This window comes from Acinonyx jubatus, chromosome B1, assembly GCF_027475565.1.
Source record: "Acinonyx jubatus isolate Ajub_Pintada_27869175 chromosome B1, VMU_Ajub_asm_v1.0, whole genome shotgun sequence".
NCBI lineage: Eukaryota > Metazoa > Chordata > Mammalia > Carnivora > Felidae > Acinonyx > Acinonyx jubatus.
The window spans coordinates 70,772,083-70,844,171 of record NC_069382.1 but is presented as its reverse complement, the minus strand read 5'-3'; the positions used below and the strand labels follow the sequence as shown (position 1 = coordinate 70,844,171).

At 36.6% G+C, this 72,089-nt stretch overlaps 1 long non-coding RNA gene across 5 annotated transcripts; it reads left to right on the top strand.

Moving 5' to 3' along the window:
• The first annotated feature begins 14,000 nt into the window (after positions 1 to 14,000).
• Positions 14,001 to 38,504, top strand: LOC106982477 (uncharacterized). Of its 5 annotated transcripts, XR_008296066.1 has the most exons (7): positions 14,003 to 14,560; positions 27,276 to 27,594; positions 28,001 to 28,211; positions 33,887 to 33,984; positions 34,784 to 34,883; positions 36,893 to 37,036; positions 37,199 to 38,504. It is a non-coding gene; the product is annotated as an uncharacterized LOC106982477 (long non-coding RNA). The 5 variants fall into 5 exon arrangements; XR_008296068.1 differs by lacking the exon at positions 34,784 to 34,883 and having other exon boundaries at positions 14,001 to 14,560; XR_008296065.1 differs by lacking the exon at positions 28,001 to 28,211 and having other exon boundaries at positions 14,015 to 14,560; positions 34,784 to 34,887; positions 37,199 to 37,347.
• The last annotated feature ends 33,585 nt before the right edge of the window (positions 38,505 to 72,089 follow it).

Here is a 72,089-nt window from a genome sequence, read left to right as displayed (position 1 = left end):
AGATTGCATTTCAATTATTTTGGGAGGAATTTCTAGCTGGTAGCAGAATTAAAATGAAAGGCAAAATATTGTATTTCACCAATGCCAATGCCCTTACATGTTTCCATGAGCATAGATCTTCTAACCCAAAAAATTTGTCAAGAAGACAAATGTGATAAGCAGTGCAAAGATTACGTTGTGAGCTTGATCCCGGTTCGATAGGAAGATGAATAATGGAGAAAAGACAAATATTCATGAAGTTTACACAATCCTCTGAAAGAGTCATCTTTATGTAAGCAATGATTGCACTACATTTGTGTTTCATTAAAATTTTAATGGACAGTTTAGGCTTTTAAAGCTTTGTCTTATTATTTTTATTACAAAACCTGTACATCTTACTTATAAGCCAGTTTCCTGACAGCAATAAACTTTAAAACCTTGCAAACGTTACATTCCATTTGCTATACATGCCACATTGCATTCTTAGGAGACAATTTTGTAATGAACCTCATAGATTTAATATGTTTATTAAGAGGGAAAAGTTTTCAAAGTCACCACCTTTTCGAGTATCCAAAACTTTCTCTAGATTCAGAGAAATAAAGGAAAGCAATGTTATAAATATCTTCATAAAACAAAATATATACAGGATAATGTGTTCTCTCACTGTAATTGATAGTATTAAGAACAGCAATTAATGAGGAAAATTGGGGTTTTGGTTTTTAAGAAACTTTACTCAAGGTTTAGATTGATTTTTTCTTTTTTTTTCTTTCCAAGTTTTTACTTAAATTCCAATTAGTTAATATATAGTGTAATATTAGTTTCAGATGTATATTTTTGTGATTCATCACATACATACAACACACGGTGCTCATCACAAGTGCCCTCTTTAATACCCATCACTATTTAACCCATCCCCTTGCCCACCTCCCCTCCCATAACTATCAGTTTGTTTCATATAGTTAAGACTCTGTTTCTTGGTTTTCCTCTCTTTCCCTCACCCCTAGCTTGTGCAATTGTTTTGTTTCTTAAATTCCACATATGAGTGAAATCATATGATACTTGTCTTTCTCCTACTGACTTATTTTGCTTAGTAAATACTCTCTAGGTCCATCCACATCATTGCAAATGGCAAGATTTCATTCTTTTTATGGCTGAGTAATATTCCATTGTGTATATATACCACATCTTTATCCATTCATCAATCGATGGACATTTGGGCTCTTTCCATAATTTGACTGTTGTAGATAATGCTGCTATAAACCTTGGGGTGCATGTATCCCTTTGAATTAGTATTTTAATATTCTTTGGGCAAATACCTAGTAGTGCAATTGCTGGATTATAGGGTAGTTCTATTTTTAACTTTCCAAGGAGACTCCATACTGTTTTCCAGAGTGGCTGCACCAGTTTGCATTCCCACCAACATTGTAAGAGAGTTCCCCTTTCTCTGCCATCCTCGCCAATGCCTGTTGTTTCAGATTGATTTTAATAACTACTGGTTTAGTTGCTTTCAACAGTTTATGGTTCAATTATGGAAATTACTTTTAAAAAATAATGATGCTTACAGGATTTTTGCTTGACATTTTCCTTCCTTGGTTCTTCCTTCTAGATTCTTCTCTTCCTTCCCAATTTCTACTAATTCCTTTCAAAGTTCTTCCAAATTTCCTTTTCCTGACCTCTTAACTAAAAGGTGCTGAATCTTTCTCTAGGAAACATCTTCATATTCTAGGCTCAAGCATAAAGTTAAAAAACAAAAAAAGCAGAGTATATGTGATTCCTTATGGTATGTTGACTAAATTAAAATTTGCTCATTCCATTTTTTTCTTAGTTTGTTCATACATTGGCCATACAAAGACCAAAACACTTTATTCCCAGGCATCTTGGCTTTTGCAATCATTATGACTATGTTTTGTCTATTTGGATGGATAGTCTTAGAAATGTTATAGCCATTTAAGGCCAAGTTGTAAAGTTGGCCCTTTTTATGCTCCCCCTGGCCACTCTGTGGTTTATGCAGAATACAGACTGGTATTACCAATATGCCATTAGTTGACCAGTGCTATTCACTAAGAAACTTACCTAGAGGCTGACATTTTACTATTACTTATTATTATTATTAACCAGGATTAATCTCTCTGTATGGTCCATGTTGGGAAAAAAATCAAATTCCCTTGGGAAGTTAAACTCTTCCAAGAAATGGATAAGGAAGCAGCTTAGATTTATTTTAATCTTCACTTCAACCTCAAAAAGAATGTTTGTTCTATGTGCTTCATTTTAATGTCTCTGCTTCTTCTTGCTAGGTAGAGTGTTCAAGACAAGTCTAAAATTTGGTATTTTTTAATAATCAATTCTGAATGCAGGTATAATGCTAATGATCATTTATACAGTGATAATTCTCTAAACAGAATTAATTAGGAATTCAATTTTCAGATGATACTTGACCTATCAGAATGTAAGCATGCTATTCTTAATTACCTTATCTCTTAAAATCCAAAAGGAAATGGAATTTACCTATGCAGGAACACCTCTTCACAGATAATTGGTTCAAAATTGAGAAGGGACTAGTGGTTATAGGTGGGAGATTTTAGGCAATGTGAATGTTCTAAAAAAATGTTCTAAAAAATGTTCTAAAGATAGTGTCAAAACATAGCAGAAAAATGATTGAAGGCATTTTGACTGTAAATTATTTTAGAAAATGTGGAATTCTCTTTGTTATGAGTAAAATATTAAATATGCATAGCACAATGCTCATTTATCAACTGTAATCAGCACTCTATAAAAGTGTTGTGAAATGATCAGAACATGTTAATTACCTAATTAAATACAGATTTGACTAAAATGAAGTATAGCATGTTTAATTTAGACCAATTTACATGTAATTAAGTTTAAGGGCGCTTTCACCAAATACAGATTTCACAACTCATTTATTCGCTCATCCATTTATTACACAAGACATTTTGTTTTGCATGAGATCAATATGTTAAGTTTTCTTTGATCAATCTGTGAGCACCCATCTATGGCACCAGGCACTGTGCCAGGGGCAGTTGTTATAGAGCAGTTCAGACAAAGGAAAGAAGGAACTAGCCCTTTTTGGACTTTCAGATTTCTGTCCAAATGTTCCCTCTGCGGGCTTCGCCTGACTGCCCATATAAATTAGGTTTTGCAGTAATTGCTACGTTAGTGCTTGTATGATTTTTATGTAGGACTTATCGCTACTTGTTAATTTGTCTACTTACATATTAGATCTCTGTTCTCTGCAATGTAAGCTTTATGAAGGCAGGCTCTTTACATGTCTTATTTATATCTTCGGTGCCTAAAACATATTAGATGCCCAACAAACAAAATGAATGAAAGAGATGTATTAGTTAAGGTAGCATGAGGTGGTTTAAGGTAGGAGTTTTTTTCTCAGTGGCATAGAGTACAGTTAAAGTAAAAAATCTGCCAGTCTATAAGAACTGAATAATGTAAACCCATCCAAATGCAAGAGTACATATTCATAAATGTTATAGACATATATTTTAATGCATGTTATTCATGTCCCCCCCCCCATTCATATGTTGAAACCTAATCTTTTGGGAAGTGCTTAGTTTGTGAGAGTGGAGCCCTCATTAATGGGATTAATGCCCTTATGAAAGAAAACTCATTGAGCTACCCTACTTTTTTTGCCATGTGAAGACACAGCATAAAGATAAGCATCTCTGACCCAGGAAGTGAGCCCTTGCCAGACACCAAATCTGCCAGCACCATCATTGTGGACTACCCAGTACCTTGACCGTGAGAAATAAATTCATGGTGTTTAGAAACCATCTAGCCTATGTTATTTTTGTTATAGTAGCACAATGGACTAAAACACTGAGGTACATATTAACACGTTATGGAGGTACACATTAACTCATGCTGTAGAGATACATACTAACCTACATCATGGACAGACATATTCACAATGTCATAGAGGTGCATGTTAACACATGTTATGGAGGTACATGTGAAGAGCTAAGGAAGCACAGGTATGGATCAATTAACTTTACTTAGGAAAAAATAGATGACATTTTATTTGGGTCTTAAATGACAAATTCGAGTTTTTCAGGTGAAAAGCATTAATATAGAGCACAAAGTTGAAAATAATCTAACGGGCTAAAAGTGTGATAAGAACTAAAAACAAAGGGCTTGTAGACCTTGCATTTCAAGTTTGAAAGAGACACCATCAAAGCCCTGCTGGTGGGTAAGATCATTTCCAAATTGCTGTTATTGAATCAACCAGAAACTATTCTACATTTTGTTTTCCTTAAGAAAATTTTTTTAAGATTCTCTGTATAACCATTACAATTTCTTCTTTTTGTCTATATGTGGCACAAACCTGCAAATCCTGGCTATGGTGAGATTTATCGGAGAGTGGCAGAGGAAGTACTGGTCAGGTTTTGGTCCCCGAAATTTGAACGGGAAGCACACTGATGACCAGGGGGAAGAGCAGGGGAGAGAAAGAACATGATGGTCACACTATAAAGAAGGTAGTAGTAGTAATTATGAAGGCAAGAAACAAGGGTACTCTCCTGGAGCCCTGTTTCTTTAAGGGTAACTGCTGATATCACACAGCGGGTAGACAGCAGCTCCGTGGAGGGTATAACCAAGTCTCTGGGAGGACAACCTGCCCTTTTCCATTTGGGCCATTGGCTATGAGTGAATAAAATGAAGTGAGTAAATGAGTGTTTGGACTTTGAATGATAACTGGGATTTTCTAGAATTTAGATCTCATAGAATCTTCAGATTAAGTATATACAGTTTTTCATAGTGAGTACACTTCAGCCTTTACCAGTATCCTGAGGATGCATTCAAGTGAGGAATATTTGGCTTTCTATGGTAGTTTGTATTGCCTTGATTGAGTTGAGACACATTTAAACAGTGACCTCAGGCCTTGTATTAGAAAAGATTTAGGGGCGCCTGCGTGGCTCAGTCTGTTAAGCGTCTGACTCTTGATTCAGGCTCAAGTTATCATCTTGTTGCTTGTGAGACTGAGCCCTGCATTGGGCTCTGTGCTGACAGTGTGGAGCCTGCTTAAGATTCTCTCTCTCTCTCTCTCTCTCTCTCTGCTCCTCCCCCAACAAAAAACCTTAAAAAAAAGAAAAGATTTATTATGAGGTTTACATATATGTTAAACACAATCCCAAAGACTGAAGTACTGTTAAACAATCAGTCAGTCCATAAGTATTTTTTGAAGGTATGCTCTTCATTCATTTGTTTATTCATTTAATTAATTTTTCAAATTCTAGACACGCCTCTATATTTTTTTATGTTCAACACTTTACGGGTTTTTTTCTTAAAGCATAGGAAGTGGCCATTAATAATAGAGGATTTAGTCTCATAATTTTGAGGCAGTTATTGACACATAAAGTTGGTAATTATATATATGTTTTAGCCAGAATGTATTTGTGAGCATGTGTGGAACCAGTGTAGAAGGCATTTCAGCATCTCTCTCAGAGCAAATAATGCACAGAGTTCCTCTAGGACAAGAAGCTTCAAAGAGGGAGAATGTACCAGGAGTGGTTTGGAAGTTAATGACCTGTTTGATCTAATAAGTTTTAGATTTTGGTAGAGACATTTTTTTGAAAAAAAGAAACATGCTATTGTGTCTATATATATATATATATATATATATATAGTAATGCTTCATATTGATGTAATGTAAAACTAAGCTCAGAGCAAATTGTTTTGCCATTACAAAGTGTTTCTTAAATTTATTATTAATACACAATGAGTTTATTGAGGCAGATCCTGGTGATACTCCAAACATCACATAAAAAGAACTGTACTTGGCACTGCAAAATATACCAAAATACTGCAAAACTTGTTTTCTACTCTGAATTAGGTTCATTATAGAATCCTGAAATGTTAATTGACTTCGGTATTTGATGTTCCTTTGACCACATCAGAACACAATTGCATAGTGTATAGTGACATTTCTTTCATAGCCAGAAAATTGTAATAAAAAGGATTTAAAAAAAGAACTCTTCCGCGACTTAATCTAAATGTTAGAGCAGCTCACTCTTCATTCTTGTCTGATTGTGCAGAGCAGTAACCAGACGCCCTCCTGCCTCATATGACACATCCAGTAACACGTAGACACATTCATCAATAGTTGTTGACCGCACATCATTTCAGTCAAGTACGGTATGCTTCAGGCATTCTTGCTCTCAGCTAATCTCTCTCCTTTTAGTTTTGCCTTTGTTATGGGTCCAAAAACCGTAAACAGTTTACTTGGCCGTGCTCTTTGGTTTCTCTTCAAGGTTGTGACTTTTTTTTTTTGAGAGAGAGAGCAAGAATGGGTGGTAGCAGGAGAGAGAATCTTAAGCAGGCTCTGTGCCCAGAGCAGAACCCAGTGCAGGGCTCAGTCCCACTACCCTGAGATCATGATCTGCACTGAAATCAAGAATTGGACACCTAACTGAGCCACCCAGGTGCCTCTTCAAGGTTGTGATTTTAGATTTGCCTGTGAATGTTCAACTTTTTGCTACCTCAGATAAATATTCCACCTGAACCTCTCTACACCTGACAGAACTCTTTACCTCTTTCTCAAATTTGTCACCTGGTGAGGCTACCTGGGCAAATGTTTCCTCTTTGCAGTTCAACACATTACCAGTGTGTTGAATATTGGGTGTTTTCAATTTCTTTGGGAATTTTAGGTTTTGTAATCATGGAAATAATAAAAGATGAGTAAACTAAGTGATATCTAAAATGTAATTATTTTTAAAAAGGAGCAATACTAGCGTACTTAAAACCTTGAGCTTCGTTAAAAAAATATTTGATGAAAATGGAAGATCACCATGATTTTTCAGGATACAGTGTCACTGAGGTTTATGCCTCTTGAAGTTCTCAGGTAACTCCAATAGAACTCAACGTATTGCTTCCACATTCTTTCCCAACTAAATTATCACTACAAATAAATGATATTCCACATATGAAGTAAAATAGTAAAACTGGGCCCCCTGCTTTCTCATTCTGGGAGACTTCATGTTGCCACTAAGAAAGTTACTCAAGGTATATATCAGATTTATTGGACTGAGATAAACTAGCATGAAATCTGATCTGAGGACCATGAAGGATTTACTAATGTCTTTGGGTGACCACAGTCTCTGGGAGAAGCTTTTGCAAGTTCTTGCAAGTCAAGAGCTGGAGGCAGGAGAAATCATAGCTGCATGGTCACAGATAACCACAAAGCCTTCCTTCCCCTGCATGTCAGCAGTCTCCTTGGCAACACATTTTCTCTCGTGCCTTTGAAAATTGTTTTCAAGTAGAAACAATTTGGGTTGTTTCAGCAATGAAGATGACTAAAACTAAGGACAAGAAATAAACGTTTTTCTCCCTAGTAGGAAAAGAGCTCTCCAACGAATGTAAGTTAGTCATTAATTAAGCATTTCACTCATATTTAATACATTCTATAGCTTTGTAGGGGCTCTCTTGCTGAAGTCTTATAAGCTAAGCTTGAAAATATTGTGGGGGCACCTGGGTGGCTGAATCAGTTAAGCTTCTGACTCTTGAATGCAGCTCAGGTCATGATCTAATGGTTTGTGAGATAAAGCCCTGTGTCAGGCTCTACACTGACAGGGAGGATCCTGCTTAGGATTCTCTCTCTCCTTCCCTCTCTGTCCCTCTCCTGCATTCTCTCTCTCTCTCTCTCTCAAAATAAATAAATAAACATTTTTTAAAAAAGAAAGAAAATACTTTGGAAAACCACGTGACTTCTTCCAGGAAAAGGGCAATTCAAGGTTCATTATAAGAACTGATTCTAGCGGTGCCTGGGTAGCTCAGTCGGTTAAGCGTCTGACTTTGGCTCAGGTCATGATCTGGTGGTTCATGAGTTTAAGGCCCACGTCGGGCTCTGTGCTGACAGCTCAGAGCCTGAAGCTTGCTTTGGATTCTGTGACTCCCTCTCTTTCTACTCCCTGCCCACTCACAGTCTGTCTTTCTCTCTCTCTCTGAAAAATAAATAAACATTAAAAATTTTTTTCAAAAAAGAACTGATTCTAGGGAAAATAAATCAAGAAGTAAGTATGGCCCATTTTCTGCTTCGTTTTCTGTTTAGTGGAAGAAACCATAATCTTGTTAGTTACCCCCTAGAAAATGGAACATTGTAGCATCACAATTGTTTCATATTTTTAAGAGAACACAAATTTGCTGAGTCTACATTAAATTTGAAATTACTGATATAAAAATACCGTGCCAATCAAACACTTCTCTTGGAGTCTTGAAAGTAAAAGAAGTAAAGTATTCAAGTAGATGATGATTATTTACAAAATACTTGCCAGCCAAGAGTACAAATCAAGTGTCACCAATATTTCCCTGGCTCTTGGACTCACCTGGTAATGCATCAACTTTAACATTACCTAAAATCTCTCACAGAATTACTGCTGAGCATCTCTGGGCACATACATGAATGTACATTTACCCTGAATGTATTGTATACCATGTTCTGCTTTGACTCTTCTCAGATACTTATTTGTCTTTATGGTCCATGAGAGCACCTCACAACTACTACATCTGGTAGCATCTTCCCTGGGTGTTGAGAATGTTGTCTGTATCAAGGTTTCTAGTTCTTTGTGTTCCTGCTAAACCTCTTCATGTTCCTGATAAACCTGTGTATATTGGGCTCCTCCATGCACAGAAGCATGATGCTTTGTCTTGGAACAGCAAGGCTCCCACATCAAACAGAATCCATATATAAACAGCTATTTCAGATTCTATCTACAGGCTGTCTTGCATAGATTCAGGCATTGTTCCATGAGGACCAATACAACTTTAATTTAATGATGCCATGTTTCAACTCCTGAATCTCATCCCTCTAATCGTGCTTATGCAATAGACTTCCCTCCATTTCCTGTTTCAGCTGTTTGGTTCCATAAGAAATTTCTTTATTCTTTTTTATTAATTTTTTTAACGTTTATTTATTTTTGAGACAAAGACAAACAGAGCATGAGTGGGGGAGGGTCAGAGAGAGAGAGGGAGACACAGAATCTGAAATAGGCTCCAGGCTCTGCACTGTCAGCACAGAGCCCGACGCGGGGCTCGAACTCAGGGACTGTGAGATCACGACCTGAGCCGAAGTTGGACGCTTAACCCACTGAGCCACCCAGGTGCCCCGAAATTTCTTTATTCTTAATATAAATCCTTTGGAAAATTGAATAATGTAAATCAGTGGTTCTGAACATGTAGTCTGTGTACCTCTTGGGGTCCCTGGGGCCCTTTTAAGTGGGTGCATCAGGTCAAATTAGTTTTACATAGAAAAGGCCTCCTTTCATTTACAGTGTTCTGGATCTTTAGGAATTTTAGATTCCCAGAATGAATTGAGCCCTATTTATGTCCTCACCCATACTAATCCCTCTAAAAACTGAAAAATATGTCAGCGTTTACTTGAGCTAAAAAAGATCCCGGTGACCAGATGAGAAACCCAATGTTAATGCTCAAAAGGTTTTCATTTTGTATAGGATGAGGTGACTGCCTGTTTTACAGGGCATGGAAACAGGCCTGTGATAAGAGATGGAGCAGTTAGGACTCATTTGTGAGCTACAGTACTCCCTCCTTGTGTGAGGTTTTCCTTTCTGTGGTTCCAGTTACCCAAGGTCAACTGCAGTCTGGAAGCAGATGATCGTCCTTTTGACATGCCTCAGGAGGTCAGTCGTAGCTTAACGCGACATCACAATGCCTACCCCATTCACTTCACTTTATCTCATCACAGGGGCATTTTATCATTGCGTAGCATCACAAGAAGAAGGTGAGTATAGGGACAGGAAGATATTTTGAGAGAGAGATCACATTCACTTAACTTTGATTACGGCATATTGTTGTAATTTTTCTATGTTATTATTAGTTATTATTGTTAATCTCTTACTGTGCCTAATTTATAAACATTATCATATGTAAGTATGCATAGGAAAAAACATAGTAAATATAGGGTTTAGTACTATCTGTAGTTTTAGACATCCACTGGGGGTCTTGCAATGTATGCCACATGTATAAAGGGGGAACATTGTATTTGTCTGTGTTGCCCATGGAATGAGACTTCATGGTCCTGGCTGAGTGAGTCCTCCCCACATTGCCCAGGCAGAGCTGGCTGACTTAAGCTGGGCAAGCCAGAACCTTGGAACTGGGACAAAGAAGATATAACAAGTGTCCACTCGTGACTAAGTTGGCCATAATTGTGTACATACAAGAACAGTAGAGAACGCTTGTCTGCAAAGAGAAAGAGGGTTGAAAGGTATTCAGTGGAACAGAGATAATTGACTATGTGACCTTAGAAAGAGAGAGTCCCTGGGCATCTTGATATTTGATTGCCTTTCAGGTCCTAGTTCCAGGCTTTCACGAAGATGGGCTTGATTTCAGTTCTTTCATTCTTAAAAAAAAATCCCCTTGTCCTTTAAAAATTTTCCATTTTAACTTAAACTAGTTGAGTAAGTTTTGTTCCTTAAGAAGCAAATAATTCCTGATGAAGACAAAATTTGATGAGTAAAGCTGCTCATCAGCCCACATGACATTTTTGAGTGATTTTTTAAAAAGTACCTGTTCCTCAAATAAAATATATCTTAAGTCAGTATATTACTTACATAATAATTACATAAATTGTGTATGATTGCAGCAATTGTGTAATTATTATACAGCAGTTACAAATGGAAAAGAATTCTGGAAATACAAATACATTTTTTAATGTAAAATTTAATCACAGTAATCAGAAAGTCAAAGTTGTCTAGATATAATAATCATCACCATAAAAGAGTTATACATCTGCTTTTGTAGATAGAAAATTCTTTATGATAGTTTCAATGCTTAATTGCTCCATTATTGGATTTTTGATATAAATGAACCTTAATAGTCTTTCTTGTGATATTGCAGACCTTATGTACCTTTTCAATAATATTTTTGAGAGCTGTGTTCTCTACTGTGGACCAATTTTGAAAAGTTAGGTACAAATGAAACCTACATAAATATTTAATAGTTCTAGTGAACTATTGCAGTAAATATGTAAAATACTTCATTGGGGATCCTTACTAAAATTTAAAACAATATTCTTTTAAGTTCATTATACATTGATGTACATCAATAACATATTCTTTACCATGTTCACTAATTTTAACTGTTAATTTTTATATTATTGCACTAGCTTACATTCATTATAATTCTATTATATACTTATATCATGTATAACATGAAAAGACCATGATACCTTTCCAGATCATAAACATAACATTAAAAATGGTATAATTTTAGAAGCATCTGGGTGGCTCAGTTGGTTGCGTGTCTGACTTCAGCTCAGGTCACAGTCTCATGGCTCATGGGTTTGAGCCCAGCATCGGGGCCTGTGCTGACAGCTCAGAGCTGGAGCCTGCTTCAGATTCTGTGTCTTCCTCTCTCTCTGCCCTTCCTCTGTTTGCACTCTGTATCTCTCTCTATCTCAAAAATAAAAATAAACATTAAAAAATCATATAATATTATACAACATAGAAAAAAATGATTTTAAAATTTAGTTTTAGATTAATGATAAACTGATCTTGGGATATGTAGTTGAAGTGAATTTCAGCATTTTTTTTTCCAGCATTTTCTGTTTGAAAGCTAACTAAACATTTGGCATCAATTTGTTTTAGCCTCAATAATATACTTTCACAATATCACTTAAAATGGTTTCTTATTCCTCTCAATGTTTTGAAGGATAGTATATATATTGGATTTTTTCATCATAAATTTGCTTAAAATATTGATTTTACTTAAAATATCATGTCAAATTGGTACTAAGTTAAGAAAGTCACAAGTGGACATTTTCTAAAGTATATCTTATTTGCAGTCTAGAATTGATATCTTACTATCAGCTTCTCTAAAAGTAGGACCAAGTATTCAACTAAATTAACTTTTAAGAACTTGATGGTATCATCTTGGTTTTTCTATCGTACATTCTATGGTGGGTTCACATTGCCAAGTAAATGCCTTTCAACAAATACCAACGTTTCACTGGATAGCAATAAAGAATATCAATGATGGGGCGCCTGGGTGGCTCAGTCGGTTGAATGTCCAACTTCAGCTCAGGTTACCATCTCACGGTTCTTGACTTCGAGCCCCGCATCGGGCTCTGTGCTGACAGCTCAGAGCCTGGAGCCTGCTTCGGAAGCATTTTATAGGAGTCCTCTTATATCTCAGGCTGGCATAGCCTCAATGTTAAAAGGGACCCCTGAACTGGGATTCTCCCACATCCACTGATGGATAAGGAGAACAGGAGGATCCCAACAACCTTCATCACTGAGGGCCCCTGTAGGGATGACTATACTTAGATAAGACACAAAAGAATTTAAGACAAAAGCTGTCTCTAGAGACAACGAAGGTAACTATATAATGATAAAAGGTCAATTCAATAGAAGGGTACAATATAAATATGTGTACACTCAACATCAAAGCACCTAAATATATAAAGCAGATATTGACATATCTGAAGGGAGAAATTGACAGCAATACAATAACAGTAGGAGACTTCAATGACCCACTTTCAAAAATGTATAGAACATACAGACACAAAGTCAGTAAAGAAACAACTGACTTGACATCATAGACCAAATGCACCTAACAGACACGTACAGAACTTTCCCCTCACAGCAGAAGAATACACATTCTTCTCAATTGCACATGGAACATCCTCAAAGGTAGATCACATGTTAGGTCACAGAACATGTATTAAGACATTTAAGAAGATCAAAATTAATCCAACCAGAATGGAATACACCCAAAATCAATAACAATAAGAAATAGAAAAATTCAGGTAAGTGGAAATTAAATAACTATGTTATACTGGAAATTATAAAACACTAATAAGGAAGATTAAAAAAAACACAAGTCAAAATGGAAAGACATCCTGTATTCACAGAATGAAATAATTAATGTTGCTACAATGTCTGTACTACTCAAAGTGATCTGAAGATTCAATGCAATCCCTATCAAAACCCAATGGCATTCTTTATAGAAATAGAAAAAACAATCATGAAATTCATTTGGAGGTACAAAAGACCATGAAGAGCCAAAACAGTCTTGAGTAAGAAGAAGAAAGCTGAAAGAATCAAACTTATTGATTTGAAAATACATTACAAAGCTACAGCAATCAGAACAGTAATATACCAGCATGAAAATAGGCATATATACCAATGGAAAAGAATATAGAACCCAGAAATAAATCCACACATGTATGGTCCACTGATCTTTACCAAGGTAACAAAAACACACAGCAGAGAAAGGATAGTTTCTTCAATAACTGAGTCTGGGGAAAACTGTTTTTCCATATATATAAGAAGGACATTAGACCCTTGTCCTATACCATATATAAAAGTCAATTCAAAATGGATTAAAAACTTAAACATAAGGTCTACAATTGGAAAACTACTCTAAGAAAACCTAGAAAACTTCTTACCATTGGTCTGGGTGATTTTTATAGATATGACACCAAAAAAAAAAAAATCAACAAAAGCAAAAATAGACAAATGGGACTATATAAAAATAAAAAGCTTTTGCACTGCAAAGGAAACAACCAACAGAGTGAAAAGGCAACATATAAAATGGGAGAAAACATTTACAAACCACATATCTGGGACAAGAGGTTAATATCCAAAATATGTAAGGAACTCCTACAACTCAATAGCAAAAAACCCCATACAAATAACCCCCTTAAAAATGGATTAGGATCTAAATAGATATTTCTTTAAAGAAGAGATATAAATGGCCAACAGGTACACAAAAATGTGCTCAACATCACTAATCATTAGGAAAATGAAATCAAAACCACAATGAGATATCACTTCACACCTGTTAGAATGGCTATTATCAAAAAGACAACAGATAACATGTACTGATGAAGATATGGAGAAAAGGGAACCACTGTATACTGTTGATGGGAATGTAAATCAGTCATTATGGAAAAAAGTATGGAGTTTTCTCAAAAAATTAAGAATAGAACTACCTAATGATCTGGCAATCTTCCTTCTGGCTATGCATCCAAAAAAATGCAATCAGTACCTTGAAGAGATATCTGCACTCCCATGTTCATTGCATTATTCACAATAGCCAAGATATGGAAACTGCCTACATATCTATTAACAGATGAAATGAATAAAGAAAATGTGCTATGTATATATATACATAATGGAATATTATTCAGCCTTTAAAAAATGAAATTCTACCTTTTGGAAAAACACGGATGGACTTGGAGAACATGATGCTAAGTGAAACAAGCCAGGAACAGAAAGGTAAATACTGTATGATCTTATATGAGGAATCTAAAATATCAGACTCATAAAAGTGGAGAGTGTGATGCTGGTTACCAGGATTGGGAGAGGACAAAGCATGAAGATATTGATGAAAGGGCACAAAGTTTTAGTTATGCAAGATGAATAAAGTCTGGAGATCTAATGTACAGCAATCTGACTATAGTTAAGAATACTGCAATGTATACTTGAAATTTACTAAGAGTGTAGATCTTAAGTTCTAAGTTTTTGTGTTCTCACCACAGAAAGAATGAATGAAAGAAAGAAAGAAAGAAAGAAAGAAAAAAGGAAAATGATAACCATGTGAGGTGATGGATATGCTACTTAGCTTGGTGGTGGTGATTATTTAACAGTGTATACTTACATAAAAATACCAAGTTGTGCACCCTACATACATACAATTTTTGTCAATTTTACCTCAATGGGGAAAAATAGCCAAAGTTGTTGTTGTTGTTATTTAAGGTGTCTTAAAACAACACAAATTTCTTATCTCACAAATTTCATGTTTGGTCATCTAGACACAGGTTAGTTGTGTCCTCCACTCAGGGTCCCTCGAGGAAAAAATCAAGATATTAGCTGTGGCTGTGTTCTCATGCAGAGCTCAGGACACTTCCGACCTCACTGGTTGTTGGTTGTTGTCAGTTTCCTACAGTCAAGAGACTGAGGCCCTCAGCTTCTAAAGTCAGCCCCATTCCCTGCCACATGGCTCTTACTTGTCATGATGGTTTGTTTCTTTAGAATCTGTAAGAGTAAGGGCGCCTGGGTGGCTCAGTCAGTTAAGCATCGGACTCTTCATTTCAGCTCAGGTTATGATCTCTCGGTTCATGAGAGCCCTTACTCCCCCCCCCTCATTGATGTGCGTGCTCTCTCTCAAAAATAAACAACAGCAAAAAGAATCTGTAGGAGTATATCTGCTGTCTCTTCTTGTTCCCTGACTTCTACCATCTCTGATTTCTAAATCCTTTTTTTAAAGAGCTTACTTCATTAAGTCAGCCCTCCTAGGATAATCTTTTTGGATTTTACTTTTTTTAATCTTAAGACTTTATATATATAATATGTAATATATATTATATATATTATTAGAGAAGTTTTAGGTTCACAGCAAAATTGATAGGAAGGTACAGAGATTTCCTATATACTCTCTGTCCTCCCACATGCACAGCTTTCCCCATTAACATCCCCCTCCAGAGTAGCACATTTGTTTTAGTTGATGAGCCCGGTTGACAAATACGTATATCAAAACATCAAGTTGTACAATATACAATTTTGTCAACTGGATCTCAATAAAGCTAGAAACAAAAAAGATATTCTTTCTCCTGGATTTATAAAAAACATTTAAAGGGCGCACTCACCAACAAATACAAAATGCCATAACGGTTTTTATGATAACTTTTCATTCTGTCAATTTTTTACAGTATGTTAACAGCATTGGCATATTCCTGGTTCCTCAATTTTTTCTTATATTTTTATCTAGATAAGGTTTTTGTAACTTTTTACATAAATGTGTGCAATCCTGCTTCTGCTGTGTTATTAGGCAAAATTCTTCACATTATTCTCAGATGGAGCCACTTGTATTTTGGAAGTTATAAGTCTAACTCTAATTATGATCTCTTTCACATTACTTTGCTCAGGGATTGTATCTACAAAATTGAGAAATATTTAGAATCTTTCACATTTTCAAAATAAATTTAATATATCATATCTTCTATTTAAATTATTCATTTTTATAATTTATTGCCTGCAAATATGTATATTGTTTGTTGTTGATTTTTGTATTCTGCACAACTGTTTTTCTATACCATCATCAAATTTTGATATAGTTTTTGCCTGGTATTGGCTAAGCATTTCTTGAAATAAGCACCCACATAATCTCAGTGTTACACAAAGATAAGCATTTATTTTTCTCTAGTGACTCTGGATTCACAGGGGTGACCCGAGTCGAAGTTGGACATTAAACCAACAGAGCCACTGAGGTGCCCCAAGATGTTATTACTTCTAACTTGTGATGGAGAACTTTCAACAAGACTGTCTTTTAATTGAAAATCCCAGTTATATGGTTATGTATCTGGGACAGGAGAAAGTACTTTGGTGTAAATAGGTCATCCATTTTTTTTTCCTTTCAGTTTTTCTCAAAACTCATTAGATATAGTTGGTATGGAGGTAGAGGGTAAATTTACATTTTACTCTATCAGTGACATAACTGTGCTATAGTTTGCTGAAGGTAATAGCTCTGAATTCTATTATATTTTCCCCTGGCATTTCATCAAATTTCTCCAGAATTTCTTTTAATGACACAGAATAATATTCTTATAATTCTATTCTAACACCTCTGCTTTTCTTTAATCTTGACATCTGCAGTGAAGTGATATTTAACAATGTAGTGGTTTATCTTAAATTTTATAGCGTTTTAAAATAATATGCATCTAAAGTTATTTAATTTGAAAGCAGTTTTATTTTAAATAGTGAAGTAATCATAATAACAAGCAAATATTGCTATGCTATACTAATCAAACCGTTACAGAGTAATTCCTAATGTATTTACATATAACACTTTAAAAATGAAAAAAAATATACCTTAGCCACTAAATAATGCTTTGTATTATTAAAGTACTTATATAGTTAATTTTAAAATTCAGCAATGTAATTATAACACAACTAAAGTAGAAGAGTGTATGAGCTACAATATTAAATATCAAATTTCGACACTGTGCTAAGAACAATGGAGGCTTCTAAAATTTTTTTAAGATATGGTAATTAGTATATTAATTTAAAATGCAATTTCTTTGTTTAGAAGCACAGATTGAGATGTTAGATCAACAATGTCTTTTGTTTATCAAATGTGTATATTATAATATTGGAATGTGTGCATATATAATATTAGAACAAAGCAGTTTACTTCCTTCTATCTAAAAATTATCATAATATACTAATTTATTAGAAAAAATTTTGTTGATATAATTTTTAGAGTTAAAAAACTTAATAATAAATCTCTTAACTTGAAAACATTAACAATGTGCACACCGTGAATTGCAACCTCTAACATGGCACTTTGATTTGGGGAATAACTAAAGCTTTCTCAGTAGTTTAATGTTTCACTCACTTCATAAAATATTTCCTGTGTGATTAAAATGAATCAATGATTTAAAATGATTAAATTGAATGAGAATTTTTTTGTTAGGTGTATATATCTAACAAGGCCAACAATGACAAGTAGTTCAAGTTTACTGATTATAGGTCTGCTATTTTTTGCCTCAGTTTTAGAGTGGAATGGACTAAAATCTCCAGGTACCATTGTTTTATCTATTCTTTTTCTTCAGTTCTGCAGTTGTTGTTTTATATATTTAGGAAGTATATCATTAGGTGCACATATGTTTATGATTGCTATAGCTCCCTTTTCTGTTATTCCTTTACCACAATATAAAATTTTCTGTATTAAGGTAACATAAACTGAAGTTATAGATAATCCACAAACAGCGCTAATTTAACACACACAAAAAATATTTTCTTCCTCACACAAAGCACATTCAACTCCAGGGGGTATGGTCATTCAGGGACCCAGGGTGACAGAGTTAACATTGCCTCCAATACGTAGAAGCAAATAACAAAATTATAGATCTAAAACTCCAACATTTTCCTTATTTTCAATTAGTGCTTTTATCTACTTTAGGAATTCAGGTTATAGAAGCCTTATAAAATGAGCCGAGAAGTTTTTCTCTTCTACTGTTTACTGGAAACACTTGTATTAGAGAGAAATTAACTGTTTCTTGAAAGTTGGTAAACTTATCTCTAAAACTGCCTTAACCTAGAGTTTAGGGAGAAGATAGCATTTGGTGAGTATTTGTAATTTCTTTCAATTATATTGACTATTCCAATTTTATACTTATTCCTGAGTTTTAACATTAAAAGTATTTTTCTGGAAAGCTATTTATTTAAACTAGATTTTTAAATGAATTAGCATATAATTGTCCACAATATGTGTGCATTTATGGTTGTGTGTTTGCTTTTGTTTTGGAACATAATTGTGTGGGATTGAGTTAATCATACTTCCTCGGTTCCAGGTGCCGTGTCAGTTTATGGCCACACCAGACCACTCTGTTTTACTTCTTTATGTAATCTATTTTACCTTTTTTCCTTAACTATATACCCTGATCACTTTGACAACAATTCAAATGTGTTTATTAAGTATATATTTCTTTGTATGTTTTTTGCAAAATATATATTGTGTGCATACATATTTTAGTTAAAATAAACAGTATCATGTCATATAGTTAAAAGTTCTCCCTGAGCTCAGTGTTTTCAAGATACGTCCATATTGCTATGTGCACACCTACTCTGATCTGTTTAACTAGTGCACAATAATCCATGATGTATTTCCACTGCATTTTACCTATCTACTGTCTTTTTATGGACACTCTAGCGTCTCCTACTCCCTGTCATCTCAAATGGCACTGTGATAACTATACTTAATGTGTCCTCTGAAGGGTCTATGTGAACATTTCTCAGAGTAAATGTCCAGGAGAGGGTGGGATATGGAGAATGTGTGTGCTTAATTTGACTAAGCATTTCCACATTGCTCCTACTGTACATGCACGATAGTTGTATCCGCACATCCCACCAACACTTAACATTATCAAGCTTTCTAATTTTTGACAATTCTATAGGTTTAAAGTAATCTCTTATTGTAATTTCAGATATCTAATTATTAATGATTTTGAATATGCCAGTCATGTAAGTTTGGCCCTATTTAGGTCTTCATGTGTCATGTGTCAAGATTCAGGATAGATAGCGAAACATCAAATAGAACAGATTGACGAACCATCTTTCTTTAAGGAAAAAAGGAAACTCACAAAACCAAGCCCAGCAGAAGATAAGGGACAGTGTGGATTCCCCACCTGTTTTGCTTGCACAGAAAAAGAATATGCCGAGCCTGGGTGTTGCTAGACCCTCTGTAGTTCTGCCTTTCAGGGGAAGACACTTCCCCTTGTTATAATGCCAGCCTGAAAGCAACCTTGTCAGCAAGGGACAGTGATCTAGACAGTGGTCTGGATTGAGATGGTAACTTTTTACAGTTGTTTGGGAACAACAGCTGTGTAATAGAGCCCTCGTACAAATCCATGGACTTGTACAGTGATACAACTTGGTCAGAGACTTAAGATAGAAAATTCATGAACATCATTCTGCTGATTCATTTCCTAAGCAGTGAATTGTGTTCTCTCCATTCTGCCCAATGAGTGATCTTTTCTTGACCAGCGTTATTAACATCAACTCTTGAGAAGCTATGTAGCAATCTACTGGTATCCTTTGTACTTGGCCCTGGAATGCTGAAGGGGCCCCTGTTTGCCAGGTCTATTCGTCAGGGTCCAGTCAGGAAAAGAGAAACCAATTAGGTATTTTTTTAAGGTATTTTAAATGAAGGGAATGTGATACAGAAATTTGGCACTTTGAATTCACATTCTAATGTGCCAATACATAGCTCCCAAATTGCTTTGGCCATCAATATTACCAACATATAGGGGATAGAAGGATCACATATTTTATAAGTTAGGCCTGGAAGTGGCATACTTCTTCCCATTTTCCCTTGGCCAAAATATAACCACATACTTACACCCTACCTCAAAGAAAGCTGGGGAAGGTAGTCTTGCTATGTGTTTGCCTCACATTTAAAAGGCAATCTGGTTGATTTAAAAATTATAGGTTCAGGGGCGTGTGGGTGGCTCAGTCGGTTAAGCGTCTGACTTCAGCTCAGGTCATGATCTCATGCTTGTGAGTTCAAGCCCCACGTCGGGCTCGTGCTGACAGCTCAGAGCCTGGAGCCTGCTTCTGATTCTGTCTCCCTATCTCTCTGCTCCTCCTCTGTTCAGTTTCTCTCTCTCTCTCGTAATAAACATTAAGAAAAATTATAAAAATTATAGGTTCAAAGTTTATTTATTTAAGCACTTAAAAAATATTACCCCATTATCTTCTTGTCATCAAAGTTAGTGTTAAGAAGTCTCACATAAGTCTGATTCTTATTTCTTTGTGGAAAGCCTTTAGAACTTTCTGATGTCCTTATATATCATTAAAATTCCTATTTTTATTTTATATTTTTATAATGTTTCTATTTTCTGTATGTTGGTAGTTTTGTTTCTCTCCTCCATATCTCTTCATTTTTCTTTTCTTTTTTTTTTTTAATTTTTTTTAACGTTTTTATTTATTTTTGGGACAGAGAGAGACAGAGCATGAACGGGGGAGGGGCAGAGAGAGAGGGAGACACAGAATCGGAAACAGGCTCCAGGCTCTGAGCCGTCAGCCCGGAGCCTGACGCGGGGCTCGAAATCACGGACCGCGAGATCGTGACCTGGCTGAAGTCGGACGCTTAACCAACTGCGCCACCCAGGCGCCCCTTCATTTTTCTTTTATATTTTATTTCCTTTTGCCTTTCATGCTATCCTCAGGAAGTTTTCTTCTAAGGCATGCTAAGTTTTTCTACAGGCATGCTAATTGATTTCTCAGCTATTTCTACGCTACTATTTATTTATCTTAAACCATTGAAACTGTTTTATTTTCCAGAACTAACATTTCTGCTTTCTGTTTATGACTTCATCCCACTAAATATTACTAAACATTCATTTTAATATTTTTAAGAGCATTTACCATGATTGCTTAAAATTATTTTTCTATTCATTGTTGGTTTTGCTTTATTTGTTGAAAGGATTGCTTTAAGAGTCTAGCCATGTTGGCTTGTATGTTCATGTTCTCTTAAAATGGATTCCTGCTCTGACTTGTAATGTGTAATGGGGAAATACTGAAGCCCTGGAAGAACCTGTTTTCTCTGAGTTTTAGGAAACGGCAGGAGGGGAAACCAGCACGTCCAGGCACTACAGAGCCACTAGGTGGGCCATTATATCTAAAAGATTCACCTTTAAAACCCCCTTAGATGGAGGCAGCTTTAGAAGGGTCATTTCTTTGGAGTGACGTGAACCTTACTGTTTGGAGGGAAAGGAGGCAAATAATGAATGCCTGAGGGTAGCCAGTGTGCCTACACCTGTTTCTGCCAGCTCCTGGCCCCAGCGGGATTTTTGTGCTACCTTTGAATTCTCTTCCACATTCATCCCTTTCCTCAAAATCGGTTGCCTAGAATTGAGGGAATTCCTGTGACTATGGGGCAGGCAATAATTGTCCAAAGCAATGTAAAGAGAAGAAAAAAACTTAATGTATTTCCTCCAGTGTATTCCCTCAAAGCTGGATGTTCGTAGCCAGATGCTAAAGCTTCCTTCTTTCCTTCCAAGATGCTATCAGTCTTCCCAGAGCTCTCAAAGGTTTTGAATAATTTTTTCAGCTTGATTCTTGTTTTCTGTGGTTTCTCTAGGGCTGATTCAAGGGAGGGAGTAAGAAGGGAGGGAGTAAGTAAGTAAGTAAGTAAGTAGGGAGGGAGTAATCTAAATCTGATTGTTATTTGATTTAAATTATAATTTTGATATTTTTGCTGAATAAATTTTTTGAATGTTAATGTAATCAAATATTTTGTTCTTTTAATTTAAATTCTCTCATATTTTTTCTTCATTTCACCCCATTCAAGAGATACGCCAAGAGCACATTAGTAACCCTTTCAGGTATTGGTTCTCTGTATGTGAATAGGACAAAAGATCTGCCTAGGGGCACACACACATCACTCTGTGTGTGTGTGTGTGTGTGTGTGTGTGTGTGTAAAAGGTCTTGCCTAATTTTAGTAAAAGGTGAAAGATTTATACGATCTGAAGAGAAACCAGAGTATTGCCTAATTTTAAAATATTCTGTTCTGATTCAGGATGCTGTATACTATCTACCCTACTAGGGAATTGGATAATTACTAGTGTTGAAAGTCCTTTCCCATACCAAGGCTTGAGTTAAATTTAATATGGCCAAGTGAGTTATCCACAATGTATACACAGTTCCTGAGAAAATCACACAGGTAATGAAAAACAAAAAAGTTCATTAAGAGGTAAAAATAAAAGAATTAAGTATTCAATAAGAAGACTGAAAAATGATAATAGTCAAGTGATTTTGAGAGATTACTCCTCAAACCAACCTATTTTAGTCATTCTGAGTGTGTGCGAGGTGGAGAATGAGGTGAGATGAAGAAAATAGAGGTCCTTTTTTTCAAAAGACATGCCATCTAGTTTGAAGGAGATGTGCATATATAAAATAATGAGAACGAGTCAACAGTATATAATTATCTGCCCCTCACATAGTATTGACCTCAAGGGCAAGAGAAATCAGAGATGAGAGAAAATAAAGTTATTATGAGTAGTTAGGGAAGTCATAAACGACGTTCTCAGAATAGATTTTGATATGGGTGTGATAGATGTGGAGTGAGGTGGAGAAATGTTTCAGTTAGGGTTTGTGTGTATGCATGTGTGTGTTTATTTGTGTGTCTACTGTTGGGGTTGTGAAGAGTAAAAGATTTAAATAATGAGTAACTGAATAATGAGTAACTGAGCAGAAGTATTTGGCATTTATTTTCTGGACAGCAGAGGGCTATTGATATTTTTTGAGTAAGGGGCTGATGTGAGAATTGTAGTATTTTCGTCAGGTGTCAGAGTGCCGGATAAATTGGACAAAAAGATGATAGCGGATAGGAAGGCCATGTAAGGGACTATTTTGACAATCCAGATGTGAGTTAATACAGGTGTAGACAAGGGCAATAGCAATTCAGTAGAAAAGAAAGAACCGAATGAAATTCAAATACCCCTGACATTAGCACTAGGATGATTTGTGATTATATGTGAAGAAAAAATAAGAAGCAGTCATCATTTTACCAAAATAATATAAATATTAGGATGAGAGAACAGTTCTTGATGAGAAATGGTGAATATAGTATAAAATAGAAGAACAAGTTTTAAACGGTGCTCTATGGATTATCATAGTTCCTTAGAAGCATGTCAGGATTTCTGAAAGCCACAGAACATAATTTAAAAATTAGCTATTGACACATTTTAATATAAAACAACACACTCACTTAAATGTGCAATAGATAAATTTTATCTCATTTGTGGACACCGATGGCATAAATAGGAGCCTCTGTGCTGACTCACTCATTGTACAGAACTTGTTTGTCTGTGTACTCAAATTCAAAATTCTTACAAAAGAATTGCTGAGAATTTGCTGCTTTTCAATGTCTTTTTCTGAATTTAGACCATGGAACAGAAATGCAACCCAACTGTTACCCATAGCTTTTTATGTATATATGTATGTATGTAACAAAATGACCCAATTGTCACATTTAAGGATAAGTGTTTGCTGTTCTGTTAACTTTAAAGTGATAAAATATTGGGTTTCCATTTAAGACATGTTGTAAAAAGGAGTCTGTTTTTAAAAAGTTTGAAAGCTACTGGTTCAGAACATATTAAGTTTGAAATTTTAGTGGAACACAGATGAAAATAACGTTTAGAAAACCGGGAACGTGGAATTAAAAAATTCTGTTGACAACCTTGAGTCTGGTGGGCAGATCTGAAAATAACTCACATGGTTGAAACTGAGAGTGATTGAATTCTCTCAGTACCAAGAGTGTTTTCAGGAGTTTCCCGGGACGTGGAGTGTGAGAAGGAGCAGTATCCAAGGCTAGAAAAGAAGGGAAATCAGGGGGTTGGAGGTGTACTGGTTCTTAAGCATATTAGATTATTGGATCTTATTCTGAGAAACCAACCAAAAAAGTCTCAATCTCAAGTGAAGATTCTAAAAACTATATATGTAGACAATAAAAATTAAATTCCATAAGGAGCTGGTGAAGAAGAAATCTAAAATGTCTGGTAGAAGTCGAGGCCTGCCCAAAGGAAAGTAAATGCATTGCATTGCTTCTATGAAGAAACCATGGTCCAAAACAGTGTGGCTAGCTAATATAACATCTTTTCTAATTGATGAGAGGGAAGGAGAAAGACACGCGCGCACACACACACACACACACACACACACACACAAACACAGCAAAAGAGAGAGAGAGAGAGTAAAGGAGAAGAGGGAGACACAGAAAGAGAGGGGTAGAGAAGGAGAGACAAGGAGTGGGAAAGAGAGAGGGTGAGAAAGAGCGGGGGGAGAGAGGGAAAGGGCGAGTGGGAGAGAGAGAGGAGATAGAGGGGAAAAAATAATGAGTGGTATTCTACTTTACAACAAGTTAAAAGCAATAGAAATGAGGGAAAGAAAACTGGCAGATCTGACTGGATACAACTAAAAAAAGAATAAATGGAAGATAAGTCAAAGGGTAATTGAGCACATAAGAAATTTATAATAACTATAGTTCTTTTTGTAAAGCATGATGGAAATGGAAAGATGAACCAGGGGAGAAACAAAAGTGGATGTTCGGGTCTCCCACAAGGCATGTAGAAAAGGAAGGGGAATTTCAATGAAATGAGCCTGTTTCCATTTTTCATGCTGTAGAAATGACTTTTATTTCTGCCCCAGATGTTGGGAACACTTACGCTCCATTAAGGATCCCAGGCAGCTCTTGTGAGAGTTTATATTTTTTCGCTCTCAATTTTTCTTCCTGACTGGAGGAAGTGTTTTATCTTCTACTTTAATAAACTGTGTAGAAGACTTGCTATTGAATTCTGGCCTCTTTCCTGTAAAAGGCTAAGAAGGGATTGCTTTGAGCTTTGGACAGAAGTAAACGCTTCTCTTTCTGTTTATTTAATTTTAGGAACTTGTTGCATTTGTCCATATTGCGTGAGAGTTGGCTTTCACGATGTACGTATGCATACAGACTCAATTCAAACAAACATATATTTTTCTGTACAGAGAAAGGAGAGTGCGCTTGCGTAGAGCGTGTCTCTGTGTGTTCGTGTGTGTATAAAGATAAGGTCTGAGGGGCTCCGGTGAAGACAAGAATAGGTTCTTAAGTTCAGTAAAGTTCCCCCTAAGAAATGTGCACAAAAATAATCTCATCTTGAACTGGAAAAATCAAGTCAGAGGTGATGAATAGTTTTTTTTTTCAAGGACCTAATATAAATCTGAAAGTACACACTAAAAATCTCCACTAAGTTCCTGCTTTTTTGAATCCACTTACAGTTTTAGCGTACCCCCAACTGCTAGAATCATTTCTGATTTCAGGCCAGAAGGATTTACTTAATGCTATGATCTGGCACTAAACACACTGGGAGCCAATCAGGTGCTCACTCTGTGTGCTAGTTCTGATAACATTTCCGAACTGAACTGAACTTCCCAGAACCTTCAGACCCCTGCTGTGCCATTCTCCGTTTCCCTCAAAGACTGAGTGGTGGTCTTGCCTTGAATCCCAGCTCTGTGTGTGGGTACCCAGCTTCCTGCTGCCAGACCTGTAGCCAGCAGGCTCCACGTTAGCCCCTGTGTTTTGTTCTCTCTCCGAGGGAGGCATGCTTCTGCGTCCATGCATGCTATGTGTGCTATGTGCCCCCAGTGATTGCTTGTGTGATCCAAAGCCCTCTGTCCATTACCCTAGTCCAGCAGAGCAGTGGTTTCAGAGCTTTGGCCGCACTATCCAGGCCCACACTTCCACTCAGTTGTGCTGTGGGTTTCTGCATTCTCCTGGGTGCTTCCCCATCCTGCATGGCCTTTCAGTTCACCCAGTATGTCCTGATGTTGATGGAAATTATAAATGAACCAAAACAGTATTCATTTTCTGACTTTCCATTCAATTCTACAGATTTAGAATTCAGGATAATTGGAAGAGAGGTGAGCCTAAACTTTTATATTGTGTTAATTAAGGACAAAAACCTGCTAAACAAAATACTAAAGCATCAGGTAGAATACTTCAATTTCATGAGAGAATGAATTTTCCAAACACATTTAAACTCTTTTCGCCTATTTATATAAAATACTAACACATTATTTGGGAATCTCATGTATTCAACAAGGCATTCCCCCTAATGAAGGCTTTGCAAATAAATTTCACTTACTTTATTGATTAATAAGATTGTATGTCACTTAAAATTGTGAGCAAATAACATTTTTATTGATGCTTTTCAAACAACCTATTTCTCTTCACTTAGATAAAATTAGCAAGACTTGTGGAAATAGTTCAAAAATGTTAATCATGCTAACATTTATACATTTGTGAGTTTATGGAAGCACATGTAATAGAAAATCCAGAGGAATTGGAGCCTAAAAATGATGCAACTGCCAAAACAATATTTTTCCCAGGTCCATTGAAAACTTGTAGTATCTATGCAGTGTTAAAAACATATGTAACTGAACTGTGTGAGGGTTAGAATATGGCCAACTTAGGGGTGCTTGGGTGGCTCAGCTGGTTAAACATCTGACTCTTGATTTCAGTTCAGGTCATGATCTCATGGTTCATGAGTTCGAGCCCCACATCAGGCTCTGCACTAACAGTGCAGAGCCTGCTTGGGATTCCTGCTCTCCCTCTTTATCTGCCCCTCTTCTCTCTCTCCCTCTCTCTCTCAAAAAAAATAAATTAATTAAAAAAAAAAGAATGTGGCCAGCTTAAAATTCAGCTCTCTTCTCTGCATGTTCTTCCTGGCCTCTATTTCCTTGCTTTTGAAACTGTGCATTAAGACGGGACATAAGGAAGTAAAGAGCCCAAGGAACTGCATGTGTGTGAATGAAGCAACACATGAATGCCTGGTCTCATGGAGCTCTCCCAGGGACCCCCTGCATTTTATAAATGAGAACCTTTCAATGAAGGGCCCAGAACTAGACAGAGGAAACCAGACATGGAAGGACCTAGCCTACCTTGAACTCAGGCCATGTGCCAGGTGCTTTACAGACAGGGCTATTTACTCAGCTCGCTAGACTCCGTGTTGGACAATGAGGAAGAAGCTTTAGTATCGTTTTCACCACTGTCCTGAAAACTAGCTCTGTTGGTTTTTTTCATCTCTGAAAGTTAATCTTGCATAAATACCAGAGATTTGGGTTACTCAGATCTCCTTTTCCATTATTACAAGTCTGATGGATATTGAAGTTTCAATCTGTCTTCAAATTAAAATCTTCTCCTCTCCTTGCTCTTAGAATTTCTAGGTGAGGTGTAGGGTGGGGTGGGGGGGGGGAAGTTCTGATTTTAACCTATTCTCCCAGGTCTTCACCCCCAGTTCTCACCATCCGGAGTCATTGCAAATTCACCACGTGCAGACCGCCCTCTTGGAAAGGATATTTTGTGCCTGACTCTGTCTGTGAAGTGTTCTGGATTACAACGCCTTCTTATCAGTTTTATCAATTAGAAAAACATGCCTCACCTTTAATTGTTTTGGATCATATTCAATTTTTCTTTTTAAATAAGGAGGAGAGCATTTCATTAACTGGCCCAAAGCCATAGCAAATGGCTTTCCTGGGATTTGAAACCACATATTTGGAATCTAGAGTCCAAGCTCTTCTCATTGCCTTATAAAGCTTCTCTGTGAGTATAAACACAAATGAACAAATACGTTTCATACCTTTAATTTAGCTTTTTCTCTCATCAGAGGTTGAATTATTAGATCAACACCTTTTGGACAACTAATACCATTAAGGAACCAACAACAAAAAAGTGATTTATAAATACATAAATAAATAAAATGTTTATTTCTATTACTAAAAAGCACCCCCAAATATTAAATATTATAAATGAAGTAGATTTATATGATATTCTCTATTTAAGGGTAATAAAAATAAAAACTGGTTTTCTACGGATCAGAAAATAGATTGAGAGCTTTTAAAGCTTTGGATGTTTGGACACATTGAGGGCAATCCAATAATTTTCAAACAAAAATAAAAACTTATGATAATTCCAGGAAGAAATATCAATTACTGAGGTGTTCTTGCAGCTGTTCGGGGCCGTTAGAACATTGCACACATGCAGCCTGGATCTGAAAACTGAAGTGTGGCTGGAGGTGGAGAAAAGCAAAATCAGAGGTGGCTGAGAGAGAAGACTATTGCTGATTTACCCCCTTTCCATACAACCCCCTGGGATTTTATTTGAGCGCTCTGCCTGACCTAAAGTAAGACACTGCACTGCCAGTGAAGGAGTGGTTACAAGTAAATCAGGGCTTTTCAAAACCACTTCCTTTGGATTCTTTGAAATCAGAGAAAAGATTTTTGAAAACCTAGGAAAACAAACAAACAAACAAACAAATTTTGAGGGAAATTAATTGCATGTTCAGAAGACAGCTGAGTGTTAGGTTAAGTCAGATGCTTCCTAGACTTCCCTTACTTCTCTGCTGAAATCCCCAGCCTCACCCCTTTTAGTCCAATATTGAAAGCTGTTTTATGGGCAAATAATAAGAGGGTGAGGAGGAAGGTGGTAGTGACCTATTAAATTATCATGACCTGTTTTAGAATTTTGGCTGTGAGTAATGGTCCCAAACTATAAGTGTTCCCTTACCGGTAGTATTTGCATGGGGGTAATCTTCAGATTAGAAATCTTTGCTGGAGCATCAGTTTTCCCTTGGCTAGCTAGGAGGAATTCAACAGCTATGCGATCATTTGTGACCACACTGGGTAATAAATTTAACCTAGTTTGTAGGGCTTCCAGAGCATCAGATATCCTATAAGAAGTACCCTAAAAAGAAACAGATACTATTAGGAATATACATAGTGTTTGTATCAACAGTAGTGGGCCAATCATTGTTCCTTTAATGTGAGCAGATTTTGTTTGTTTTTTTGTTTGCTTTGGCTGGAGGGTCCTGAAAAGAATACTGAAGATTTTAGCTATGATAGTGCCAACATTAGTTCCCATACCCGGTGCACTAGATTTTGTTGATGTGGAGTCAAGGTTCCTGTTTTATAAGGCTGAAGTGTGGCATGCATGATGTGATAGAAATTTAACGACCAGAGAAGCCTGTAAGATGAAATCTACCTTCTGAAATGTTGAAAGCAAAAACTATTAATTTTTTTGTAGACAGGATCAGGTGGAGGTACAGATCCAGCAATGAATTTAATTCAGGAGAGTAGTTGTATTAGTCATGTTTCTCCAAAGAAATAGAACCAATAGGATATAAAAGGGGATTTATTTATTTATTTATTTTTAAAATTTTTTTTTTCAACGTTTATTTATTTTTGGGACAGAGAGAGACAGAGCATGAACGGGGGAGGGGCAGAGAGAGAGGGAGACACAGAATCGGAAACAGGCTCCAGGCTCTGAGCCATCAGCCCAGAGCCTGACGTGGGGCTCGAACTCACAGACCGCGAAATCGTGACCTGGCGGAAGTCGGACGCTTAACCGACTGCGCCACCAGGCGCCCCAAAAGGGGATTTATTATGAGAAATTCAGCATGCAGTTCTGGGGGCTGACAAGTCCCATGATTTGCAAACTAGAGACCTAGGGAAACCAGTGGTGTAATTCAATCTAAGTCTGAAGGTCTGAGAACCAGGGGAGTCAATGATGTACTTCCCAGTCTGAGGGCGAGAAAAGATTAGATGTCCCAATTCAAACAATGAGACAGAAAAGAGGCACAAATGCCTCCTTCCTCCACCTTTTTGTTCTATTCGGGCCCTTAACAGATTGGATAATGCCGACCCACACTACGGAGGGCAATCTCCTTTAGTGAGCCCACCAATTGAAATGCTAGTCTCATCCAGAAACACCATCATAGATACGCAGAAATAATGTTTTACCAGAAACCTGGGCATCCCCTGATCCAATCAAGTTGACACAGAAAAATACCTATCACAGTAGCTAAGAGAAAAATAAGCAAGAGTTTGTTTTTCCTTAAGTGGCAGAAGACAGAAGATCTTACGGGGAAAAAAACAACAGAATGAAAATAATGGAGAGTATCTTGAAAAACCTTCATTCAGCTAATAGAAAGTGTCAAAGTATAATAATAAGCAATATTAGAAGTGAGCAAAGAAAAGTTATGCCAAGGACTCAGAAAATCTTGCACTGTTGCCTTGGACAGAAGTAGTCTATCTCTGCAGTAATCAGAGAGTTTGGGAAGATACTGTTTACCCTCTGTAGCTGTCTGTTTCTGGGCATTTTTTTTATATCAAATATAATTTATTGTCAAATTGGTTTCCATACAACACCCAGTGCTCATCCCAACAGGTGCCCTCCTCAATGCCCATCACCCACTTTTCCCTCTCCCCCACCCCCCATCAACCCTCAGTTTGTTCTCAGTATTTAAGAGTCTCTTAGGGTTTGCCTCCCTCTCTCTGTGTAACTTTTTCCCCCTTCCCCTCCCCCCTGGTCTTCTTTTAAGTTTCTCAGGATCCACATATGAGTGAAAACATATGGTATCAGGGCAATTTTTAAGAATCCTCAGTTTAAGGCCTACTGATGGCATGGGCATCCAGTGATCTAGAGATAATGGTGTATGTATTTTTTTTTTAATTAAAAAGAATGTTTATTTATTTTGAGAGGGAGAGACAGTGCGAGGAGGGGAGGGGCAGAGAGAGAAGGAGACACAGAATTTGAAGCAGGCTCCAGGCTCTGATCTGTCTGCACAGAACCCAATGCAGGGCTCCAACTCATGAACTGGGATATCATCACCTGAGCCAGAGTCAGTCACTTAACTGACTAAGCCACCCGGGCGCCCCTGCTGTACCATATTCTTAATTAAGAAACATGAATCAGGACACCTGGGTGGCTCAGCCATTAACTGTCTGACTTTGGCTCCAGTCATGATCTCCCAGTTTGTGAGTTTGAGCCCCCAGTTGGGCTCTGTGCTGACAGCTGAGCCTGGAGCCTGCTTCGGATTCTCTCTCTCTCTCTCTCTCTCTCTCTCTCTCTGCCCCTCCCCCACCTTTTCTCACTCTCCCTTTCTCTAAGATAAACATACGTTAAAAAATTAAATTAAAAAAAAAGAAACCTGCATCTAAGGATCATCTTAGAGTTCTGCTGCCATGTGAATTGTTAATAGTATATGATAATGTTCTTTCCATCATGGTTAAGGGCAGAGTTCTCTGATGTCTGTCCCTGGAGACCAACTTTTCAGGATTCAGATCATGCAGGGGCTGCTGAAGCAGCTGTTCTGATAATGGAGCTTGAACCTGTCGGTGATAAAGCTGGAGGTACTGTATGAGTCCTTTGCAGTATTTAGTCATATTGGTTTGCAACTGGCAGAATGGGAGGCTGGAAGTGAAATTTCCCCACACACGGGATGGCTTCTTACTGACCCTTAGAAATATTTTAGGTCCCTAGAGGGAGTTGGCTTTGGGGCTGTCAAATCTAAACGGCCTAAATTTTAAGGATTTCTGAGAGTTTTTTTTTTCTTAAGAGTTTTAGAGTTTCATTGGTTCTACTTGTTGGTTTTAGAAGAAAGGGACAGTGGAGTTTCAGAATAAAAGGCAAAAATTTACAGTTATGTAATGGCAATACCAGTGAAATGTGTGTCCCTGTCCCTGGAGAGCTAAATGAATCCCTTGACTCCACCACACCCCAGATCAGGAAAATAAAATCAACCAGCAATTATTATTATTATTACTGTTAGGATCATAGCTTTCTGGCAAGGAAAGCCCTCAATTCACTCAGAGTAAGGAAACAATAACTGGGACATAGTCATAGCTCATTGCTCCTGCTATTTGTATAAAATCCATTTGGGGGTGTTTATAGGGGCTTCAAGGCTTTACTTCTTTTTTGGTTCCCACTTTACTAGTTTTTCAGGGATCATGTCATTACCAGGTAGGGCATCTATTAAAGGTATTCTCAGCAGTACCCTTAACATCAGGCACCAATGTTATTTTTGAATGGTTTACTATTTGTCTCTGCCACTGTGGGGCATTTTTGCTTAACTCAACTTGAAATCCTTTGGTTCAAGAGGTAGCCATATTTTGAGTGCTGAAGTTATCTCCAGGTACTATGCATCTTAACCTTCGAGCGTTTTTTCTCCGTATCATGGGTTTGTCTCTGACAGTCAAAAATAACCTCTCTGAGTCCCTTTCGTGTGTGTCTTCCTTAAGTGTTAATAGGTGTAATTAGTCAGATAAATGGTGCTTGTGAATCACAGTGGTCAGCTGCAGTGTTTAGTTGTATTTGTCCAGTCAGAAGGTTCCCAATAGATGACAACTGGAGTTTGGCCAACCTGCAGAGACATGAGGTTGTACAAGCACCGCTGAAATTTTCATGTCAGCTGCTGAATTTGAAGCTCTGCCTCCTTCAAGCTGAGCACCTGCTCCGTTTGGGATTTCTCAATTCACAAGAAATGTATTAGCCCTTAGGTCACACATCAGGGAGAAAAATTAAATTTCAACTCACATACACATTTTGTTGTTATGGTGGTCAACAAAACACTTAGAATCATAATAATGTGTTATCTTGAGATAAAACTGTCTGGAGTTAAAGGAATGGAAACACAAGGTCAAGGATTAAAAGGAATGATATGAAATTTCTGACTGTTAAAACAACGTTAATGGATTATTTAAAAGTGTAAATATCACACTGCTGTGTTCTTTAGATTCCTCCAGATACATTTAGAATAATACAATAAAAATGTTTTAAAATATCAATATTTACAGGGTACCAGAGATTACATCTTTTATAAATATTTACATTTCCAATAAAAATTTGTAGGTCAACTTTCAAACGGGTCAGGCAACAGTTGCAAAATTCTTCTAGAGTGTTTAAAACAAAAAACTTTGGAGGCTTCAAAATCTAGAGCACTGATTCTCAATGCTGGCTATGCACTAGAATCATTCAGGGGGTGGGGAGGACATTTACGAAACACCGATGACTGGATGCATTAATAGCTTCAGGGTAGGGCCCGAAGCCCTGGATCCGAACGAAGGATCTAGAAGCAGCCCTAGTGCTGCTGATATCACTACTGCAGACTGCAGTTAAGATCATTCTCCTGGGGCACCTGCATAGCTCTCTGTAGGTTAAGTGTCCGTTTTCAGCTCGGGTCATGAGTTCGTCAGTTGGAGCCCCACATCGGGCTCTGTGCTGACAGCTTAGAGCCTGGAGACTGCTTTGGATTCTGTGTCTCCCTCTCTTTCTGCCCCTCACCCCGCTTGCACTCCATTTTTCTCAAAAATAAATCAACATTAAAAAGAAATTAAAAAACAAAACCAAGATCATTCTCCATCAGCCACTAAAGCCTCTGCCTGGCTGGTGCAGACGTATATTGCTGCCTGCTGTCCAAGAAATTCAGGAAATACTATTAATCGAAAAATAAGCTAAAATGGTTAGATGATAAAATTTTGACTAGCTAAATGTGTGTTTTTGGAAATGCAAGTATTGAAAGGAAATATACTGAAATCTTCACAGCGATAAAATTACCTCTTGGGATTGCAGATAATTTTTTTCTGTTTCTTAATACTTTCCTATTTTTTGTAATAAACATGATTTTTTTCCTAGCCAAAAAAATAAAAAGAATATACTCCAAATTATGAGTGTTCCCTTAAAAATACATTTCCTGCATTTAGTTCCACCCCAAAAGCCCAGTCACAAATAGAAAATCACATTATCAAAACTGCTGCTTGTCTTGCTTTGTGTCTCATACCATATGATCCTACATTAAGCAAGCATATACAATGAATAACATTAAGAATTTTTAGATATTTTCCTTGGGTTTCTTTGGGATCATGACTTGATTTACTAATTAAGGACTAAATACTCACATAAGAAAAAATATAATAGGCACCACTTGTGAAATATGAATCCTTATATTTATCAAGTTGTTACTATTCACTGTGATTATTTCAAAAGAAAATTTCTACCTTTTTTTATCTCCATGTTTTTCTATCAATGAAATTATTTTCCTTTCATCTAATTCCAAAAGGTTGTTTCTTTAAAGGATGAGTTTTCTCTGCTTGCTGCTCATGAGGGCATTATCTCTATGGAGACCCACACTTGGAACCTGGAGGTTATGAAGATAAGGTTGTTTTCCTTGGAAGTGACCTAGTCTCCGCATGGCCCTCTAAAGATATATTGGATTTTGTTTACTGAAACAGAATATAAATCAGGTTCTTTGAAGATCGAGCTCTCTGAAATAAGTCAAAATGCCTATTTGGTGTCCTGATCTTAAATTAATGTGGTTAAATTTCTGATTTTTCATGAAACTAAATAACAGTGTAGGATATATGTGCATAACATGGACACACACACACACACACACACACACACACACACATATAGTAAGACACTGTGAATAAAGGCTACCAGCACTGTCACAGGGACTTTGTGGCTAGTCACTTCTTTTGGTCTCAGTTTCTGGGTTCTGAAACTTTCTTTGTGAGGGCTACTACCTTGAAATTATAGTCTATGTCCTTAATGCATTTTGTTTTCTTGTTCCCCCAATTCTAGCTTTTTCATGACCCTACGTACTTCTTGGTGTATACATTACTCTCTTGAGCTAGAGGAAAAGTGTGAATGGGGTGAACACGTGCTTTGGAATCCTACAGATGGGGTTAAAACTATTTTTTCATAACTTATTGATTAAACAGCCCTGGGAAAGTTATTTATGGTGCTTGAGGCTCCATTTCTTTATCCTTAATATGAGAACAGCAAAAATGATTATCTCCTAGAATTCTGAGACAATTCTTATGAAGGACTTAGTGAGTACGCAGAAAGCATTCAGTCCTTCTTTCTCTCACCCTGTCTTAGTCTGTTTGGGCTGCTACAACAAAAATCCAATAGACTGAATGGCTTATGAAAAACAAAAATGTATTTCTTACAGTTCTAGAGACTGGGACGTTTAAGATCAAGGTGCTGGCAGATTGGGTGTCTGGGTGTCTAGTAAAAATCTGCTTCCTGCTTCATAGACAGCTATCTTCTCGGTGAGTCCTCACACAACAGAAGGGATGAGGGAGACTATGGAGTTCCTTTTATAAAGGTGCTAATTCCATTTATGAGGGCTTTACCCTCATGACCTAATCACTTCCCATAGGCCCCAACAGATACCATCAGATTGTGTTAGGATTTAACATGAATTTGGGGGGCATACAAACATCCAGTCTATAGAACCCTCTGCCATTTTTATAAACACACAGACTTTAGGTCTGTTATGTTTTAGGCAATTAAAGGTAAGAGCGTTGGCTCAGGTATTCAGAGAAGGGGTGGCATGGAAGAGCAGGAACAGTTCTTACCCCATGATGATGGAAAGGTCAGGAGACACCCCAACCCTCTGACACAGGTGCTTCCAAGTTTCACCTGCCTAATTTTAACTTCAAAGATAGGAACGATCACAAATTGGATGGAATTTTTGTCTGGGCACAGGGTCAGAAATAGAGACACTCCTAGATTGGCCAATTCTTCCACCATAATTCATTAGACTTCTCTCATTTTGCAAATCCTTTTCCTTTATGCTTCTCAGCCTCACCTATTAAATTTCTTTTGTCTTCTCTAATGCATGTTTACTGTCAGAGTAACATAATTCAGAAGCATAATTACAAAAAAACCAGAGACATTTTAGATAAATAAGAAGCAGGATCCATTTAATGTCCCTTGCATCCTGCTACACACTGACTTTAATATAAATATTAAAAACATCTCAACCGTAGCATGACAAAGGCTCAAACATATGAGGCATGAGATGAACATTATAATTGTCTCGCCTTATTACTTACCTAGAGCTTAAACTTTCTTTAATTTCACTCCAAATAATTTACCCAGGGGTGATGCAACCATCAGTGGAAAAACATGAATCATTTAAAGACCTACTGAAGAACCTGAATAGAGATACTGTGAAAAACCCTTGAGGTCCTTTGGAAGAAAGAAGCAATATCAATCATAAAGTGTATCATCATTAAAATGATTATCCAGGGGGAAAATTATCAATATTAATATTTCTATGACAGACCCATAAGTATTTTTTTCTGTACTACAACATGCAGTATGTTCCCATGGCTACCTTTTGCTTGCCTGAAAAAAACCAGCTGATAAAGGGTGCTTTTCATATTGCCCAGATTATTTAAATGCCAAATGCTAAATTATAGATATTTAAGTGATCTAAACTTTAGGAGTTGGAAGCAGCCTCAAAATTCAATTAAATCCTAATCATTTACTTTGCTAATTGCTGAAATAAAATGTTTTCTTTACAAATGAAGTCACTAATTGGGGAAAATGAATGCTAGCAATTTATTTTGATTTAGCCATATTTTTACATGGAAATAGAATGGTGGTTTTAAAAAGTTGACAGTAAAGGTTCTCCTTTCATTTCATTTTTTAAAACATTGCGATTTCATTTCTATTTCATCTACAAAACGTTACATAGTGAACATGAACATGATACTTAGGTTGCATTTGGGTTCCAATCCCAATCTTAACTGTAGGTTGTTCAAGGGTAAAAATGGATCTCTTGTTTTCTTGCCTTTCTTGCTTATTGCTTCTTCATTCCATTGTTCATGATATTGGAAGGCGAGAAAGGAGAGAGACTCAAATGGTGATTTTTTTTAGCACTTCTGGCTCAAATTGAATGTAAGGGGACATTGAAAACAGTAAAGATACGTATGAAAAGATGGTAAATGAGGGAGGCTGAGGACTGGGACCTGGATCATACTCACCAGTGGGTTTTCTATGGATGAGAGGAGTTATGTCAGAAGTGAAGTTTTCAGAAGGCAGAAGAGTATAATCCAGGCACCTATGGGGGAGAGAAAAAATGAAATAGGACAGTTATAGACTGAACTTTGTCTCCCCCACTCCCTTCCCCAAAATTCCTCTGTCAAAATCCTAACTCTCACTACCTCAGATGGTGAGTGTCTTTGCAGACAGGGTCTCTAAAGAGGTAATTAAGGTTAAATGAGGGCACTGGGGTGTGACTTAATTCAATGACTGGTGTCCTTTTTAGGGGGAGATTAGGGCACAGACACATAAGAATGACCAGGTGAAGACAGGGAGAAGACACATGTCTACAAGCCATGGAGAGAAGTTTCAAAAGAAACTAGCCCTGCTAACACCCTGATCTTGGATGTTTAGTCTCCAAAATGGTGAGGTAATGAGTTTCTCTTGTTCAAGCCAACTGGTCTGCATTACTTTATTATGGCAAACCTAGTGAAGTGATACAGGCGTCATTTACGGTAGCAAATTGTTACATATTCTTTGATCGTCCCTCTTTCCATAACTGTCACCCTAAACCTGACTCTACAAATTTTAGCAAAGTGACTAAAGTCATGAAGTGTTTGGATCCAGTGAAGCAGAGGAATGAAGATGAAAACACCATGAAAAATGAAGTTACACGCAATGCTACCCAGAGACAAGACAATTGCAGACAATTTTCAAGGCGGGCATTTCAACCTTTGGAGAAATCCAGAGGCCCTATTTTTTCAATCAGAAAATAAAATGGGAAACTTCCGAACTCTTTGTGAAGTCACAGCTTGAGATTTATGTTTAACTCATGTTCCATTAAAGAACAACTTCTTAAGGAATTGGGATCCTACACATACAGACTTTCCTGAAGAATTTTGTTCTTGTGATAAAGGTTATTGTCCTGAACTGAGGCATGACTTGTGGAGCAATGAGAAGGAAGGAGACAGGCACCTAACCCGCCAGATCAAGGAAGTGGACCTTTGACATCAAAGGAAGCTGAATTGTCATGGCCTGATATTCTCGACCTTATTCTGGAGTAGGGCTTTTGGGCTTGATATTTGAAAGTAAGGGATAAGATTTTTATTGATCTAGTTATTGGCTTGAAACAATATTCTCTTGGCTGTCCCAACATTACAAGGTGGGTCATAAGAAGAATCAGCTCCCCACAACTCCCCTTTCAGTAAAGAATGAACAGAATGAATCTCAAACAATGAAATATCCATCCTTGGGTCTTAAGCCAGCTGTGTCTCCATGACACTGAAATGCAATTGTTGTAAACTAGGTTTGTGGGCTGAATGATTGTAGGAAGCATAGCCTCCACATGGAAATTGGTTTGACCTGAAAGAAATTTGGGTGAAGCATACTGTGTCCATTGGAATGTTTAGGGACGACAGATTTATGATACACCAGACAAATCTGTTCTACCGTACTCTTCTCAATGTGATACTATATACATCATACACTATAAAGCCTGACACAGGGCTCCTTGATGAACCCAACAAATTGGTAGGCAGCAGCTCCATTTAGAGCATCAGGGTGACAGTGTTTGCATATGCGAATGTTTTTCAATTCTGCTATTAAACCAAACTCATGAAAGTCAAAGTCACCAGTTCTCCCGGATTTGAGGACAACTGAGTAGAAACAGAGCAGCCATAGCCATTAGATGTTCAGGGTGTAGCAAACATTGATTTAATTTTTACCTCGAGCTTCTGTTAGCTTTAACTTGGAGGCCTTTGTTTTTAGAGATGAATCTGAAAGTTTGCTATCCCTCCCCTATTCATTTTAGGGTACTCTCTGTGTAGCCAGGTGCCTATAAACATTCCATTTTCCTCTAAGTAAATACATTCTTGTAAACTTTGAAAGGAAGCAAAGAATAATGGGAAAAACAAAGTAGGTTTGGAGTTAGAAACACCACTGTTTCCCAACTTTGCCACTTGTGGGTTGAATTTGAAAATGTACTTAATCTTATTTTCTTCATCTGTAAAATGAGAATAATAGTCATCCAGTTCTTCGGGTTGTGATGAGGAACATTCAGTGATGTAATGTTTGAAAGCACTCAGTGTCATGTTGAGCACATATTAAATATAAAATAATTGATAATTGTTATCATGGACTATTGGCTTGGTCCATTTCAGTGTACCAGCAGGTCTGATTTGGGGGGTTTCTCTTATTCTTTTTGATTTGATACAAGCAATGTTTTCAAATTTTCTCAAATTATAATGCCCTTATCTTGTGGGTGAAATAAACATTAAAGTTTTCTCTTAGTCTATATCACAGCAGAGGAACATTTGCATCATTATTCGGAACTGTTTATTCAGTGTCAGTGAAGACAGTTATGTCACATCTGGTCTCTGCAAGATGGGAGATGATGGAAAAGTTGTGTGTGATCCCTAAGATTAGGTAGCATACGTTTTGTTTCTGCTTGCCTGCTGTGTGTCCAGACAGGCAGCATTTTGGTAGTCTTTACATTTGTCTTTAAAGAAGGAATCTGGCTTAAAAGGCAAAGCAGAGACACTTAAAATAGCTTGAAAACAAGAGGAAAGTTAACAACAGCAAAGCACTACGTTACAAGAGAAATGTAAGTATCAAAAGGAGACAACAAACTCCGAATCTAAGAGATTCCTGGAAAGGGTCGTTTGAGTCGAATTTGAAACAAGTGATAAACGTGGACTTGTCACAGAAGAACATAAATAACATTATTGAGCACCTTTGAATTGAGAGCATAACGGTAGGTCTGTTCCTTCACTCAGTCATTTCATTCATGGTTTATCTCATGTGCCAGTCACTGCTCGAATATGGCTTGTTTTGTCTTTCTTTCAGAAATTGAAACTCTGAGAAATAATTAACTTGGTCAAAGTTTCACACTATGTGGCAGAATCGAAACCCAGCTGTTTGACCATAAACCAAGCTCTGCTTCGTAACATGTGAGCTCTTTGAAAAGAAAAAAAGTGATAGACCAGTGCCATAAAGAAAATTTTCTTCTCCTTAGTAAATCCTTCAATCTTCCAGTGATAAGGAGATCTCTTTATGTTTTTACTTATTGGTTATATTAGAGCTAGATCTGAAGGGTGAGAATCAGTGGCACAAGATTGGTGAGAAAAATAAATTTCCTATGATAAACACGGTTTAAAAAAATGGAACTAAAACAGTTTTCTACAAAAAAGAAATGCTAACACATATGCTTTCTAAACAAAATTTATAAATTTCAGCACCATAAGTCATCATTTTATGGAAACCTTTTGATCATAGTATTCAATTTTATGGGAAATTCTTTGTATTTCTCCAGTAAACAGACTTAGAAACTCAGCTTTATGAAAAAATAGCAAATAAGTATACAAATAAGTATAGCTTTAATTTAAGTGCCATGGTAATTGGTATGTAAACACTCTCCAATGTTAATTTCTTGACTCTCTACATAAGTATAATGTTTAATCTAACACTTTATCTTCTCTAAGCACTAGTACAAATAACATTATTATCATAATATCTCAGTAAATTTTTCTCATTGACTGTTAACTGAAACTTATGACCTTTGGTTCACATAGAATTTTGATCATGAATGAATGAAACATGTTTGGGCTTTAAAAGCAGGCTTATAACATATACTATATGTGTGTATAAATAAAACTATCATCCATCTATGTATGTATGTATATATGTATATATGTATGTATGTATGTATGTATCCATCCATCCATCCATCCATCATCTATCTATCTTTCTATTTATCATCATCTATCCTGTCTCCTCTCCTTTCCCACTTCTCCCTACCACCCCTGTTTTCCTACTCTTTAACATCCTCACAAATGTCCCTCTTTCTCCCATTTTCCTTTGGGTTTCCTCCATGGCTTCAACTCTCTTTTTTATTTTTCCTTTCTTATTTTTATTTTTGTTTGTTTTTTATTGATCCTTCTCCCTCCTTGATATAGATTTACTTGAGAGTCTTCTGCTCTTATTTATAATACTATGAGGTAACAATGCAAATATTACCTAATGTGAGTTAACTAGATCCTTTTATAGATTTTTGTTCCATAAAAACTTTTTGGCATTTTTAGTAAAGAAATATAATTCTTATATCAAAATTTCCAAAGATAAGAAACTCCCCTCAACATAAAACATTTTCACAAAGGATAAGGAATTACATAATTTGGTAAGCAGCAGGAGAGATAGGCAATTTGGAAAGAACCGTCTAATTCTTAAATGGTTTTATACAGCTTATGTCTGAGACCTGCTGGGTTTACAAATTGGTTCACGCATTCAGAGTCTAACCTTAGAAATCCTTCTAGAACAAAGATAATCAGATGCCAGACCTCCTGGACTGTCCAGGGTCAGTGGGTGAGATCTAAATTCTCCATATATTGACTTTAATTAAAGGGCAATATGCATTTTATTCTTAATTTAACTCTTATATGAGATGCTGATATATGGAATTATTATTGTAAATAGTATGAGTACTTGAGAAATTTCCCAACATCCCCAAGCTTTATTGCTTCATCTCCAAAATTCGACACTATGGGGTTGTTGGATGACTAAATTAGATAATGTATGTGGATGGCTCAATTAGTTCCCAACTTATCAGTAAATATCACCAGTACTGATAATGATGATGATAAAAACAAATTCAAAGCTCTGGTACCCATGTTAGGTCTTCATATAATAAACATTCCATGCTCTTAGTTTCAGATATTCAGCTTCCCAGATATCTCATTGTGGATGCTCCATTGGTATCAAAGATTCAAGTTTATTTCAAACAACTTGTAAACTTCTATCCCTCCTTCCAGAACTTTTCACCAGATGATACTCACCCATCATCTCCCCCTTCCCAAACCTGTGCACCTGATTGCATTCTTATCTTGGTGCTTGACATGCCCACAATGCCATGAATCTGCTCCTTCACTCAGAATCATGGTGTCCTCCTAGGTTTCCCATGGCGTTTCCTCCCATTACCCACCCCTCCCATATAAGATCTGCCTAATCTACCTGCACATGAAAAGAGTGACTACTTCCTGGATTCTTTTTCCTTAGTAAGCACTATAATAGTTATGTTAGCTCCATATCACACTTAATCTTTTCAATAGCTCTTCGGTTTACAAGTGGAGAAGTAGTTCACAAAGCCTCCAAAGACTGCTCATTCCACAAAGCCACACTGCCCCTTGTAAAAATCTCTTGCTATCTCCTGCTGTTCTCCTTTGATGTCCGTTATTTCCATTGGCCTATTTCCGAACTTTTCTTTTCCCATGTGGCCTTCTACCATAGACTCTTGATGGGTGTCCTGCAATTTTGCCTTCCTCCAGTCCATGCTCCACAAAACAATTGTTCAGATGTGCACTTTATTTCTTGTCACTTTCCCATCCAAAGTCTACTCTGTAGTAGACCTTAACTGCTTAGGGTTCCTAAATATCCACCCTCCTACCCCCCCCCTTTTTTTTTTTTTTGCTTTTTAGGCTTCTAGAGTTTTGCATGTGCTGTTACCACTTACCGAAATGTCTAATGTTGCTCCTGCTCTGCTCAATATCAGGTGATCTCTTTAAGAGGTTCTCAGCTCTGGCTGTATGTACGGATCATCAAATATCCTTTTTAAGGTATTTTAAAAATGCCTATTCCAAAAAACAATGTGATTTAATTGTCTAGGGTGGGTCTGATCTTGGCATTTGTTCCAAACTCCCCAGATGATTCTAATGTGCTCAGATGCTCCTTCCTCTTATGTTCCATTTATGTACTGTGATTGCCTCTATTATAATATTGATCACTTCTTATTATAATTTATTTTCAAGTTTAATTTCCCAACTACAACATGAACTTTTAGAAGGCTTGAGACCACGTCATTCATCTTTATGTTCTCTGCACTTACAAAACAAATATTTGTTGAATTAATGATTCTGTTGTCGGGCTCTGGGGGATATATTTATTGTGCCAGGTACAGACAACACCTACAAACCTTACATTTGTGCATTAAATGAATTTTTATTTTTCTCTCCTTTGGTACCTTTAAATTTAAAAGCAATTTAACTTATGTCAGATTCTAGAAATGTTAATTATTTTGAACAATTTTTGTTTTTAAAGCAATAGAAAAATAAATCTTAAGGAAACTAAAGTAAGTAATCAAATGTGTTTTCTGGGTGAAAAAGTTGATTAAAAATTATACATATTTCTGTGCAAAAACACACCAGCAGTTATTATTGTCCGCTCATCTCTGCCATGTTACCTAGAATTTATCACTGTCATATTGATCCTTTTTGAAGCCTCTACATCCAAGGTGTTATAAAAGCGACTCCAGAAGCACTTATTATTCATTCATTTATTTTTAAGCTTTAATTCACACTTGTGATTATATATTAAGAATTATATGTCAGGGGCACCTGGGTGGCTCAGTCATTTGAGCATCCGATCTTTGATTTTGGCTCAGGTCATCATCCCAGGGTTGGGGGATTGAGCCCTGCTTCGGGCTCCATAATGAGTGTGGAGCCTGCTTAAGATTCTCTCTCTCTGTCCCTCTTTGTCCCTCCTCTGCTTGCACCCATGCATGCATGCTCTCCCTCTTTCTCTCTCAAGTAATGAAAAAAAGAATCAAACTTCATATTGGAGATTCTGAATTTAAGACCTTACAGTGTACTTCTAATGCTTTCAGTTCTAAACTGAAAACAAAACAAAACAAAACAAAAAACAGCTCATCATTAGCTATGTTTATTGCAACACCATTCTTAGACTTTAAACTCAGATTTACATTTTAATCCATTTGATAGCAAGCTAAGTAATATGCCATCTTCAATGAGGACTGTGACCTCTGGATGTTTTAATATGCAAAATGCAAATTTCAAAGAGCATAATTTTATATTTATTTTCTGTGCTTGCTTATTTTTTGGAAGTAGTTAATTTTAGTGCAGATACGTATTTTTCCTTAGCTCTGCTGTACCTCAATAAAAAAATGTTCAAATGCATTTCTAGTAATTAAATTTGAACAAACAGAATCTTCTCAATTAGAAGAAAATACCATGTATATTGTTATAAAAATGTCTTGCAGTTAGAAATAATGATAATTTATCAATAATTAAATTTTTCAAGGAGACAGCAGGACAGAGCCACACAAATTATCATCCTGGGTTTCCTGATAATGTTAACTTTTGTTTCCCTGTGCACTATTGGTGGGAATGCTAACTGGTACAGCCACTGTGGAAAAGAGTGTAGAGTTTCCTCAAAAAGTTAAAAATAGAGTTACCCTATGATCCAGCAATTATACTCCTGGGAACTTACCCAAAAAATACAAAAACACTAATTTCAAGTTATACACACTCTCCTATGTTTATTGCAGCATTATTTATAATAGCCAAATTATGGAAGCAGCCTGTGTCCATCGATAGATAACTGGATAAAGAAGATGTGATGTATACACACACACACACACACACACACACACACACACACACACACAGTGGAATATTATTCAGCCATAAAAAGAATGAAATCTTGCCATTTGCATTGACATGGATGGAGCTAGAGAGTATAATGTTAAGTGAAAAAGTCAGTCAGAAGCGGACAAATACAATGTGATTTCGTTCATGTGGAATTTAAGAAATAAAACAAACAAGCAAAGGAAAACAAAAGAGAGAAAGAGACAAATAAATAAGTAGATCTTAACTATGGAAAACAAACTGATAGTTACCACAAGGGAGGTCGGGAGGGGAGATGAGTGAAATAATAGGGAATGGGGATAAAGGAGTACACTTAACACGATGAGCACTGAGTAATGTATAGAATTGCTGAATCACTATATTGTACACCCCAAATAATATGACACTGTATGTTAACAATGGAATTGAATAAAAAACTTAATAGAGGGGCACCTGGGTGGCTCAGTCTAAGCGTCCGACTTTAGCTCAGGTCATGATTTCAAGGTCTGTGAGTTCAAGCCCCGCATCCGGCTCTGTGCTGACAGCTCAGAGCCTGGAGCCTGCTTCGGATACTATGTCTCCCTCTCTCGCTGACCCTCCCCCGTTCATGCTCTGTCTCGCTCTGTCTCTCTCTGTCTCAAAAATAAATAAACATTAAAAAAAAAACTGAATAGAAAAGAGCAAAGTAATAAAGGTAATAAAAAAATTAGGCCAACTGAGCCTTAAGATTTATATTGACTCTAGCCATATTCTCTACAATCTCCTCTTTCACCTCGGGCTTTTAAGTTTATTTTGCCAATATCATTTATTTTTGCATGTAATTGTTTCCTTGCTGACCATAACTAAAGAAAACATTGTAATTTTAAGAACCATCTCAGATCTTATCGCATACATGAAACTTCCCCCAACTCCTCAATGTAGGCAGAGTGGATCATTTCCTCCTCAATGCTCTTACACCACTCAGTTCATTCTTTATTGTAGAAACTATATAGTTTCGATACGGTTATTGGTTTAGGTGCGTGTCTCCCCCTATTGGAACATAAACTATTTGAAGATGGATTACTCACCTTTGCACAGCCAGAATCCAAAACATTGTCAGAGACATGGTAGTTGACCCAAACTAAAAATAATTATTACATTCAAATATTCTGCAACACCCCTCCCCACAAATACGCATAAAAAAGATACCACATGCTGTTTTTACCCTATTTTTTCTAATGTCCTGAACTCTTTAGTTTATGGAGTTTAGTAAATGGAGAAGCTACTTAATTTCCTACCTGAGACTGAAGTCACTGCTAGGCTGAAGTCACTACAAAAGGGCAATTGCTAGAGTGGGTTTTATTTCTCTGGATGGAGCAGAGGGTAATCATGGCATAGTACTGGTTTCCTAATTTATTTTTTGCCATGTGAACTGAGTGCTATACAAGGTGGAGGGCTTCAGAATCTATGTTGGTTGACAACATACACCATGGGAGTGAAATGATCCCTAAATCATAAATGTAATAATTAAGAAGTCATTATTGTACCCTATATTATGCCAAGGTCTATAAAAGATGCTGGATGATAGTGAATATCTCTCCTTTTTATTTTCTTTATTTTTTCACCCTTGTTTTAGTAGTTTATTCCACATTCCTTCTGGGTCTTGCCTTAATTTTTTCTCTTCAGCTTATATTAATAAAATAATCCCATTTTGATTTATTTTCATGCTTTATTAAATAAAATTACGACATGATAATGCTGGCATACTGAAAAGCTGTTGTTTCCCTTAGAATGTTGAAAACAAATACATTTCTTAGGCATGTTAGGCTCTTGCATTTAAGTATTTAACAATTATTGGGGTGCGTGGGTGGCTCAGTCAGTTGAGCATCCGACTTCGGCTCAGGTCATGATCTCACAGTTCGAGAGTTTGAGTCCCACATCGGGCTCTGTGCTGACAGCTCAGAGCCTGGAGCCTGCTTTGGATTCTGTGTCTCCCTCTCTCCCTGCCCCTCCCCCTCTTACACTCTTTCCCTCTCTGGAAAATAAACATTTAAAAAAATGTTTTTGAATTTTAGCAATTATTTAATTTACAAGTCAATTTCTCCTCTCAGCAAAACTGCTTTCTGGTGCTTTCCTATCCCATTCCTTCCAAATCTTATCACCAAACTTGTTACTGAGTACAATTCTCTACCTCACATACAGTGGGTAATGTGTGAAGACATACTTGTGTGAGGATCTTCAAAATCAATTCTTGTTGGCTGAATATAGGTAAAGGTAGTAGGGTGTAAGTTGATATTTATAAATGCCCCAGTTGAAATTTCCATGGAGGCATGGAGGTATTCTCCTTAAACCAGACTGACATCAAGGCTAAATCTTGAAAGATAATCAAAGACTCAATAGTACCAGGGAGCCAGTCTCTTCAGAAGAACCTCACTGAAGATAAAGGAGAAATCCGGCACCTACAGACTTCTAAGAGTGGAAGTGAACCAGGAAATCAGAAGTGTTTAGGAATTTAAGAATGGCTGACCAATAAAATACCTCAGAAAGTCACCCATGGGAATGAACACTGCTGTATCCAGGATGCATTAATGACAGGATTTGGAATGTGTGAGACTGAAGATAGGCTGGATAGGGAGCTGCTCTGAACGATGTGTCTCCATCTCACGTTGTGCATATGAGTTGTGGTTTGTGGCTAGTTAAAATGAATGTTTTAAAACTATGCTGACTCCAGGTTATTGTACTAGCTCTCTATTTTGCTGAGAATTTGTGCTGTAAAACCTTATGTGGCTTGGATTTGGTCTTACTCTAGTAGCTAGTCAATTTCTCCTTTCTTTTCTATTTGTAGTCTTCTTACAGTTTATGGTAGATTTTTACAAAAATAGTTACCGTAATTTCTTATCCTATGTCTATACCTTTTGCTAGTGCCTTTCCACACTGACCCTGAACTTGCCCATGTGACTTAGTGACCCATAGAACATTAGGTAACTTGAAAGAAACATTATGTTGAAAGTGCTTGTACATCGGGGTTCACCCTCTTCCTACTCTTGGAACTCTGCTATGTGTGGAAAACTATGCTAAGTGTCAGTGTGAAAGGCCATCCTTGGTAATACACCCACCAGCTGCCTTTCCAACTGAATGCAATGCTTGAGAGGACTCAGGAGAGATCAGTTTATTTTCAGTGTGTCATAGATTGCCACCCCAGATCAAAGAACCACTAGCGTCGTCTACAAAATAGTGAGCTAAAGAAATGGCTTTTGTTTTGAGTGACTATGTTTGGGGTAATTTTTTTTTTTTTTGCAACAAAAGCTAACTGATAAAGAAAGTGATACCTAGACTTGGGGTGTTTCCATAACCACCACCACCGACAACAACAAACACGTGACAGTGGCACTGGAAACCATTCAGGGGGCAGAAGCCATAAGATACTTTGCGAAGTCTGGAAGATTGGCAAGCCAACTGCTAGTGGAAGATGGCAAGATTGTGACATGTGTTACGTAATCTTATGAAATAACTCATAAAACTCTTGCCTAGGGTAATTTAGAAAATAAAACATGGGAACCTTGGCAGGATCATTTTCAGAGAGAGTTTAAAATTCCATTGGCTTCTTTTAGTTGTCTTTGAAAGTGACAGGGAAAGAAAGATGAGCTCTAAAGAAAGAACGGATCAGCTTGCAAGAAGAACTTATGTAGAATGTAGAGGAGGTAGGGTGTGCTGGATTAATTGGTTTTCATTTGCAGTCTCTCCAGCCAGTAACAGTCCCAATGCAAATGAAAACCTGAGAGTGTTTTAAAAAGTCAGGACACTCCCAGTAAAACATGGTCTCTTCATCAAGATCAAATCAAGAATACATCTGTAAGAACCTTGTTAGGACTCTAAGAAAAATCTAAGGTGATGTCTAGTGGAAGTTGTCAGGTAGATAAAGGACTTCAAATAACTCTAAATAGGACTCTAAAGAGACTCTAAATAACATTGCCTCATAAGAAGCCTGAAGTAGAGAAAGGCCTGTCTTGAAAATAATTGTGGGAATGACTTTTGTTAAAAGATGCACAAAAAGCACACAAATGTTTGAAGGAAGTTGTATCAGCAAAAGGACTGCTAACTTAGACTAAAAGAAACTGAGTCACTTCAAATGAAGAAGAGGTCTCTGGACTCTCAAATTTCTATTGGAGGCAGACTTAGAAAGTTACTCAACTGCCAACTTGGGCCATTTACTTTTTACAGAAAAGGAGGATATATCAGAAGGAGAAGCCAAAAGCCAAGAGGGCAGAGCTAAGAGTCATAGAGAAGAGATTGTTTGCAAAATGACGGCTAAAATTCCTATTCCACTCTTAGTTCTTCTTGGTAGTTCTTCCCACACTGCCTTGGGGCTTGTCATGTGACTTCTTTTAGTGGATGTGACATCAGAAAACTTGATCTAAGTAGAGGCTTAAGAGTGCTTATTCACTGGGGCCTGTCCTTTTCCTGATCTTGGATCTCTGCTTCGTCTACATAAGGAAGTGTGGCCAACCTATTTGATGAGTAACATTTGGCCTAGACCCTTGTCACTCTACGTGCCTCCACCAACCACTAGACCTCTGAGTGAGATTCTATTAAAATATCAAGTAATGGTCAGCTACCCTCTTAACTAACACATGGGACACTCCTGGGGAGGTAAGCTAGAACCAACCAGGCAATCTACAGAATCACGAGCTAATAAATGGTTATTATCTGAACCACTAAATTTTGGGGTAGCTTGTTATACAGAATAAGCTAGGTGAAGCACACTTTGTCTAAGGCATTTATATTTTATATTTCTCTTTTTTAATCAAAGTATAGTTGACACACAGTGTTACATTAGTTTTAAGTATATGACATAATGATTCAAAAGTTTATACATTATGCTATGCTCAGCACAAGTATAGCTACCATCTGTCACCATACATTATTGTTAACACAGTACCATGACTATACCCCCTATGCTGTATGTTTTAAAAATTTTTTTTAATGTTTATTTATTTATTTTTGAGAGAGACAGAGACAGAATGCTAGTGGGTTAGGGGCAGAGAGAGGGGGAGACACAGAATCTGAAGCAGGCTCCAGCCTATCAGTACAGAGCCCAGACGCGGGGCTTGAACCCACGAGCTGTGAGATCATGACCTGAGCCAAAGTCAGACGCTCAACCGACTGAGCCACCCAGGCACCCCCACTATGCTGTACTTTTTATTCTTGTGACTTATTCATTCCATATCTTATTATATTTTAATTGCTTAGAGGTCTGTAACTACTCCTGTGCTGTCGTCACCATGCTTTAGTAGAGCACATCATGTCTTAGTCACCCCTTTATCCCTAGCAACTGGTATAGTGTCTGGGAGATAATTAGGAAGGGAAATGTGATTGCCTTTGAAAAATATAAAACTGACTATGTTGCTTCCCTAATTAAAATTCTAAGCTCTTTGCATATGCATCCAAGGTATTCAATGCACACTTTTAAACACACACGTTAAGCTTTTAACATGCTTTTTTTGTTGACAACTATTAATGATTCTTCTCCACCTCCATCTTCCCCCAGCTCTAAGATGCTTACTTTGAATTCATGAACAATTTATTAACAGCTAGTATATACCTGGCATATGATGTGCTAACATTCTAACAAAGAAAACAGGATTTAAAACAAATGCAAATACAAATACAAATATAAAAATATGTATTACTAATGCAATAATGAGCATATATATTGAGTACACTGACCAGCAGCACAAAGGAGTGCTCTCGGAGGAAGTGAGAGGAAATACCTCAGCTGTGCTCAGTGTTGCATTATGACTCTGTACCAGTTGGAGAGAATAAGTGAGAGGAGAAGCAGCAGCACGGATAGACTCCAAGTGGCAGGAAACTGCAAGGAACACAGGGATATAAAATATTTTGTATGGTTGCACTGTAGGGGTGAGAAGGTCAAGTGCAACTCTTGCCTAGAGAGGTGAGGCAAGGACAGTTAGGACAAACTGCTTCTGACATCAAGGAGCTTGGGAACACTCCAACAGGCTTACTTGGAGGGGAAGGAACAGAGGTGAGTCATGATAAAAAGTTTGTGTTATAATAAGTAGTCCCAAAGTCGTAAAATATGGCAGTGGTCCTATCGTCTTCCATCCATCCAGATGTAAATGCTAGAATAAATGGGAGGAGTATTATGGATTCTGTTGCCTTTTCTGAATGAGACACAAGGACTAAAACTTTTTAAGTATGCACATCAGTTCAGCCTTGTTCATAGTGGAATGGATCTAAGTTCCCTGGGAGAAGGGAAGGTAGTTTTGCTGATGGATTATCCTCGTCGAATGCTTAACGCTATGGTATGCGCCCAATGACTTCTCAGTTCAAATTTGTTGCTCATGACATACATGTTCAGTAAACTTATATTTCAAATGCAACATATGTTTTTGTACTTACTCTCTAGGCATGGAGAGTGCTTAGACTGAATAGATTTTTAGAAGTTCAGTTGTGATAGAAAATTCTTCCTCAATTTTAAACTGCATTTAAAGGCAACATAACCTGTAACTCTCTTAAAGGTTATTTCCAGAGCTCATACTTGAAGGAATTTATTGTGCTTTGTGTTTGTACTACCATCATTTTGTTTAAACATGGTCTTCACTCTGTTCCATTTTGTATTTCTCTTTCTCCTTAAAAATTCAATCTTAAATGTGTTGAGTGAAATCAGTATTTTAATAAAACTGACAGCTCAGATCGGAGAGTGGAAGGTCTCTATTGCCACACCTATATAAAGAGAGCACTTGCCCTCTCAAGTGTGACTAATGACCACACACAACACAAAGAGAACTGATTTCAGAAAGAGCACTGCAAATCTTATCTTTATGAACAGGAATGCCTAGCCATTAACAATGTTTTGCAGTAGATACCCCTGCTAAACACACCCTCAGATGTCACCCTTTCATTATAGGGAAAGCTCCTTTCATTTCCCTCTTCCATTTAATAAAGGTAAGCTTCCATGTCCTGAATCGCATTCCTGAAAGTGTTGATACATAGGACCAGATACCACAGTATAAAACTGACGTCTCTTAGCTAAAATGTCACCATCGTGGGTCCGCCTTATGCTTACTAATTGCCCATGAATCTACTTCCAACATTCAGGAATCTAAGAAAGGTAAAGGTAGAGAAATTTTCAGTGGACCAGGAAAAAAATATGTATGTGACCAGAGATGGGATCTGTTGATGGAAGGGAGAAGCCTGGTGAGATAAAAATGGAGATGACAGATTGAAAGCAGGAGTCCTGGGGTTGAATCGTAGACGTAGACTGAAGGAAATGTAATTTTCCCTGGTTTAATTGGGCATGGAGGCAAAATAAACAGGAAATGTTTTTATGTCCTGTACCAACTATTATACCTACTGTACTGAGAACAATGTCAGAACACAAAGGTGAAACATATTTAAGATTGGTAGCAACATCTGGAAAGTTCAAGTCTCAGACTTCTAAACCCTTTTACTGGATCACTTATATCTCTTTTTGGTTACTGGACCATCATTTAATTTAGTTAAGGTCCCTGTATCAAGTCAGAATTTTTTTAGACCATATTTTATTAATTTTGTCAATTAATCATCCATTAACCATGGATGATTTTTGAATAACTGGAAAGCAAGTTATTCAAAGTTGGGATTTTTCCCTGCAGTTTCCTACTTTGATGAAAACTGACTTCCTAGGAACAAACAAGGAAAATGTGCACATTTATGATACAACGAGGCAAAATAGAAAGCAGTGAGAAGCAAAAAAGAAAGTTTAACATAAATTATGTCGTTCAGCTATGGTTTTTATTTAAAAAAATTATAGAGCACCATGGGATGGACTGTCACAATCACATCATCACCCTTGGAATACTTTACCAGTAAGTTTCAAGATGGAAAAATTAACTTTGCTGTCCATTATGATTATGATCATCTGTCTTTGTTTACCTTAGCCTGGCTTTAAAATGAAAAAAAAATATTAATGAAAAGGAAGTATTTTGGAGTTATGTATCACCTTGTTTTTAGCTCCATTTACATATATCATAGAACACAAAAGTTACTGATTCTTCTTGTATGGCAAGGTATTTGCCAGTCAGTAGACAAAGTAGGAGTGAGGATGTGTCTGATCAGTCTATCCAGAAAATACAATCAGATGGTGCAAAATAGTTTTTTATGAGAAAGGGGCTCAATTTTCAAATCCTTGAGTATAACGAAACTTCGAATTTGCCTCTAAAAAAGCCTGGTGGTGATCCATGCCGCAAGATTAGTTATCCTCTTCCTAAAGAAGGAAGCCTATCCTCAAAATGAAGCCCCAGTTACAATCAATGTGCTTGTGGGTTGGGGCAGAAGAAGAAAATGAAAGCTGTCAGATCATAACATACACCTAAAAACTGCTGATATTGTTTTTTATATCTAAACGAGTCAGGACAAGGAGGAAATGATACTCGTTAGATTTCAAACCGGTAATTGAGTGAACTCCAGGTGCTCCTGTGTAGAGCAAGCTTCTTTCAATTCCTGTTTTCAGCAAATATCTGTGGAATAAATAAAACTGCAAAGGTCACAGATATTAACGACAATTTTTATGTTATATAAATACTGGATTTAATTTCCTCATATTCGGTGAAGAATTTCTGTACCTATTTTCATGAGAGTCAATACACCAATAATTATTTTCTTTATCAAGTTCTGGTAGTGAGATTATGTACGATTCATGACCTGAGCTGAAATCAAGAGCTGGATGCTCACCTGACTGAGCCACCCAGGTGCCCCAGTTCATGATATTTCCTTAAACCCTTTTATTTTTATTTATTTATTTATTTATTTATTTATTTATTTGAGATAGACAGTGTGAGCAGGGGAGGGGCAAAAAGAGATGGAGAGAGAGAGAGAATCTCAAGCAGGCTCCATACTGTCAGTACAGACCCTGACGTGGGGTCAAACTCACAAACTGTAAGATCATGCCCTGAGCCAAAAGTGAGTTAGACGCTTAACTGACTGAGCCACCCAGGCATCTTTTAAACCCCTTTTAATGTGTATAGAATTTGTAGTGATAACTCCACTTTCTTTTCTGATACTGGTAACTTGTGTTTCTTTTTTTCTTAATCCATCTAGTTAAAGTTGATTAAATTGATTTTTTTCGGAGAATCAGTTTTGGGCTTTGTTAATTTCCTTTATTGTTTATTTTACATTTTGTTAGTTTCTACATTTTATTATTTTCTTCTATTTAAATCGGTCACTAATACACCATAGTCTTTTTTCTAATAATTTAAAGCTGTAGCTTTCTCTCTGAGAACTACTTTAATAACACCTTAATCTTAGTTTGCTTGGCATAACATGTATCCATTTTTCAATAACTCAGTTTTATTACATAGAGCCCTTATGTGTGGGAGCAAAAAAAAAAGTATTCTTTTATCTGAAAAATTTTCTTTCTTCATTTTTGAAGGCTATCTTCACAAGGGTGTATAATTTTAGGTTGAAAACTTCTTTCCTCACTTTAAAGATGCTGATCCATTCTCTTTTGGTCTCTATTGTTTTCATGAGAATGCTACAGCCATTTGAATAACTGTCTCTACATTTAACATGTGCTTTTTCTCTGCTGTTTTTCAAGATGTTCTCTTTATCATTGCTTTTCAAAAGTTTATCTCTTAATTAGGCATGTTATTCTTTGGCATTTACTGAACTTTTCAAATATGTAAATTCATATCTTTCACCAAATTGGGGGAATTTTTGGCTGTCGTTTCTTCCAAAGTATCTTTTGCCTTGTTCTTTCACCCCTTTCCTTTGGAGACTCCAATTGCACCTATGTTAGACATTTTGATATTGTCCCACCAATTACTGAGAGTCTGTTTATTTTTAAAATATTTTTCTCTATCAGGTTGCATAATTTGCATAATTGATAGATTTTCAGGTTTACAGAATCTTTCCTCTGTCATCTCCATTCTGCTATTAAATTCATTATTTGAACACTTTTACTTTTGGTATTGTATTTTGCAATTCTAGAAATTTGATTCATGTCTTCAGGTTTTCTATTTTTTAGTTTTTAGTTCTTTCAAACATAATTTCTTTTACATCCTTGGACATGGTTTTAATATCTTCCTTTAACTCCCTGTCTCCTCATTCTAACATTTGGATCATCTGGAATCTGTGTCAGTTGATTGTCGTTTTTCCTTGAGAATCAGTTGTGTTCTCCTACTTTTTGGTATGTTCATTAACTTGAACTTGTAAATGTTATGCTGTGAAGGTTTTGGATTCTATTAATACCCCTCCAAAAGAATGCAATTTTTTGTTTGTTTGTTTAAGCAATTAATTTGGTTTGTATCAGATGGAAGACCCGCTCCTGGGAAGGAGCACACACCTCAGTTCCCTTCTTCTAGTCTCAAACACAGTGATTGGAGACGGACACACACATAGTGAAGATTTCAGCAGGGACTTAGGCATAGGTTATATACAGAATTTGAGACTCCTTTCTCTGCCTGTCTTCTTTTGGTGATTTTGCCTCTCAGTTTTCAGTGGTTCTGGTTGCCCCAAATCTGGTCTTCTGGTTCTTCAACCAAGAAATATAGTGGATTTCCTACTACATTTTTAACCATCCTACCTGGCACAGATTGTGAAGGCCCTGCAAAGTAGGGGAAATTTACTCAGTGCTCTTCCCTTCTCCCCAAGTGATGATTTCCCTCCAAAATTTGCTGCTGCTTTCTCCTTTATTCCCCTCTCCGTCTTTCTCCTCTTCTTCTTCTTTGCCTTCCAAAGAACTTCCATAGTTGTTTTTATAATTATTCCAGCATGTGTAGTTGTTGTCTGAGGAGGATGAGTCTAGCAAAAGCTTACTTGACTATTGTTGGAAGTGGAATGCATAGAATTGATATCACAGAACAAATTCCATTCTCTTTAGAAAGAAAAGAGATGCCTGTTCATAGAACAAATATTTTGGGAAGCATTTCATCATTATCTAAACTTCTTTTTTTAAAAAAAGATTTTACTTTTAAGTAATCTCTACACTTAACGTAGGGCTTGAACTCACAACCCTGAGATCAAGAGTCACATACTGTACTGACTGAGTCAATCAGGTGCTCACTAACTTCTTGGCAAATATTTTCTGTCAGATACTGTGGTAAACGTGTCAATTCCACGTTCCTATGGTCACCATTATGGATGCTGTTGAAAAATGATGGTACCTTGGCCAAGCTGTTACTTCAGATATAGCGATTGGGGGTGGAGAACCATAAGTATTTGTCTGTACTATATAAAGTGCTGCTGTAAGTGGAATGAATGTAAAATAAAAACTACTCCAGATAGGAATCTGAAAACATCTGCATGCACCTGGGAAAATTAGCATGTCAAAGATTAGATAACTAGTACTCACCAAATATCTATGAAATCCCTACATTTCTCCTTTCAATTATGCTAGGTTTATTTAACGAATTCTGGATAATGAAAAGGAAGCACAATGACACAAATCTCTTCTAAGCCAATGTATTTAAGAATTGGTGAGCTACCTCTTCCTCTATTTCTCAATGCTGTGGGACCTTAGAGACCACATACTATATGTGACAGGATTTATATTGAAGAGGGTTGCCTGGCCTGTAATGGACTTTGCAGGAGGAAAAATTAAGCCTTGTGTTATTAAGCCGCTGAGATTTTGGTGTTTTCTGTTGTGTCAGCTATTTTTTATTTCTGAACATACCATTCTACAGTTTAAATTCCTATTCAAATTATAATTAGCAACCTTTTCAATAAAGTTTCCCTTGGAAAATTTACTGAAAATTTACTTTTTATTTTAATTACATGATTTTTTACTCATATGTGGTACTTTTTGTTTTTTACCTTAAGAGTAGTCAATTTTTGCATTGAAAAAGGAGGACAAGAAGAAGTATTTGTACATTTTGGACTCTTAGACTAAAATGCATTTCCAATGTGAACTATTGGGACCTCATGAAGATAAAAAGCTTCTGCACAGAGAAGGGAACAATCAACAAAATTAAAAAGCAACCAACAGAATAGGAGAAGATATTTGCAAATTACATAACACAATTAGATAAAGGGTTAATATCCAAAATCTATAAAAAACTTATCAAACTCAACACTCAAAAAAAGCAAATAATCCAGTTAAGAAATAGGCAAAAGACATGAATAGACACTTTTCCAAAGAAAACATCCAAATGGCTAACAGACTCTTGAAAAGATGCTCAACATCACTCATCATCAGGGAAATAGAAATCAAAACCATGATGAGATACCACCTTACACCTGTCAGAATGGCTAATAGTAACAACTCAGGAAACAACAGATGTTGGCAAGGATGCGAAGAAAGGGGAACACTTTTGCATTGTTGGTGGGAGTGCAAACTGGTACAGCTACTCTGGAGAACAGTATGGAGTTTCCTCAGAAAACTAAAAATAGAAGTACACTATGACCCAGAAATTGTACTACTATGTATTTATCCAAAGGATACAAAAATGCTGATTCGAAGTGGTACATGCATCCCAATGCTTATAGCAGCATTTTCAACAATAGCCAAATTATGAAAGAGCCAAGTGTCCATCAACTGGTGAATGGGGTAAAGAAGGGGTGCCTGGGTGGCTCAGTTGGGCGTCCGACTTCGGCTCAGGTCATGATCTCACCTCGTGAGTTCGAGCCCCGCGTCAGGCTCTGTGCTGACAGCTCAGAGCCTGGAGCCTTCTTCAGGTTCTGTCTCCATCTCTGTCTGCCCCTCCCTCACTTACGCTCTAATTTTCTCTCTCTCTCAAATATAAATAAACATTAAAGAAAAAAATTTTAAAGATGTATATATGTATCATTAAATACATAATTATATCTATAATTATATATATATAATGGAATATTATCCATCAAAAAGAATGAATTGCAACAATGTGAATGGAACCAGAGTATACTATGCTAAGAAATGTCAGTCAGAGAAAGACAAATACTATATGATTTCACTCATATGTGGAATTTAAGAAAAAATGAGGTGAACATATGAACATAGGGGAAAGGAAGGAAAAATAAAAAATAAGATAAGATAAAAACAGTGAGGGAGGTAGGCCATAAAAGACTTAATAATAGAGAACAAATTGAGGGTTGATGTAGGGAGTTGGGGGGATGGGTTAAATGGGTGATGAGCATTAAGTAAGGCACTTGCTGGGATGAGCACTGGGTGTTATATGTAAGTGATGAATCATTAAATTCTACTCCTGAAACCAACACTACACTGTCAGTTAAGGAACTTGAATTTAAATTTTAAAAAATGAAAAAAAATTCATTTCCAATGGAATAAAAATCGCATTCTCCCATTATATCATTGATTTATTTAACTTGGTCATAGCAATGAGGTTTCTAAAAGTCTTCATGCATTAATTGAAGGTATTAGATAATTAAAGTGCTGATAGCTTCTAAGGCTATGTTACAAAAGTGGATGTGTATCTACTTTGATGCTTTCTCTTTTTTTTTCTTCAATATATGAAGTTTATTGTCAAATTGGTTTCCATACAACACCCAATGCTCAGCCCAAAAGGTGCCCTCCTCAATACCCATCACCCACCCTCCACTCCCTCCCACCCCCCATCAACCCTCAGTTTGTTCTCAGTTTTTAAGAGTCTCTTATGCTTCCACTCTAACCTCTTTTTTTTTTTCCTTCCCCTACCCCATGGGTTTCTGTTAAGTTTCTCAGGATCCACATAAGAGTGAAACCATATGGTATCTGTCTTTCTCTGTATGGCTTATTTCACTTAGCATCACACTCTCCAGTTCCATCCATGTTGTTACAAAGGGCCATATTTCATTCTTTCTCATTGCCACGTAGTACTCCATTGTGTATATAAACCACAATTTTTTTTTAGCCATTCATCAGTTGATGGACATTTAGGCTCTTTCCATAATTTGGCTATTGTTGAGAGTGCTGCTATAAGCATTGGGGTACAAGTGCCCCTATGCATCAGTACTGCTGTATCCCTTGGGTAAATTCCTAGCAGTGCTATTGCTGGGTCATAGAGTAGGTCTATTTTTAATTTTTTGAGGAACCCCCACACTGTTTTCCAGAGTGGCTGCACCAATTTGCATTCCCACCAACAGTGCAAGCGGGTTCCCGTTTCTCCACATCCTCGCCAGCATCTATAGTCTCCTGATTTGTTCATTTTGGCCACTCTGACTGGCGTGAGGTGATATCTGGGTGTGGTTTTGATTTGTATTTCCCTGATGAGAAGCGACGTTGAGCACCTTTTCATGTGCCTGTTGGCCATCCGGATGTCTTCTTTAGAGAAGTGTCTATTCATGTTTTCTGCCCATTTCTTCACTGGGTTATTTGTTTTTCGGGTGTGGAGTTTGGTGAGCTCTTTATAGATTTTGGATACTAGCCCTTTGTCCGATATGTCATTTGCAAATATCTTTTGCCATTCCGTTGGTTGCCTTTTAGTTTTGTTGGTTGTTTCCTTTGCTGTGCAGAAGCTTTTTATCTTCATAAGGTCCAAGTAGTTCATTTTTGCTTTTAATTCCCTTGCCTTTGGGGATGTGTCGAGTAAGAGATTGCTGCGGCTGAGGTCAGAGAGGTCTTTTCCTGCTTTCTCCTCTAAGGTTTTGATGGTTTCCTGTCTCACATTCAGGTCCTTTATCCATTTTGAGTTTATTTTTGTGAATGGTGTGAGAAAGTGGTCTAGTTTCAACCTTCTGCATGTTGCTGTCCAGTTCTCCCAGCACCATTTGTTAAAGAGACTGTCTTTTTTCCATTGGATGTTCTTTCCTGCTTTGTCAAAGATGAGTTGGCCATACGTTTGTGGGTCTAGTTCTGGGGTTTCTATTCTATTCCATTGGTCTATGTGTCTGTTTTTGTGCCAATACCATGCTGTCTTGATGATTACAGCTTTGTAGTAGAGGCTAAAGTCTGGGATTGTGATGCCTCCTGCTTTGGTCTTCTTCAAAATTACTTTGGCTTCGGGGCCTTTTGTGGTTCCATATGAATTTTAGGATTGCTTGTTCTAGTTTCGAGAAGCATGTTGGTGCAATTTTGATTGGGATTGCATTGAATGTGTAGATAGCTTTGGGTAGTATTGACATTTTGACAATATTTATTCTTCCAATCCATGAGCATGGAATGTTTTTCCATTTCTTTATATCTTCTTCAATTTCCTTCATAAGCTTTCTATAGTTTTCAGCATACAGATCCTTTACATCTTTGGTTAGATTTATTCCCAGGTATTTTATGCTTCTTGGTGCAATTGTGAATGGGATCAGTTTCTTTATTTGTCTTTCTGTTGCTTCATTATTAGTGTATAAGAATGCAACTGATTTCTGTACATTGATTTTGTATCCTGCAACTTTGCTGAATTCATGTATCAGTTCTAGCAGACTTCTGGTGGAGTCTATCAGATTTTCCATGTATAATATCATGTCATCTGCAAAAAGTGAAAGCTTGACTTCATCTTTGCCAATTTTGATGCCTTTGATTTCCTTTTGTTGTCTGATTGCTGATGCTAGAACTTCCAACACTATGTTAAACAACAGCGGTGAGAGTGGACATCCCTGTCGTGTTCCTGATCTTCGGGAAAAAGCTCTCAGTTTTTCCCCATTGAGGATGATGCTAGCTGTGGGCTTTTCATAAATGGCTTTTATGATCTTTAAGTATGTTCCTTCTATCCCGACTTTCTCGAGGGTATTTATTAAGAAAAGTTGCTGAATTTTGTCAAAGGCCTTTTCTGCATCGATTGACAGGATCACATGGTTCTTACCTTTTCTTTTATTAATGTGATGTATCACATTGATTGATTTGTGAATGTTGAACCAGCCCTGCATCCCAGGAATGAATCCCACTTGATCATGGTGAAAAATTCTTTTTATATGCTGTTGAATTCGGTTTGCTAGTATCTTATTGAGAATTTTTGCATCCATATTCATCAGTGATATTGGCCTGTAGTTCTCTTTTTTTACTGGGTCTCTTCTGGTTTAGGAATCAAAGAAATACTGGCTTCATAAAATGAGTCTGGAAGTTTTCCTTCCATTTCTATTTCTTGGAATAGCTTGAGAAGGATAGGTATTATCTCTGCTTTAAACATCTGGTAGAACTCTCCTGGGAAGCCATCTGGTCCTGGACTCTTATTTGTTGGGAGATTTTTGATGACTGATTCAATTTCTTCGCTGGTTATGGGTCTGTTCAAGCTTTCTACTTCCTCCTGATTGAGTTTTGGAAGCGTGTGGGTGTTTAGGAATTTGTCCATTTCTTCCAGGTTGTCCAGTTTGTTGGCATATAATTTTTCATAGTATTCCCTGATAATTGCTTGTATCTCTGAGGGATTGGTTGTAATAATTCCATTTTCATTCATGATTTTATCTATTTGGGTCATCTCCCTTTTCTTTTTGAGAAGCCTGGCTAGAGGTTTATCAATTTTGTTTATTTGTTCAAAAAACCAACTCTTGGTTTCGTTGATCTGCTCTACAGTTTTTTTAGATTCTATATTGTTTGTTTCTGCTCTGAACTTTATTATTTCTCTTCTGCTGCTGGATTTAGGCTGTCTTTGCTGTTCTGCTTCTATTTCCTTTAGGTGTGCTGTTAGATTTTGTATTTGGGCTTTTTCTTGTTTCTTGAGATAGGCCTGGATTGCAATGTATTTTCCTCTCAGGACTGCCTTCGCTGCATCCCAAAGCGTTTGGATTGTTGTATTTTCATTTTCATTTGTTTCCATATATTTTTAAATTTCTTCTCTAATTGCCTGGTTGACCCATTCATTCTTTAGTAGGGTGTTCTTTAACCTCCATGCTTTTGAAGGGTACTTTGATGCTTTCAAACACCGCGTCACTCAGGGTCATGGTATAACTAACAGAAACACTCTTACTTTCAAAATGTTGCTTGCAATAATGCAAAATTTGTGGTACCACGGGCATAACTTTAAGGAAAGTTTGGGTCAAAACGTACATTTGACCAAGGTGTCTCATTTTGATCTAGGCTTTTATAATTTAGGCCAAATAATTCTCTTATTGTGATCCTTCTTCGGTTCTACCTGTCGCTTTTTCTCCCAAACTCCCAGGTATTATCAGTTGAGGAGTCCCACCATCACTGCTGTTGCCATGAATCTGTAGATATTTGGCCTCAGAAGTCTTCCCTTCCCATGGGCTTTTGACATTTATGGCATATAGCCTTGCTCAAGAGCACTGAAGAATTACACGATGGATCTAGAACCTCCTGTCATCTTCACCTCAAAGGAATTACTAGACTGTCTCTTAAAGAAAGATAAAAATCAAGTAAATCATACATATCAACAAGAAAAATGCCAAAAGAGCACTTCGAAGGTGACAAGCCCAATATCCAAATCTCAACCTATTCTTTGCCCATCTATCCAGTTTCATATCCAGGCAGGCATGACATTCTCCCCTACCCCACACATCTAGTAACTTAACAAGTCCTATCAATTTTACCTCAAAATATCTCTCAGGTGTGTACCATTCTTTCCATTTCTGTTTGCAGTCTTCCCTTTCAAACTACTGGTGTAACTGCCCCGAGATACTGTGACAATCTGTTCCCAGCAGCCTCTGTTGTGTCACTCAAATTCCCACTTCAGAACTCTATACCCAGAGTGATGGTTTTAAAGAGCAATCATGTCATCATCTCTCTGCTTAAAACCCTGTTAGAATTTTCCTTTGCTCTTTTGAAGAGCAAACCTCACGAAATAGCATACAAGGCTGTTAGTCTGCCCTCCATGACCATTCTGGTTATTCCACACCTGTTCTCTGTGGTCAGTCTTGATGATCTTCTGAATTTTAATGACATTCCTTTGGCTTTGGGCTTTCTTCATCAAGTTAAAATTCACTCATCCTTCAGGTTCTGGCTCAAATGACACTTCCTAGCAAGTCACAATGTCATATCTTTTCTTACCCTTTCACACTTTATTTTTCATAGTATTAAATAAAGATTTCATGTATGCATTCACTTCTGTGACTTTTTTTTTTCAACGTTTATTTATTTTTGGGACAGAGAGAGACAGAGCATGAACGGGGGACCGGCAGAGAGAGAGGGAGACACAGAATCGGAAACAGGCTCCAGGCTCTGAGCCATCAGCCCAGAGCCCGACGCGGGGCTCGAACTCAGGGACCGCGAGATCGTGACCTGGCTGAAGTCGGACGCTTAACCGACTGCGCCACCCAGGCGCCCCTCTGTGACTTTTAAAACATGTCTCTGTTCTAATAGATGGTAAGTCCCATAATGCAAAGGGCTATGCCTATTCAAGCTTCCCATTTGATCCTTAGAACTTAGTACCCTCCCTGTACTTAGTTGGAGCCGAAGCAATATATATTTCGTGAGCGTATAAATATATAAGCAAATAAATAAACAGCAATGGAAGATTATCTGGCTAGATCTACTTAGTGGAAAATGAAATGCAGGAATAATAGAGTGTTGTAGGGTTGCCTAACCCTAGGAATCAATTAGACCAACTTTAATTCCAGATGACCCCAGTGTAAGTGGCAATTCCAGAATGAAGCTTTTTCTTATTGAAGTCCCGCTTAAACATTAAACTCATTTTTTTCATATTATGACTGCCTCTGCTTTCCAAATACTGTTTTGTTTCTAGCTCACTTGTGCATAACATTTCTAGTATTAAAGAAAAGTTAGAATGATTATTATGTCTCATAATTAATTTTTCAATAAATAGGCTAGTCCTAGAAAGGTATGAACTTTACAGTGCATATCATTTATACAAAATAATCTACCATATTTTCCATATTTATCTTATCCCCAAATACCACCTTTGTTGCAATGTTATGAGAACCGTTATTTCCAAAGTCAAATCTAGCTTGCCTCATGCCTCACACGTTTGCAACAGTTTTCTTTTCAAATTTTTATTTAAAAAATGTGTTGTATCTTGAAAAGAAACCAAAGACTCAGCAAACTTTCACAAAACAGAATTTCTACAATTGTTGCTGCAGAGGAATAAATAGTGTGTTTTTATTCGTGAGCTACTGCTGTTCTTAGGACCTTCATTCCCCTTTTGGTTACATTTGCCAGATTTAGAATCCTGCTGTTTGGGTCTATAAGCAAAATGCTGCTTTTATGCAAAAGATTGTTGGGTGCTGGGTAGATGAGGTGCCTGAAAGTCGATAGGTTTGGGAAGTGATGTCTCAGAAGCCTTATGATGTCCCTCTGGCTGGGAGTGCCAAGGAGTACTTCCACTTTCCTGTTCTGGAAGCGTGTTTCCATTAGGGATATGAAGTACTGAATTGAGAGTAGAGACGCATAGTTTCCAATCCCGCCTTGTGACCACATTTTGGTGACTTAATGAAGACGAAATCACATTACGTGACATTTTAATGCTTTGCTCAAACTGAGTAATTTGGTAATACCTACCAAAATTTAACAAGCAAATACTCTTTGTTTCCGTATCTAAGAATGTGTTGATGATCAAGGATATTCACGATAGCGTTGTCAACAGAAGGAAATAAAATGGACTCACCCAAACCCCCTAAAAGCAACTGGTTTAGTCCTTTTACCTCCACTCAGAGGGAGGGCACTTTGCGAGCTGTGTCTGCTCTTCCAAGGCAACATTCTCTCTGGTCAGCTGTTCCAAGGTCTCTATTGGGGAAGAAGTTATTAGAAAGCCCTTTTGGGTCTCACATTAAGCTAAGTCCTTGTGTTTTTCATCAGCGTTAAACCTGGTTCTTGTGCTCTCCATCTGGTGACTCTTGTCACATCTCAATTGGTTCAGAAGTCTCGTGAGGAAGAGTCATGCTCTTTATTAGATCCTGTCAAAACCCCAAAGCATTGATATGCAGTGATCCTCGAGATATAAAATTAAGTGGAAAAAAAAAAAGGTGTAGAGCAGTGGGTATAATTTGTGCTAAATAGAAGGATTTACATATATTCTGTTATATTCATTTAATATTTCTGAAAGTTTATACTGTGGGTACTCCTAAGGAGAATTTTCAGGCAAAGGCAAAGGAAAAGAGAATGGCTTATTTTTTACTGTATACCCTATAATCTTTTTGTCATTCTAAAACTGTGTGTTTATGTAACTTTTTCAGAAAAGGCACCTTAAAATATAAAAACTTAAATGCATTCTAATTTATTTGAGCACAATCTGTTCTTTGGAAGCAACAGGATTAATAATACTACTAGAGATCACTGAGAAATCTGCTATGTCAGGCTCTTTGCTAAGCCTTATGATTGCTGTCTCATTTCACAGTCCTATCAGCCCTATTGGGCAGATATAAATTGGAGATGAGGAACTTGGGCCCAGAAAGGTGATTTATACAAGGTCATACCATATGTATTAGAGCAAAAGTGTAGACTTAACCTGTGTCATTCCAAGGCCCATGCTTACTTCATTCTATCACACTGGAGTTCAGCCTTATAATTCATTTCATTTATTCACCCCGGAAAAAATGTATTTTGACCTGTTCTTTACTAGGATCTAAAAGAGATACAATTTTTGTCAATTATTGACATACAACTTGCATACAATAAAGTGCCAAATTTTTAATATGATGGTGAATGAACTTTCAATCAATGATTACACTGGTGTATGAAATGTATACACCTGTGTAATCATCTTCCAGGTAAAATACAGAAAACATCAAGCATTGCTGAAGGCAGAAGCCTCCCTCCTGCCTCTTCTCAGACTATCTCCTCTTGGAAAGGTACACATTATTCTGACTACTATACCCACAGATTAGATTTGTCTGTTTGAAACTTCATGTTAAGTGAATCACGCAGTATATACTATCTTGTACATAGTTTCTTTTGTTCAGCATTACGTCTGTTAGATTCATTTAAGTTGTTGAATGATACCTATTTTTTTTCATTGCTGGGTAGTATTCCATATACACACACACACACACACACACATGTATATGTACGTATATACACGTATATATGTGTATATATATGTATATATATGTGTGTATATACGTATATATATGTATATATATGTGTATATACATATATATGTATATGTATGTGTATATACGAGTATATAGATATATAATATTCTTCAGAATATTTATTTATATTTCTCCAATTTACTATAGATGGGTTTTTCCAGTTTTTAGTTATAAACAGAACTGTTATGAATATTTTTCTATATTTTTGATGCAAATACTTATTACTGTTGGGTGTATATGTAGGAATATTATTACTGAGTCATAGTGTATATTTGTAGTCAGCTTTGGTACACACCATAGACTGAATGTTTGTGTCCCCACCAAATTAGTATGTTGAAACCCTACCCCTCAACGTGATGGTATCGGGAGGTGGGGCCTTTGGGAAGTCATCAGGATTAGATGGGCTGTGAGTCATGAATGGTGGGTGAATATACTAATTTATATCCCCACCAGCTATGTATACAAGTTCCATTTGTTCCATATTCTGAGCAGTATTCAGCAGTATTATTCTGGAGAATGTGTGGGAACATCTCTTTTTCTTATGTAGCTTTACATTATTTTGCATTGTTTTACAACTTTATTCAAGTTATATTTATATAGTATACAACAACCCATTTGTAAGTGCATAGTTCAGTGATTTTCAGTAAATTGTGTTGCAACAATCTCAATAACTCAATTTTAGAACTCTTCTATAATCCCCCAAATTTCCTTCCTACCTGTATGCGATCGATCCTTTCTCTTTCCTCAAATTCAGAAAACCACTGATCAGCTTCCCGTCTTTATAATTTGGTCTTTCTCAAAACTGCATGTAAATGGATTCATACAATTTGTAGTATTTTGTGTCTGTCTTCTTTCACTTAGCATAATGCTTGGAAGCTTTGTACCATAATATGGAGGTTCATCTATATTATTTTGTGTATCAGTAGTTGTTTCTTTTTATTGCTGAGTAGTATTCTTTTGTGTGTATACACCACATTTTATCTATTCACCAGTTGATGGGCATTTGGATTATTTCCAAATTTTGGCAATTAAAAATAATGCTGCCATGAACATTCACGTACAAGTCTGTGTAGAAATAGGTTTTTATCTACTCCTAGATCACTAGGAGTAGAATTACCCGGTTGTGTGGCATACTTTTTTTTATATTGCTGCATAAAAAATCACCAGAAACAGCAGTCATTTATTTCCTCACAGTTCGGTAGGTCAAAAGTCTAGACTGGCTTACTTGGGTTCTCTGCTTAGGGTCCCGTAAGATTAGAGTCAAGCTTTAGGTCGGCTGGGCTCCTACTTGAAGATTGGAGAATTCCATCCAAACTCATTCAGATTGTTGGCAAAATTTAGTTCCTTTCTGTTGTAGCACCAAGGTCTCTGTTCCTTGTTGGCTGTGAGCCAGAAACTGCTGTCAAGTTCTAGAGATAATCAACATTCTTTATCAGGTGGCTCCTTCCATCTTCCACCCAGAAATGGCATATCACTCCTTTTGTTTCAGATCTCTGTGAAATTCCCTTATTCCGTCAGTTGGAAAAAATGCTCTGTTTTTAAAGTGCTAATGTGATTAGCTTGAGTGGACCTGTACAACCTCCCTTTAAACTTCAAAGTCAACTGGTTAGTAACCTTAACTATATCTGCAAAATCTCTTTTGACATATAGCCTGCTGTAGACTTAGTGGGTACTCCCAAAATTCATTTGTTGAAACCCTAAAGCCCAAAGTGAGGTTGAGAGTTAATTCTTTAAGAGTTAATTAGTTCAGAAGGGTAGAACCACTGGATGGGATTAGTGCTCTTATGAGAGACACAAGAGAGCTTACTTTCTGTGCTCTCTCTGCCGTGTGAGGATATAATGTTCATCTGCAAATCAGGAAGAATGATCTCAGCAGGCACTGACTCTGCTGATACCTTGCTTGAATTTGGATTCTCCAGCCTCTAGAACCAATACAAATAAATTTCTGTTATTCAAGATATTTCGGTCTATGGTATTTCTTTCTTATAGCAGCCCAAACTGACTAAGACATAACCTAACATAAACAAGTGTGATATTTCCTTATATTCACGGTCCTGGGGATTTGGGGAAGAAAATCTTGGGGGACTCATTTTGAAATCTGCATATCTCATATGGCCATCCATGTTTACATTAAAAAAACAATGGAGCACCTGGGTGGCTCAGTTGGTTAAGCGTCAGACTTCAGCTCGGGTCATGATCTCATGGTTCATGGGTTTGAGCCCCGTGTTGGGCTCTGTGCCGACAGCTCAGAGCCTGGAGCCTCTCTCTCTGCCCCATGCTCTGTGTGTGTCTCTCTCTCTCAAAAATAAACAAATGTTAAAACAACAACAACAACAACACTAACAAGTGCCATACTGTTTTCTAAAGTAGCTGTAGTATTTTACAGCAGTCATAACACTAATTTATAAGGATTCCAGATTTTCCATATCTTTATGACAATTTCATCTTGTCATTTTTATGCCCATTATGTTATGTATATATGAATGTATAATGTGGTGTATCATTGTATCTTGACTTTTACTATGGATAATGATGCCGAACTTCTTTTCATATGCTTCATATTTTTTGGTAAAATGCCTATTTAAATATTTTGCCCATTTAAAAATGGTTATTTTTCTTCTTAGTCATAAGAGTACTTTATATTTCTGAATATGTCATCATCAGAAAAATTACGTAAATATATCCTATGATTCTAGCTTATATTTTCACTTTCTTGATAATTATTTTAAGGAAGAAAATGTTTAAATTTTGATAGAACCCAATTTATGTCTTTTTCTTTTATGGATCATGCTTTTGATATCAAATGTAAGTAATCTTTGCCTAACCAAAGGACACAAAGATGTTCTAGTTTTATACTTTTAAAACCTGCATTTAGGACTTCGATCCATTTTGAATTAGTTTTTGTATATTATATGAAGTATGGGTCTCTACTAATTTTCTATTGCTGCCTAACAAATTAACACAAATTTAGGAGCTTAAAACAACACACGCTTACTGTCTCATAGTTTCGTTGGGGCCAGTTTGGGCACAGGGTAGCTGCATTCTCTGCCCAGAATCTCACAAGGCCACAATCAAGATGCCAACTGGGCCACATTCTTATCTGGAGGCTTAATTAGGGAAAGATGCATTTCCAACCTCATTCAAGTTGTTGGCAGAATTCATTTCCTATGGCTATGTGACCAAAGGCACTGGTTTTCTTCTGGATGTCTGCTGGAAGCTGACCCCAGATCCTAGAGACCACTCACAGTTCCTTGCCATGTAAGCCTCCTCATTATGGCTGAATACTTCATCAAGTTAGCAAGGAGATTCTCACTCAAGCCTGCTAGGAGAGTCTTACACAATACAATGTAATTACGGGCATCATTCCCCATAACTTTGTTACATATAACATTACCTAATTAAGGAGTGACATCCCATCACTTTTGACACTTCTTATTAGTCACAAATCATAGGTTCCAGCAGCACTCGAGGGGAGAAGATTACACAAAAGCATGGACACAATACAGTGGAAATATTGGGGGTCATCCTAAGGTTTATCCAACACAGAATCTAAGTTGATATTTGTTTCTTGATTGCACCCTTTGTTGCAAAGACTATCCTTTCCTTATTGGTTTATAGCGGCAAATTGTTGAAAATCAGTGGATCATAAATATTATAAGGGTTAATTCTTGGACTCTCAATACTATTCCTTTGAGCTATATGTCTATGTTTATTCCAGTACCAAAGTTTTAGCCCTCCAATTTTGTTTTTCTTTTTCAAGATTGTTTGAGTTATTCTGAGTTATTTTCATTACCATGTATGTGTTAGGACAGATTGTAAATTTTTCCAAAAAAATATTATTCTGGCATTTCAACAGGGATTGTATTGAAATACAGATGAAATTTAGGGTGAATTGCTATATTAATATTTTGAATTTTCTAATCCATGAACATGGGTGTCTCTCTTATATTTATATCTTCTTTAATTTTCTCCACATTTTTTTTGTAATTTTCAGAGTACAGGCCCTGAATTTATTTTATTAAATGTACTCCTATATTATTCTTTTTGATGCTATTGCAAAAGTCATCATTTTCTTAATATTGTTTTCATACTATTAATTGCTTAAAGAAATACAAGGGATTTTTGTGCATTGGTTTTATATTCTGTGACCTTGCTAATCTTGCTTATTAATTCTATTATTATTTCTGTGTTTACATATAAGATCGCATTGTCAGTGAATGAAGACAATTTTACTTTTCTTTTTTAAGTTCTAATGATTTTTCATTTCATTTTATTGGCCTGTTATACCATGTAAAGTACCCAGTGAACTATAAGTGGTGAAACTGGACATATTGATTTATTTCTTACTTTAGGGGAAAAGCATTAATTCTTTCACTATTATGTATGATCTTAGGTGCAAATTTTTCATAGATCCCTTATCAAGTTGTGGAAATTTTTTTCTATTTATAGTTTGCTCAGAATTTTTATCTTGAAATTATGTTGGATATTTTCAAATACTTTTTTTGGATTTATATATAAAAACAATAGTTTTGTTTTATTTTTCATTCTATAATATGGTATATTAACTGATTTTGGATTTTAAGCTAATTTTGCTTTTCTGGAATAAATCCCTCTTGGACTTCTTTATATATGTTGCAGCAAACACTCTTTGCTAATATTTTGTTAAGGTGTTTTGCATTAAATTAATGATGCACATTGGTAATTTTTTTTACTTGTGATATCTTTCTTTGGATTTGGTGTCAGGGTGGATGGCCTAATAATATTACTTGAAAAATAGTTCTTTTTTTATATTCTGAAAAAAAATGTGTATGGTTAACATTTTTTTTCCTTAAATGTTTGGTAAAATTCACCAGTGAATCTGTCTGGGCCTGGGTTTTTCTTTGTGAAAATATTTTAAATTACTTAATTCAGTTTGCCTATTTCATATATGTTTATTCAAAATTTCTATTTCTACTTGAAAGATCTATTTTGTGTCTTTGTAGTTATTTATCCATTTTACCTAAATGGTCTAATATGTTGTCATAAATTTGTTTGTAATACTCTATTATAATCCTTTAGTTGCTTTAGAATCTGTAGTGGTGCTTCCTATTTCATTTCTGCTTTTGGTAATTTGTAGCTCCTTTTATTTCTCTTTTGGTCAATTTACGTAAAAGTTTATCAATTTTTTAGATGTAAATTTTTTTGATGTTTATTTATTTTGAGAAAGAGAGGGTGTGTGCACATGGGAGTGGGGGAGGGGCAGAGAAAGAGGGAGAGAGAGAATCTTGAGGTGTTCCATGCTCAGCACAGAGCCCAATGCAGGGCTCAGTCTCACAACCATGAGATCATGACCTGAGCCGAAATCAAGAGTCAGACACTTAACCTACTGAGCCAACCATATGCCCTAGATTTTTAAAACCTAGCTTTGTTTTTATTTTTTTCCTAGTTTTTAAATTTTCTGTTTCATTGATTTCTGGTCTGATATTTATTTCCTTTCTGCCACTTTGGGTTAGATTTACTCTTTTTTTCCTGGGTTCTTAGAATGAATCAGGATTATGGGTTTTAGATCTTTCTTCCCTTCCTATATAAACATTCAAAGCCATAATTTTCTTTCTAATCACTGCTCTAGTTCCATCCAATAAATTTTTATGTCATATTTTATTTTCAGTCAGTTGATTATGTTTTCCCTTTCTTTTTGACTTCTTATTTAGCCTATAAAGTATTTAGAAGAGTACTATTTAATTACTAATACTTGATGTATTTCCAACTCTTTCTGTTGCCAATTTCTAACTTGATTCAGTTGTAGTCAGAGAACTTACATTGCATGATTTCAGTCTTTTCAAATGTATTTAAGCTAGTTTTATGCCCTCACATATTGTCTATAATGGAGAATGTTCTATGTGCACAAAACAAATGTATTCTGTTTTCTGTGGGGTAGAATGTTCCATGTATGTTCCATATATGTCAGTTTGATCAAGCTGATTGATAATGCTGTTCAAGGATTGTGTATCCTTACTGATTTTCTGTCTAGTTGTTATGCCATTTCCTGAAAAGAGAGTCCGGGTGTAAACTTGAATTATATATTCCTCTTTTTAATTTGTCATTTTTTTGCTTCATGCATTTTAGGACTCTGTTTTCATATATATACATATATATATATATATATATATATATATATATATATATATATATGTATTTATAATGGCTATACCTTCCTGACATACTGCCCTATTGCCATTTTTATTATTATGAAATAGTTCTCTTTCATCTTGTCATAGTTCTTGTTTTAAAGTCTTGCTTTATAATGTAGTCACTCCATTTCTCTTATGGCTAATGTTTCCATGGTAAATATTTTTCCATCTTTTCTTTTCAACTTATTAGTCTTTGATTCTAAATTCTTAGAATGATGACTAAATTCTTAGCATTCTGTTCTCAGAAAATGGAATAACATCCATTTATGGTTATTCTTCACTCTTGAGATTTCAACAAATAAATGGCCATTTCTTTGGAATTTTTTAGATATGGAACTACTGAAAGGGATAGAAGGACACTAGGTAGAAAACATAAATAAGCTCCCCAAATTTTGGGCAGGCAAATTTCATAAAGCTTGGAGAAAACTAAGTATATCAAAAGTAAAAAATGCTAAAATACTTAGTATAAATGTAGTTAAATAGTAGTAGTTTGCATGACTAATTAAAGGAGACCAGACCTATAAAGCCATTATATTCATTCATAATGTAGGAATTTTTGTATGTTTTATTTACAGCTATATCCCCTTCACCCAGAACTGTGTTTGGTCCAGGAAAGATTCTCAATATATGTGTTTTGGATGAATGAAGGCTGCCCCCAAAGAAACATTTTATAAGAAGAAACTATAGGAATATAACCAAGAATAAACATTAGTGAATTGTTAGAGGGATGCTCAAACACTAGTAAGGTGATTCTTATAAAAAGTTGGAAAGCTACACAAAGATTTCTGATCTCCAGTGAAAGGAAAGAAAAATCACACTATTTGGGACCAGTGGGTATCGACAACAAAGATTAAACAGAATACTAGAATTATAGTTAACACACATGTTCTAATCCTTGTTTTTTTCTTTTTTCTTTTCCTTTCTTTTCACTTGGACAAATCAACCTAATTGTTGAAATGTAGAGACTGAACAACCATGTTTATGGTTTCCTCTGCTTTTCACATTGAAATATTTCTTAAATGGAATATTACTTTTGCCTTTTCTGCAGAAGGGAATTACTTTCAATAGAAAAAAAAGA